Below are 72,089 nucleotides of genomic sequence, written 5' to 3' on the forward strand. Positions count from 1 at the left end.
CATGTGAAAATACTGAAATTTTGTGAGATTTACTTATTCATTTAACAACATTTTAGCTACCCTCTGTCTAATGGTGTTTTTTTTAAAGTAAAACATTAAATTTGGAGAGCTATTTAGGGAGATGATGATTCCCTTCAACCCTACAATCTTATTGGCTCTTCTTGAATTTTTAATCTATTTAAGAATGCTCAGTAGATTGCACAAAATTGCAATCCATTCAGCTGTTTTGCTTACAAGCAGGTACACAACATGGTTTATTATTTAATTAACACATGGGATAGCTGAAGGTATTACAGATATTATAGAAAATTGAAACGAGCAATCTACTGTAAGATGTATTTGTTATTATTGTTTATTTCCCTCAGGTAGCAATAAGGAAACAAAATTGAAACAAAAGATAATACAATTTTTTAAAAAAATGTTAACTAACGAAAGCCTGGTTAAAAAGGAATGACTAGCCTTTTTTCCCCTCTTAAAAAGGGAGAATGGAGGCTAAGCATAACCCACCATTCCAATTTCTTACCTTGTAAGCAAAAGTGAGAATACATTTTCATGTGATCAAGATTTCCTAACAGAAAGAAGATGTGATTTGAAGGTTTGAATGGCCTCATCAGACCTGTCCCACCTTAGGTATTCAGGAAAGAAAGACCCTCAACTCCACGTGTAGTGCTAAGTGTACTTTTACTGAAACTAAGTGGCTACAGCTTAGTAAAACCAGATCTGAGGAATTTCCACGTAAACCTGATAATCTTGCCTTCTCCCAGGCCCTCCCCACTTGATCATCTTGCTGGCGTCCAATAAGATTCAAACTAGGTGTTTTAGCAACAGTTCCACATTTTGGTGCCTCTTTGGTTGGTGTTTGCATTCCTTCCCCAGTCTGGTCCCCTTGGATCTCTCAACCATTGCTTCTGGTTGGACCTCTGGTTCCTATCATCCTCCCTCCCTATATCCTCCCATTCCCCATTTCCCAGAGTTTATGACAAGCTAACATCAAAATGAAGCAAAGCTGAAGCAGTTTGATGCCAGATCTGACAGGTCTTCCTTAATCAAAACAAACAACCCAACAACAGTTGATCCAGATAAATTCAAAATGAAATCGTGGTGAAGATTCTAACCCTTTGTTTCCCAACCTTAGCAACTTTTCAGATGTATGGACTTCAACTCCCAGAAATCCACAGGCTAGCTGGAAAAATCTCGGAACTGAATTAGGCACCCATCTTAAAGTTGCTAAATTATTAAGATGGAGAGACCCTATTCTAACCTGTTGTGTTACTTTGGCGAATATATTTTATTTATTTATTTATTTGATTTGCCAATTGTTTACAAGATAGTAAGTATAAGTGTATACATAGTTGTGAATACATGAAATGGGTACATATAAGAAAAATAAAAGAAGAATAAGAGAAACAATAGGACAGGGACGGTAGGCACGTTGGTGCGCTTATGCACGCCCCCTACAGACCTCTTAGGAAAGGGGTGAGGTCAATAGTAGACAGTCTAAGGTTAAAGTTTTTGGGGTTTGGGGAAGAAACTACAGAGTCGGGTAGAGTATTCCAGACATTGACCACTCTATTGCTGAAGTCGTATTTCCTGCAATCAAGTTTGGTGCGGTTAACATTGAGTTTGTATCTATTGTGTGCTCTTGTGTTGTTATGGTTGTATTTATTGACAGGTAGGACATTGCAATGTATGATTTTATATACCATGCTTAAGTCAGACCGAAGACGGCAGATGTTATTTTAAAAATGTACAGCCAATCATACAATCCCAACGTTTCAAGTTTTCAATCTCATGGTGCTCAAGTTGTAAAGGGCAACCATATTTTTTTGTCTTCATATTAATATTTCCTTTCTACTCCCTGGAATTCTTTTAAAAGTAATGGCTCTCCTCTGACCTACTTTTCTGGTTCTCTCATGCGTTCTTCCCACCTACAGTTTTTCCATCTGTCAGGCATTTTTATATCAGAAGAGCTTCTTAAATATTTTTAAATGCCAGGTAGTTTTACCCAAATAGCCTGGATCTACTTTTAAGTGGATGATATTTTGTTATTTTAAAGAAAGGAAATGATTCACAAAAGGCTTTCTTTTATTCTTAAAATAGAATTGCCCACAATAATAATAAAAAAAAATGATATAGCCAAATTGCTGACCTTGGAAGGATGAAAGGTGGAGTCAACTTTGAGCCGGTCAGTATCAAACTGCTGGCAGTCAGCAGAATTAGCCTGCAATGCTGCATTCTAACCACTGTATCGCCACAGCTCTTTTTTTTTTAAATATGCATCAACCTAGGCATTATGGAAACCATGATATATGACTTAACATATTGTGTGAACCCATTTTATGCAGTAAACAAGTCAGTGTGGGAGTGGACATGCTCTTTACTGCACCAGTGTTTTAGATTAAAAATGTGTAGAAATTGTAAGGAAGCAGACTGTGGTTGGTTTATGATAATATAAGAGAGGGTGATAATTTTTTTCAAATGAAGTAAAGGCTGGCTGTGGCAAGCTATCTTATCTCTCCTCCTTTGATCAAGAGATTGGATGAAATTATCTCCAAAATGCTGCCAGTTCCAGGATTCAAATTAAAACAACTTTTATATCCATAGGTTGATCAAGGAGGAAAGTATATTGGTCAGGAACAGTGTAGGGTTGTTAGACAGACTTTAATGTCATCTAAATCTGTTTTATTACAAGGCTTACTGGTGTGGTTAGTTCCTGATTTGCAACAATCTGCCCAAAGTGGCAAAGTCAACCAGATTACCACATGATGGAATGCACCCTTGATCCATTGTTACTAGTTACTAAAAAGGTAGCCTCCATCCAGGCAAAAGCAGAGAGTAAGTAACAATATTTCTGCATCTCATTCATTGCCTAGACAACCTCATGTATTATTCTGCAGGCAGCATTGCCTGATACTCAAAGTCTACATCGCAAGACAAGGTATCTTTTGGTTCTTGTTCATCTGATCATTGTATGGGTTTCATTTGCTGGGGTCAAACTCAGCTGGTCTTTGTAGATATGCAGGTAATCAAACAAAAAGAGACATTTCTTTTATCTGGGAAAGAGGCGTTGCCAACTCTCGAAGAATTTCATTAAAATGCAGCATATTATTCATGCGCTTCATATCCACACATCCACACACACTCACACGGAGGGTTACCGTGGCAACCATAAAAACCTATAGGCAGGAAACTTTTCAGCCATGGGAGGGCAGGTTTTCAAGAAGGCACATGAACCCAATAGCATGGCTGCAAATAATCTTGCACCATGAATAGTTTGGGTGATGTTTAGCTAAAAAGTGTGGGGACAAGGGGAAGATTCAAGTAACAAAATGATAGCATTGCTCTCATCTCATGGATAAATGTTTCATATTTTCCAAAGGCACTTGGCTGAAAAGAAAAGGCAATAAAATGACAATTCAGTAGCACCACATAGTAAATAATTAATTGATGACATCTTCCAACATGTCGGTGGCAAAATACATTTTATTTTCTGCATATGCTTTGCTTAAGGGAATGTTTGCTGTGTGGTTACTAAGTTTGCCAACTCTTGTGTCCAGAAAATGTGTTAAAGTAGAAACAGGCCAAAGCTGAGTATACTTCTATTCTGCTTTATAAAATATTAAAATGATATTTCCTAACAATGAAACTTTTATGATAAGCTAAGTTGTGTACTTGCATAAATCATCTTAACTAAGCACACATTGAAGAAGAACCCTTGTGGATCAGTCTGATGGGCCATTAACATCATGATTTGTGACTTCTACTGTAATCAGCCAAATGTTTCCAAACTTACTGGTTACAAACAGCGGTAAAGGCAATAATCCTCCCCAATTCTTCACCAACTGATTCATTTATATTCTCCCTTTGAAGGAGATTAATGCTACGAAAAGGTCATTATGAACGCCCTGCTGGGCTAGCAATGATTAAAAACTATTGATAAACTCCTCTACCAACATTTATCTTATATTACAAAAGCTATTAAACACCCGGTACACATTGTCATTTACCCTGCTGTCATTTCACGTGCTGTTTTTTCAGCTAAGGCTTTAGGCTTTTAAAACTATAATAAGCCTGCAGAATATTGTTTGGAAGAGAAGTGGAGTTAAGAAGGGCAGATGGTAGACTCCAAAGCAAGCTGGTGTCTTGATTTGTTCCAACGTTAGTTAGACAGGCAACCCTTGATTTACGATTGGTCACTTTGAAATTCTGACATCCAGACCTCCCCTGTAGTCATGTGACCACATTTTGGGTGCTTAGCAACCGCCCGCATTTATGGCCCTTTCAGCATCCTATAATTGCAACTTATGTTTGGGTTTTTTTTTCTAGAAACTGATCTTCACTTCTAGGTTCTGGGGTGGTGGTGGGATACCATTAGTGAAAAATAGGAGCATTTAATAGCCTCTTTATGCACTTAATGATTGCCTCAAAAGAGGACATGAAATCAGGTGTGGTCATATGATGACTTGTCATGTCTTTTAACTGAAATGGTGGGCTCAAATTCTGGTAATAAGTAGAGGACTACCTGTAGTTCCCTGTGTTTCTATTCACAGCAGTCAACCTGTACAGTTATTAATATGTATGTGAAGCTACCTTAAGAAGAACATTTTGGGATGGGAAGGACAAATTATTCAGAGCCAATTTAGTAGTTCCTCTTTGAACAGTCAATGCATTTTATTTTTTCCAGTTGGCCATCTTTATTTACAGATACAGGTTAGTAAAACCTATCACAAAACAGTAATATCTCACAATTAATATTTATTTATAGGTGCATAGTTCATGCTGAGTTACTTTACATATATGTATATATGTATAGAAATATATTAACAACTTTCACAATGAGGTCATTCTCAGACAACGAAGAATGACCATAGAAAACATTTTAAAAACTTCCATACCATAAACGATACTAAATTACCAATGATCCAGCAATAAAACATTTACAGCTTTCTAAATAAGGAGTAGACACTTAGGTGTTCTTTAAATTGTTTTCGGTGTTAAGAACTTGAAGCCACAATATCCAGACAACAGCAATGGCTCTTGGACCCAGGCTCCATTTCAGGCGGAGATTGGTCACAGACATGGAAACTGAAAACAATTATAGATGCTCCATTCACTGCGGATGGAAAACTTCAAGACACTATAAAAACTATAAAAAGTAGTTTACACATTGGAACTCAGCACTTGTACAGGACAAGATGTTTTCGTTGACAGGTAGCAAGAGAGAGAAAGAAAGAAAGAAAGAGAGGAGATTCAAGCTTCTGGTTCATAATCCTGGTATTCTTCCTGTTGGAAAAGAAAGAAGAAGGAGAAAATCTCAATTCAGAATAAAATGTAGTTGTCACTAAATGGTAGATTGTCAGATCTGAGATGGATGGAAGATTGCAAGAACAAGAGATCTGAAAATACAGACCTCTTCTCAGTAGATCTCAGAACAGTGGCATAAAAGGTAATGGGGGCCTGTTTCTGTTTAGTCTTCATCCTGAGATATATTCTCATCCCTTGAACTTTGTAGAGCCTTTAGGAGAACATAGAATTGGCTTGCTAAGAGAAATTTCTGGTGAAAAAAACAACCCACCTCCAAAACAATGTTTTGTCTTTGTTTCCTACTGCATTGTGTCAGGATTTAGTTCGGTACCTCTAAATTATTATCTGCAAAAAGGGGCTGATGTAGATTCAAGAAATATAATTCCTTGTATCAGAGATAGATCAAGTTTCCTACAAGATTTGTAAGCTGTGGAGAAGAGAATGTGTAGGTGGACACATCTGAGGGGTATTTAGGATAGACTGAAACAAGACTCATTTCTTTTAATGTGTGTGTTTGTTGTTTGTCTCTCTTATGTTTATGTGTGTATATTTTGTGTGTGTGTGTGGTATATCATGCATACTAAGGAACTTGGAATGAGAAAATCTGTCCAAGTTGTGCTTTCTACTAGGAAAGTAATCAGGTTCTTTATTCCTTTTCCTGAAATTCCTTTTGGTTTTCTCATTTCTTTGAGATAGGCTAGTAGAGGAACACATATTTTAAAAAAAAGGAGCCTAGAAGATTGAATATGATATCTCCATCCCATCTATTGGTGATCCATTCCCTGAAGAGGAAATCCTTGCTTCTATTCTTGGCTATGGCCATGCATTCTACATGGGCCTGCCCTTGAAGACCAACCGGAAACTTCATCTGCTCCAGAAAGAAGTAGCATGGGCAGTCATCATATGCCCAGGTAATGCCACTATTTTGTAAGATTGCGTGTTGACTTGTGGGTATGATTCAAGATGTGGGTCGCTGCCTATAAAGAATTACATGGCATGGAGCCTGGTTGCTTTGCAGATCGCCTATCTCCCCTACTATTTGCCTGGTCGGTTTGATCTAACATGGCTAGCGTTTTCAGGTTCCTTTGATTAAACAATGCCATATCTTGGGACCTCAGAAATGCGGCTTCGTTTATGTAATGTCTGCCTTCAGGAATAACCCTCCCCCTCCGATCCATATGCCTCTGTCAGTTATACAGAGGAGGAAAAAGATAAATGTCTTTATGCATGATAAATATGCACTCCTGAATGGTGCTAGTCCTTTGAAAAATGCTGTAAATGCTCTCATTCACAATCTTAAAATCTCTCATTTTGTATTTGGAGACAGGATATCTTCGTAAAATATTGCTGTAAGAAAGAAGAGGTGAAAACATTTTGTTGAAATCTATCGTTTAAAACAGCTTTGAGGTGTGGCATAATTAGGGTTGTAGGGTTGCATATATATTTCTACATTTAATGTTTTAGAAATTGTGTTGTGGTTGTTGTTGTTGTTTTTTGAGATTGTGATCAAAGGAATGCCTTTGGTGGGCATTTTGTAGCATAAAGCTGAGACAAGATTCTCAAACTGTTATTGGATTTCAATTTCCTGTCAGCCCCATCCAGAATAGTTAATGGCTCAAATGAAGGGATTGTAATTCAAGAACTTCTAAAGTATTTTGTCTACTGGCTCTACCATAGTTATGTTTTTCATATAGCTGAGTAATTTTTGTTGTTGCCAGAGTGATTGTAGTAAAGATGTCTACAAAATGTTTAGCTTATTTTGTTTCTTTTTTTGCAGAAAGGTTACTGGCATTCCTAAAATAGAACCTCGGAATAATAATGCACATATTTTTTTTTAAAAAAATCAATTCATTTCTTGTTTCTATTTCTCTACCCACTTGTCTTTTGATGCAAATAGAACTTTTGACAGCAAGAAATAGATTGATTTTGACGGTAAATGTCATTATGACAATTTATGAGCTTTCAGAGATTAGAAATTTCACTACTTTTATCAAAGCTCCACTTGCTTTCCTCAACATCCATTTCTCCTGAACATCCATTTCAAAATTTCTTGAGGGTGAATTCACCATCTCAGGGTTTACCAGCTTGTTCCCTATAAATAAATGCCAGATATGTTTATTCCCAAGATACAGGTAGTCCTCGACTTATAACAGTTCATTTAGTGACTGTTTGAAGTTACAAAATGGCACTGAAAAAAATGATCTATGGCTGTTTTTCATACTTACACCACTGCAGCATCCCCATGGTTACATGATCAAAATTCAGATGGGAACTGACTCACATTTATGACTGTTGTAATGTCCCAGGTCACCTGATCACCTTTTGACAAGGATAGTCAATGGGAAACAAAGATTCATTTAACAACCATGTTACTAATTTAACAACTGCAACGATTTATTTAACAACTGTGGCAAGGAAAGTGGTAAAATGGAACAAAATTCACTTAACAAATGTCTCAGCAACAAAAAATTTGGGCTCAGTTGAGGTCATAAGTCGAGGACTACCTATATTTCAAACAGAAATGGACAGTGTCACATCTTCTAAATTAGGCAACCATTACTGAAATACTTTGTGGGAAGATGTCAGAAGTAGATTTACCTCAGGCGGCATTTCATAGGCCTCGTTTTCTGGATCTGCTGGATTTGTGTTTCCTTCTGGTGTAAGACCTTCTTCATTCTATGATTAAAGTAAAACATAAAAACACATATTTCTTCCCATTGCCCCATTTTCAATACGATGTTTTGCCATTTTGCATGACAAATGGAGTACTGAATATAACTGTATATCACATAGAATAGGAAACACCAAACATTCTCAAATATGGGTAACAAGCTCACACACAAAAAAATCAACTTTATGTAGAAGACTCCTAAATATATACTGAAATTCTAAGACTAAAGCCTTGATTGCATCATAGCCTTTCTGAGAAGCCATTAAAAATGATAAATTGCCAAGAAACCTTGATGGTTTGATGATACACAAAGTTTAACAATGTACTTCCATTATGAAAGTTAAAACCATTGTCTTAACGGGACCCAGACTCTGGCTGTTTTTCACTGAAGTCCAATTTATGCTGTTCATTTTTTATTTGAGTTACTGATATAGAATTTTCTGTTGTCTTAAATCATAAATCTGGAACCTCCTGGTGGAAGGATGAATCTTTGGTAATATATAACACTTCACAGAATCAATTCCCTTACACCCAGTCTGGGTGAACAACAAATTACAATTGAAATCTTATCTTACTCACTTCCTAAATGAAATTGGTTAATGAGACTCCTTGTTCTGACAAACACATTTTTGCAGAATATTTGTATGCTTCACAACCTACAAGTATGCCATACTTTATAAGAAACTCTTGATTTACAAATGTAGTATACTGGTGATACACTCTGCTTTTTATACATTGATCAATATGGAATAATTTATATATTCTACATTGTGGATTACAAGACCTTTTTTCACACCATAACACTAGGATTCGCTGATTAGAAATTTAAATGAACTTCAAAAGAGTGGGAATCCATAGTTCATTAAAAAAGGCAATTAGAGAAGTGAGGACAATTTTACAGGGTAAACAGAGACATTGGCAAAACATTGAAAAGCAACAATTATAGATTTAAAAATCTTTAGTTGCAGATTCTAATGAGCTATTAGATGCAGTACTAACAAATAACGTATGTTTACTTGCAGATGAGTTCCTGGTATAGTAAGTTAAATAATCTTTTTAAAACCATCTTCAAATAATATATTTCAATCTAAATATATAACTAAGGTTATGAGAACTATTTTTCCTCTGTATTGCAACAAGTTGTATTTCCTCTGTATTGCAACTGGGTTGTTTGCTGCTAGTAATACTTAAAACATCTTTTTAGATCTGTAATGGTTAGCAAGGAAAACCCTAAGAAAGATACTACATTCTAAATCTTTCAAAGTTGCTGTGATATAAGAAGAAAGAGATTGAAAATTGGCAAAAGAGAATATTTGTAGCTCAGATTTGAACTGTGGGGTCCTTGGTGTTCTCTGAGTTTGGTGATTTTCTTGCAGGTGTTTCATTACTAAGTACTGATGATATTACCTAGTGTGATAATGAAACATCTGCAAGAAAACCACCAAACTCAGGGAACACCAAGGATTGAAAATTCTTTGAGGAGTTTTCGAAAGATATGACAAACCCACAGACAAAAACTTGATGCAGATATCGGAGACAAAGAGCCATACAATTTATAATTTATTTCAGATGAATATAATTAAAGACCTGAACCAAAGGACAACATAATTAAAAGACTACATGGGGTTTCACCTACAGAGCATTTAGTCATACAATTAATCAAATCAATGTGATTCAGAAATATTATCTGTGTTCAATGTTAAACAGTCCAAGTTAACTTTTCTTCTTCAAGAAAACTGAAAATGGCTTTAAATCAGGAGGAGTCTGGTAGGACCATTTCTGATTTACATACGTTAGCATGCACATTACTGAGTTATTATTACAAAAATATATGCATTTTCATAAAATGTGTCAATTGGAAAAAAACTGTTACCAGATTCATCCTCACATGACCCTGCCTACAATAAAAATGGAATTAAAGAATATATTTCCTTTAGATATGCCACCTATTCCTTTCTCCTGTGTTGCCTCATCAGTCACAAGCCATTGTAGAAAAAGACGACCATGTTTTGTGGAATAACAGTGATTATTGAGCCTCGGTGGCACAGTGGTTAGAGTGCAGTACTGCAAACTGCTTTTGCTGCATGCCAGCTGCTTGCAATTTGGCAGTTCAAATCTCACCAGGCTCAAGGTTGACTCAACCTTCCATCCTTCTGAGGTGGGTAAAATGAGGACCCAGATTGTTGGGGGAAAGAGGCTGACTCTGTAAACTCCTTAGAGACCAGGCTGTAAAGGACTGTAAAGCGGTAAATAAGTCTAAATGCTATAGCTATTGCTATTGTCCAATGTATCATGGAAGAGACATGAGTTGGTATAATATCAACATTCAAATTCCTTAAGAAATTTGTTCATTTAGTTCTGCAAATGCAATGCCTATGTATACAGTATGCACTATACATATATACCCTCCATATATATAGAGAGAGAATTTTAAAAATGTGGTTACTATAGTTAACAAATACCATGTTTTTAAAAAGATTAGCTGTTTTTAAGATTTAGAAATATGAAGACATTTTCTCTCCCAACAAACTGATCATTTGTCTTGGATATATTGGATATCAATGCTGCTAATGATCATGAATGTAACATGATTGTCCTTCTGTATTATTACAGAACAGACTCTGGCTTTGGTTTGTTAGCAATGGAGTAGATCAAGCAAAGCATGCCTGTGAAATGTCTTTATAACTTCTACCATAAAGAATGTGTGCTATCTATTGCTGTCAGTTGGAATGGATCAACTCGCCACAGCCAACTCACCATAGCCAATTCGCTGTGGCCAATTGACCATGGCTAAGTCACTATGGGATATTTTGCCACAGAACAATTTAAATTTTAAATTTTATATATATAATTTTTGTCATTAACATTTTATTCTGTCCCTACTTTTGCATCCTTTCTTTAGTGATTTTATTCCACCGTTTCTTTGATATTAGTGTAACTCTTGTCCTGCAACAAGTTAGCCACGATGAGTTGGCTGTGGTGAGTTGGCCACAGTGAATTGTTATAGACCTCAGTCAGTAGCAGGAAATGTATGGTTTTCTGATTTTGACACACTCAGAATAAAGATGAAAAGAACAAATTTTAATAGCAAAATTGTAGAGTTTAAATTAATGAATTACTAGGACATTCTCAATTATACTAAACATGAATTATTTAATATAATATAAGAGCTGTGGTGGTACAGTAGTTAGAATGCAGGATTGCTAACTCTACTGACTGTCAGCAGTTCGCTCCTAACCAGTTCAAGATTGACTCAGACTTCCATCCTTCTGGGGTTGGTGAAATGAGGACCCAGATTGTTGGGGGCAATATGCTGACTCTGTAAACCACTTAAAAATGGCTGTAAAGCACTGTAAAGAAGTATATAAGTCTTAAGTGTTATTGCTATTACTAATATGCCCAATATATACAAGCTGTAATCAAGCACCCAGACGTTTCAAATTTCAAATCCCATCAGCCCCAGACAGCATCATGAGATCTTGGAAACTACTGGGATGATAGTGCAAAGCATTGAAAGGCCATCAGGTTGCTTACTCTCGGTTTACTGTGTAAATGTGCACAATGAAATGATTGTAGAATACATTGGAATGACATCCTGAACCACAAGTTTTAGCCTAGGATATTGAACAAAATCAGCCAGTGTAACAAATTCATGTTTCAGGTGTATCTGTATCTCATGATCTTAGAATGTTGACTTGCTTAAATCATGATTCAAAGTACTTGAAGAAACATGCCAAGGAAATGCAGACAAAATATGCATTCAGTTTGGAGGTAGGGCACTCAAATATCTGAGCATTTACATGCCTACAGTAAAAGCCTCCTAAAAGTCTAAAATATGTAACTCTTGTTCCAAACTCCCCCATACAAGATTGTGAAAAGCATGTTTCTGTATCTGGTTTTCCTATCCTTCTACCCAACTTGATTTCAAATTTCATTTAGTGAAGATTTTGCTCTGGTTTCCTGGTTGTGATGTTAAAGAGTGGGTGGTTTTAATTAGACAGTTCTTTTTCACACTGCAGACTTCCGAGTTCATCCAGTTTTCTGATCTGTAAAATCCCAATGGGAGATCTTCCTCCACACTTTTGACATTTAAATTGAAACATAGACATTAGGTGGGGGTTGCAGACTATTACAGGGTTCACAAAAAATCCTTTTGATTACACTGTATAACTGGTCAATTCATTTGGCATCCTACCAATGAAAGTCCCAAAGGTGTTTTTTTCAAGAGGCAATTGGACTTTCTGATTTTTCTTTGAAGATGTTTCACTTCTCATTCAAGAAGTTTCTTTAGTTCTGACTGGATGGTGGGGAATGGAAGGATTTATACTCCTTGCAGACAGCTGGTCATCTGCATTCTTTTAGCAGGTTGTTAAGGCCATCTGGAAGTTTATCTGTGTTGTCAGAGTCACTTGAGTAGCGCAAATGGGTTTCTTGGAACTGTTGAAAAGACTGTGTTGTAGATTGGAGATAGATGATGTCATATCCCTCCCCTTCTGTTGAGAGAGGCTGTTCAATGTTGACATAATGGCCCCTTTAACTCCTCTTTCAAATCAGTGGTTATTGTTAGGAATATAAGTCACCTAACAGGTATTTGGGTTGGAAATATATAAACCAGGATAGACATTTTAATACTGTATCTTTAAGAGAGTCCTGGAGGTATAATTGGGTGTGGTTTCTCAAATGGCATTAAGATGGATCCAGAAACCTGGGTTGTTTAGTTTTAGTCTTAGTCTCAGAAGAGAGTCTCAGTCTCTGTTTCCTTCTGTTGGAGAATATTGCCGTTTCTCATAATTGACTGATATTCATGGATTTGATGTAAGTCTGATACTGAACTGTTTATGATACTGGACTTTGTTATTGGATTATCCCTGGACTGAAAACTGACTGATCTTACCTGTGAATGACTTTGGACTGCTTATCTTGAATTTTGCTTAAACCTTTATTGAAAGTAAAACCCTACATTTACTGTACAGTGCATCTGTGTGCTGTGTGTGTATTATTCAAACACTACTCTCTATACGTCTCCCTGTATGCGCTCATTCTCCTAACGGGGAATTACCTCAACAGTTATCTCTGTCCAAAATGTGGACTTTCCCCCCCAAAAAAGTGGCCTTTGTCTTTTAAATGCAGATGGACTGCTGAATCTAGTCCTGATGGGTTTGTTCTGCTATGTTATGCCATGCGTTTATGAAGTGGTTGTTTTGTTTCCCCAATGTACAGATTTGTGCATGGCTCACTGCATTGTACTGCATATATCATGTTGCTCAATTTGTGTCAGGGTGTTTTATCCTTGGGGTGGACTTGCTTTTGCCTTAGTGTATTTTGGGTTGGAAGTGTGCACATATGTTGTATGTATGTTCCATTTCCCACTATCCTGTCAGAGCTGAAGAAGCTTCTTGGATGAGAAGTGAAACTTCTTCAAAGAAAAACCAGAAAGTCCAGTTGCTTCTTGAAAAAGCACCTTTGCCATGATCGGGATGACTGAGAATCTCCATAGACATCTACCAATGAAAGGTTCAATTAAATATTCTCAATCCCATACAAAATAACCCTCCATTTCCATTACATTTGAAATAACTGAAAACCGTACAAATTTTGATAGATTATGAAAACTAGCACTTAGCAGCAAATTTGCTCCCCAGTATGCAGTGTTTTCTTCCTAACATATAAAAAAGAGTGCAGAACACAAAATATTCCAAGGCTGAATCTCTAATTAAGCTTCATGGCTTCAGAAATCCTCTTCCTCAAATGGCTGCACATGTTAATTAGTCCTAAGTCATAAACATATAGAAATATTTTTTTTTCTTTCCACCAAAGAAGCAGGAATTGCATTATCTATTATTTTATGTTCATTTCCATTCGCACCACGTTCTTAATAACAGCGTACAAGCAGTCAACAAAAACCATCAATAAAAACCATTACAACCAATAGTGGAAAAAAAAGATGAAATGAGAACTACTACTTGCTTCATTGGCTACCATCAAGTCATAAATGCTGCACACATTAGCTTGGTCATAGCTAGAGGCAGAAATGTCAAAAGAGCTGCTGTCTGATTGATTTTGGGACAGGGGGAAGCTTTGATATCTAATTTTTAGGCAATTTATGACTTGCAGAAGAGCACACTGTTCTAAACTGGTCCAACAATGAATTGACAAACATTGTGCAATTTTCAGGATTGGTGTGATATGAATTTTCAGGATTGGTGTGATATGAGACATTAAATACAGGTAGTCCTCGACTTACAACAGTTCATTTAGTGACCCTTTGAAGTTACAACGGCACTGAAAAAAGGGACTTATGACCATTTTTTCACACAACCGTTGCAGCATCTCCATGGTCACGTGATCAAAATTCAGATGCTTGGCAACTAACTCATATTTATGATGATTGCAATGTCCCAGGATCATGTGACCACCTTTTCTGACCTTCTGACAAGCAAAGTCAATGGGGAAGCCAGATTCACTTAACAACCGGGTTACTAACTTAACATCTGCAGTGATTCACTAAACAACCGTGGCAAGTAAGGTCGTAAAATGGGGCAAAACTCACTTAACAAATGCTTCACTTAGCAACAGAAATTTTGGGACCAATTGGGGTTGTAGGTCGAGGACTATCTGTATCTAGTCTACAATCTAGGAGTTTCCAAATCATGTCCTAGAGTTGACTCACACAGAATGGTCTTCTATTTAGATCACAAATCACTATAGCTGTAGTATTTCTGAGTGTAGCAGACACATCAGCTAAAACTGTGCAAGGTACTCCAGGTCACTAGGACAACACATGAAGTTCTTAAAAGGTATAGAAAACTGCATCAGCATATAGTACATTCCTTTCTGACCCAACCAGTCAGCTTGGAGCTCAGCAGGAACATACGTACAACTCTGTGCTAAACCTTGGAGAGAGAGATGGTTCCCTCTTGCCTTTCAGAAAGCAAGTGATCAAGACTGAAGATTCATCTATTAAACACTGAACCTCTTAGGAACCATTGTTTTTGTGCACTGAAAGAATACAAATCCATATCTTCCCAAACATTCAGGGATGGGGTTTTATTTATTTATTTGATTTGTCAATCCCTTACAAGATAATAGGTATAAGTATAAACATGAGTAAGAAGAAAGGAAATAGGTACGAATAAATGGAGACAATAGGACAGGGATGGTAGGCACGACTATGCACTTATGCACGGATTCTATTGGTTCGCACTGGTTCAGACGAGCCGGATGTTAAAGTTACATCTGGTTTGCCGAACTGGTATTTAGACCAACCGGCTGGCCCTGCCCACCTCAGCCCCACCTCCCAGGAGTCTCCATGTGGCCCATTTTTGATAGAGGTAAGTGCAGGGTCCATGCGGAGGCTCTGGGTGGGGGAAAAATGGGCCTTCCAGAAGTTCAGAAATGGGCCTGTTTCCAGCGTCTGGAGGATCTCCAGAGCCCAGGGGAGGCCGTTTTCACCCTCCCAGAGGCCTGGGGAAGCCTCCAGACCCTTGGGAGGGTGAAAAATGCCCCTCCCAGAAATACCAGAAATCTAGAAAACATGGTCATGCCTACCCAGCAACCGGGCAACAAACTGTTGGAATTGTTGAATCCCACCCCTGCAAACGTACCAGTTAATATGTTAATGAGGTTACACATACAAGTTTTGATCCTTTTCTGTCAAAAGTGAAGCAATGTAGATCACAAGAATGAAAGCTTTCACAAAGTAATTAGGTCTGCAACATCAGTTTATGTGTGAAGACCTTAAGCCCCCTCTTCTAATATAATTTAGACCATGGGTGTCAAACATGATGTTTTGTGATGTTTTTCCCCTTCGCAGAGCAGGGATGGACATGGCCTATGCATAACACATCCGGCCCATGGCCCGCCAGTTTGACAGCCCTGATTTAGACCCTTCTCTGTGAATCATCCGAACCTTTTCTTGAACCCCAGCTTATAGTTCATTATGTTTATGCATGGCGTGATCTATGAAACTTTCCTTAACTTGGCAATGCAATTCTGGATGTTGCAGATTCATTGTTTTGAGGGAGGGTATCAGATTGTATGCAAGTTTGTCTGTGTGTTTTTACCTGCTGAACCCAACCAAAATGTAATTTCTCATTACAGAATTAATCTAGATCTTGACTCTCTGGATATTGGCAATAGTCTCTATTTAATGAATCATGCTTAATATTGTGGGAAAAATAGAATACATTTTTTTTACATAGGTTAGCTTTTTCAAACTTTATTCTGGGTGAAGAAAGAAGCAAGAAGCAAGAGCTGGATGCAAAAAAATAACAACTAAGAACAGGAACATGGGAGATGGTAAGAAAGGAAGAGTAGGGGATGCACATAAACAAAGAAAGAGGAAGGCTTGGATATATAAGGGGAAATGTGGACAGTTGAGGTATCCTATCTTGGCACCAAGGAGAACAAACAAAAGCAGCTCTGCTTACAGCAATAATTATGGCTACTCACCTGTCTTTCCTCTTAGTAAGTAGCACAGTCAATCAGGAGTAGCACAGTATGGCACTGTCTCTTCTTGCTTATGTTTTGCTGTTCCTTCAATCACTGTCCCCTCAACCTTTTCTCTCTTCAAGGCTCTTGTAGCCTCTTTCAACATGAATGCATCCCTGAACTTTTAGCTCTTTTAAGATTCCAGCTGGCTGGGATGTTCTAAAACTAGACTTTATATGGGAAATTCCAGACATGGGATAACCCTTCTTATTACATCCTCACAATAGTCCCCACTTTCTTAAGAAATCTATGGCAGCAAAAAGCCAATACCAAATTGGTTTAAATAAGAAGCAACATGGAAAGAAAAGATGGCATTTCTTCAGTCATGAGATCAGAAGAACTAGCATATTTTCTCCTGAGAACCTTATAGAAAGCTATTTTCCTTGCGGAGTTTATAACAATGTCCTATCTCCAGTCATGGCTTCCTGGTATGCACTGAAATATTTAACACCTTGACGCAGCTACAAGTTCAGACCTTACTTAATGAGGACATTTCATCACATCTTGCAACAGGGACAAATTAGATGCTCAGTTGTGCTTGAGTGTCATGCATCAGATTCTAACTGCCTCAAATTTTAATATAACTTCCAACTCAGGTCTAGTTTTAAGAGAGAGAGGTCTGTAAGGCTCATGTCCCAGAATCTGCAACACCACAATGTCTAAAAATGTCCCACACCTTCATCATGTGCTTTCTCTACATATAATTAGGTGAAAATGCCAATGAGCATAAAAACCATTAAGACTGCATTGCCTGTCACTGGAACAAAATCAAAAAATCTGGAATGGACAGTGCTTATTTTAAACTGAGGGAGTATGAAACTTTTCTCATTATATTTGACAAAAAGCTTCACCTTTGTGCAAAAGGCCATTGTTTTGGGACTCCTTGCCTTCTCCTCCTCTTTTTCCACCTCAATCTTTGCTTCTATTTTTCAATGAACCTCAGTTTCTTGTTTTTATATGAATAAAAAACTGACCTTAATCTGAAGCTAACTTTTTACAATGGTGAGATTACCTGTTTTAGCATTCTAGCTACCCATGGTCACATTGACTGGGAAATCTGAAGTTTTTACTCCAAAATAACTACAGAGTAAGAGATTGGAGAAAACACATTCTCAAGCTAAGCTACAAAGTTCCCGCTGAAGAAAAAAACAGCCAGCCAAGTTAGGCAGTTATAAAATTCCCAACTGGTGCTAAATATCTGCATACAGTCAAAAGAAAAACTGTCCTCACCCCATTCTTAAGAGGCCCTTAAAGGGGGGTGTGCATAAGCACACCAGTGTGCCTACCATTCCTGTCTTATTGTCCCAATTTATCTGTATTTACTTCCTTTGTTTATATTCATACCTATACTTGTTATCTTGTACATGATTGACAAAAAAAAAGTTGAGCAAAGTTGATCTTAATCCTGATAGAGGAAGCAATCTGGAATTGGCTTGCCTGGGTTCAAGATTGAGTTTTATGCCAAGCCATGGTTCATTTATAAAATCATGGTTTGATAAACTGCAAACCTGGGCTCGTACATATTAAGCCCTAGTATGGTTAGAGGTGATATAAAAAAAGTAATAATTGACTGTTTTTCTACATCACATTAAATAGTAAATTACAATTTACAAAATTCATACAACACACTAAATCAAGTGCTCAGGGACCAGATTATATTTTAGGACAAAATAAAATTAGCCTCTGGAATAACCCTGATAGAAATTGATTTCAAAACATAAATATAAACTTCTGATCTCTTCTCACAGTGTGCTGGAGACAGGAAGAAGAGAGGAAAACTCACCATACTTGGTGTGAACTAACTTTCACACATGACTGAATCATTACCATAACCTAGAATATACCAGCAGTTTTTATCTCTGTAATCTCAGGCTAAGATCAGTGGGGGATAAAAACAGGACAAAACATTAATAGAAATGCATTTCCAAATGGCTAAGATTGCCTGATGTTCCCTGTCTGTCTGAATGTTATTTGCTATTATTTGTAATTGTGCTTCTCTATGATTAATGGGAGACAGTCTTTTGCAGAGAAAGGGGCTGCAACTTGAGCTAAATTGGGCCACACAACGTAGTGTTGTATGCTTGATTATACATTTATTAATGTCACCAGCAACACCAGTGTTTCATGCTGCCAGGCATGATTAAGAGTCCAACACATGAGGCATTCATTACCAATGTTTAAGGATTAAAAATTGTAAGGGTATTTACATCTAAATAGTATTTTCTTTTTTCAAAACTGCATATTAGTCTCCCAGTTTTGTATCTGGTTTTGTATTTGAGTGATGCAAATGGCTGAAAGTATCATGTAGAACAGGAGTGGGGAACTATGGCCCTTTTATGATTTATGGACTTCAACTCCCAGAATTCCTGAACCAGTGTGGCTGGCTTAGGAATTCTGGGAGCTGAAGCCCACAAGTCATGAAAGAGCCATAATTCCACACCTCTGATAGAGTAACAGAATGGTAGATTTGAACAACACCAGAGTTGTTTAGGACATAATAAAGAAAATTGGCTGGCTAGGAACCCTGGATCCTAACACTTTTTTAAAAAAATATGCCAGAATTTTTCTAATGGAGACAGCAGAGCTGTCCAATCCACTTTGTAAAGTTACATTTCATGACTTCTTTTTAAAACACACTTTCTTGCAAATAAGCCATTTTGTGTGATTTCTGTAATCTTCCTCAAGTTCTATGAAATTTCACAAAATAGCTAGAATCTGATGAAATTCTGGCAATTTTTTGAAAACAAACCTGCTTCTTATGGGAAGTAATACATGTTCAGTGATAGACTTCTCCTCCAGAAAAAAAGGCCTCCTTCTCCAAAATGTAGTAACAATTGCATCTGGCATTTCTAGAGTATTCCTTGCAAGACAACAAGCAGAGGAAAAACAAGGTCCATTGTAGCATGACAGTTAAGGTGGTGGACTTTGACTAAGAGACCAGTTGACAACTCCATCTGACCTTGCAGCTCTCTGGATGTAATGACTTCCCTAGTCTCTTCCCCAGATACCTCTCTAGATGTCAGCTGGGGGAGGATGAACCAGTTCCTGGCATGTCAAGAGCTGAGTTGATTGACAGCCCTGAGCAGCCAGCTGTGAGGGAATTGGCTGAAGCGTAGCTGCAAGCAGAACAGTCCTGAGGCTCTAAGTGGGGAAAGCATGCAGTTGCAGCCAGTCAGTGATGAGGAAGAGGAGCTGCATTCTGCACTGATCCAAGAACACATAGGACGGAGAAAAGGCAGGAGCAGAGAAGGTCAGCCTGATTACTCATGAGGAGGCAGCTTTGTCCCACTTGATGGGCTGCACCAGAAGCTGGCTATTTAGCACAGCAGACAGTCATCAGATGACTTCAGAAGATTAACACTAGAAATCTAAATAGGGTTAGATTTGATTAGTACTTAGACTTCTGAAGTCATCAGAAATAACAGCAAAGTGGAACAAGGCATTCTGTTCCATCCCCTGATAAATTAGAACATCTACATCTATGAGCCAGACTACTGCAGATTTATTTAAAAACCAGCACTACTACTAAGGGAAAAAATCTTGCTGTGTCTGAAGTGGTTTTCCTGTGGTTATTGACATTATTAGCTTCTTTCTCAATTGCTTCCATAAGTATTCTACATACATCATCCTCTACCTACTGAGATCTTGTTCAAAATTTATATCAGTTGGAAGAAAATGCAACACACAGTTGGAGAAAAGTACCTGTGCTGATTATTAGAATCCAGAGGGTTTTCAGGTTGCCTCTAAAATTGGTAAAACAGAGCAGACACTCAATACAATGAGTAAACAAGTGAATACTCTGCGTTTTTTCCCCTAATTTTTGAAGTTATACATTCACAGTTGGGGGCTATGCTGTTTAAAGATGGACAAATCAGCCTACATTTCTTCTGCCTTGAGATAGCTTAATTCTCCTGTTCTTATGCACAAGGCGTGAAGAACTTTTGTTTTCAAATTTTGAAATATATATATATATATCAAAACCAAACCAAACCTTCTCTTCCGGGACATAAATGAAACAGGACTGAACCCCTGATTGAATAGTACAGAATCTATCAGATTGGGAAACATCTTTGCTGAAACTTTACTCCTGACTTCTCAATTGCAAAGATTGAGTCTGTCATCTGCACCTCTGATTTGGTTCTGCAATCCAACAAGACAGACACAGACTTCAGAGAGTAATTAGGACTGCATAAAAAACAATTGCTATCAACCTGCCTTCCATTGAGGACCTGTATAATGCACAAGTCAAAAAGGGGGCTGTGAAAATATCTACAGCCCCTCACATCCCGGACATAAACTGCTTCAACTTCTACCCTCAAAATGATGCTATAGGGCACTGCATACCAGAACAACTAGACACAAGAACAATTTTTCCCAAAAGACATCACTCTGCTAAACAAATAATTCCTGCAACGCTGTCCAACAATTTACAAAGTCTGCACTACTATTACTATTATTATTAATCCTCCCATCCTTCCTTTCACCCATCTCCTCCCACTTATGACTGTATGACTGTAACCTTGTTGCTTGTATCCTTACGATTTATATTGACTGTTTCCTAGTATGATTTGATTGCTTATTGTACCCTATGACTATTATTAAGTGTTGTGCCTTATGATTCTTGACTCTTGATGAATGTATCTTTTCTTTTATGTACACTGAGAGCATTTGCACCAAGACAAATTCCTTGTGTGTCCAATCACACTTGGCCAATAAAGAATTCTATTCTATTCTATTTTGTTTCCAGTTCCTCTCTGACAGCAGGAACTGTTCACAATAACCCTAGCATGTACAATTTCCCAACAAGAAGCTGCAACCAACATGAAAATGCAATTATTAGCAATGACTCTCAGATAATTTAGGAGATGGCTTCTATAGCTTTAAAAAACCAAACATCATTCCCTAGGTCTCTATTAATAATGTAATAGCATTACTGAATTGGAAGGACTATTTCATGTTTCATCAATCAAAACTACAGGCATGAAAATCAAGCTTCCCAGATCACAAGTATGATAAGGGCAACCTAAGGATAATAACCATAGCTTTCTCTCCACCCAAGTAACATCTGCGACTAAGTTAATGAATACTGACAAGCTGTCCAGAATTATGCTGAAACACTAGCTTTTAAGATAATTGGAGGTATTACAGAACTGAAATTAGCTGTGTTGCTCCACACATAAAGGAGATCTATCAGCAGCCACTATTTATGATTGATATAAGCACTCTCAAATGTTCAAATTGTTTGAACAATGATGGAATATGTTTGGAATGGCCTTGCATGTGCTTTCACCAAAGGTTTTACAAGCATCTCTTGCTAGCTCAATAAACTCTTTAGAGCAGTAATGCTTCATAAAAATAAAAATAAAAACCACAAAATTGCCATGGCACCTATCTTGGATCACTTATCTTGAGGGTTATGGAGCCACATTCAGAAAATATCATTTTGACTCCATGCCCATGGAACAGTATAGTATTTATTAACCCATTAATATATGCCATTTCAATCCCAACATGACCCTAAGTATTTTTTAATCACAATCAGGTAAAAATAACTAAAAACAATGGAATAGAATAAGTAAAAAAATATGCGATATATATTGAAGAGGAGAAATAACAAAAACATGTCAAGCTTTCCAGGAGATTCAGGTAGTTCAAATGAGTATTAAAATTTATTGCAAGTTTAAGCTCTCTACAAGAATCAACTGGCTGTTAAGGGAAATGTATGGAGAGAGGAGAGACATTCAAGGTGGGCTGAACTTAAATCTCTTGCAGGACCGCAGGGATTTGTGACTTATAACATATTTGACCCCTCCATCAGGCTCAATCTGATCATTTCCTACATCCATCTCTCATCATGCAACAGAACACTTACTCCAGAATCTCTTGAAAGACCCAGAACTTTATGGCTTTATAGAAGCAGGAAGTGGTCACTGTCTGGGGAAGAAGTTATTTCAAGTTCAGAAGGATGCCTGTATACAAATTAAATGGGACTCTGATTCCAATGCCACCTCGACAGCCCAATACCAATGCAAAAGTAGGATAAACAAGATTGTAGCCTTAGTCCCCTCCAATAAACTTCTGTGCTAATGAACTCATACAGGCTCTCTCTAAATGTCCATTTACCTCCTGTGCTAAATCATGTTTTAACTTCATGCTTCTTTACACAAATGATATGACAATTCTTTCTTTAAACTAAGGTAGCCTTTGTCATTCCACCCAGGTATCAGGAAAATAATGTCAGGCCAAGGGACTGAAAATTAAATAACTCCAAAATGAAATTGCTAAGAGACATAGGCAGTATGAGCGAGAAATTAATGGTTTTCAAATCAAGCAAGTACAGATGTCCAAATACTTAGCTGGTCTCATCAATTCTTCTATTCTCTGGACACATCAAAATTATGAGGTCACAGATTGAGTTCAAAAGGCTGTAAATGCAATTATTACATTTTGCCAGCTGCAATGGGAATATTTTGGTTTCTGCTGCAATCAAGCTATTTAAAGAAAAAAAATTCTGAGCCTTTTGTTGTTCAGGGCTCAGTTTTGCATTGTTTTACTTTGAAGCTAGTTAATATTACTTAGAGCTCTATTGCAAATCCCAAACACCTTCCTTTAAGATAGAATTAGGGTTCTTCTCTGTAGCAGCCCAAAGGAGAATCTGCCACCTAAAATATTGGCTGACAAAATTCCCTCTTGACACTATACTTTTCTCTGCCTGGGGAAAAAAACTGATAGTAAAGATCTTTAATTTATTTTCTAATCTATTCTCCATGTTGCTTGGTCTCAACAGAGCTATGGATGAAGTCTAAAAAGGAATCCTTGTTCTGGAAATGCCAAATGAAGCACTACATTCCTCTATGTTTCACAATTCTATCCTTAATTTGCTTTATTTGTTCTATAGAATAGAATAGAATGGAATGGAATGGAATGGAATGGAATGGAATGGAATGGAATAGAATAGAATAGAATAGAATAGAATAGAATAGAATACTTTATTGGCCAAGTGTGATTGGACACACAAGGAATTTGTCTTGGTGTAAATACTCTCAGTATACATAAAGAAAAGGTACATTCATTAAGAATCAAGAATCATAATGTACAACACTTATAGGGTACAATCAACAATCAAATCATACTAGGAAACAGTCAATATAAATCATAAGGATACAAGCAACAAAGTTACAGTCCTACAATCACAAGTGGGAGGGGATGGGTGATAAGGAGTGATGAGAAGATTAACAGTAATAGTAGTGTACACTTTGTAAATAGTTGAACAGTGTTGAGGGAATTATTTGTTTAGCAGAGTGATGGCGTTTGGGAAAAAACTGTTCTTGTGTCTAGTTGTTCTGGTGTGCAGTGCTCTATAGCGTCATTTTGAGGGAAGGAGTTGAAACAGTTTATGTCCGGGATGTGAGGGGTCTGTAAATATTTTCACAGCCCACTTTTTGACTCGTGCAGTATACAGGTCCTCGATGGAAGGCAGGTTGGTAGTAATTATTTTTTCTGCTGTCCTACTTATTCTCTGAAGTCTCTCTGTGTGTCTTATTGGGTTGCAGAACCAAACCAGACAGTTATAGAGGTGCAGATGATAGAATCAATAATTCCTCTGTAGAACTGTATCAGCAGCTCCTTGGGCAGTTTGAGCTTTCTGAGTTGGTGTTCATTGTATTGTTTCACTTCTCATTTAGTCTCCAAATAAATTAAGCATGTTAGCATTGGCTTTAGAGACACCAAGCTTCTAGGAAGGACTGACTTTTTTTTGGTAAGTACTCTCCACCTTTCTTGTCAAAAGCACTGACTTTTTTTTTGGTAAGTACTCTCCACCTTTCTTGTCAAATTCTTCTTCCCAAAAATCATGTAGTTCAGTAACTCCTGGAACCTGAGCCCTCTTTTCTCATCCAAATAAAAAACAATAATATTGAAAACTGGTTTAAAACTGTTCTTCTGATGTGGGAAACATCGTAAAATATCTGAATTGGCAAATCCCAGTGAAATAGGCCCTCCACCCAAAACTTCCGCCTTCCCTAAAAGGCCTTGTTAGGGTTCAGGTGGCCAAGCTGACTGAGAATGATGAGAACGATGGTCCACTGAGATGTAGAAGAGATAATCATGTGGGGAAGGTTGAGCAGACTTTTTCTTCTGTAGTCCAAATCTATAATGGCTTTTGCAGCTAATAGCAATAGCACTTAGACTTATGTATCACTTCACAGTGCTTTACAATCCTCTTTAAGTGGTTTACAGAGTCAGTCTATTGCCCCCAAACAATCTGGGTCCTCATTTTACCAACCTCGAAAGGATGGAAGGCTGAGTCAACCTTGAGCCAGTAAGAACTGAACTGCTGACAGCAGTCTGTCAGCAGAAGTAGTCTGTAGTACTGCATTCTAACCACTGTGCCACCACAGCTCGGTTGCTAATTTAAACCATGATATTAATTAAATTATGGTATTAAAATATAAATAACATAGGTAAGAGGGAAGGATTGGCTGGTTCAGACATCATGTAGGCTGGCGATTCTCAACCTTAGCAATATATGAGCAGTCATGGTCATAAGTCTTGACTGTTCCATTTTTAAAATATTACCCCTCACAGTTATATCCCAAAAACTAACACATCAGGTTAGAACAGGGTTTGTCCATCTTAGCAGCTTTAAGATGTGTGGACTTCAACTCCCAGAATTCTCCAGCCAGCATTTTATGTATCACATATCAACCACTATGGCTGGATTATCCATTGTGCTAAACCATCAGGAGTTCATGAAATATATTAACCAGGACCTGTGTTATTCTCTTCTCACTTCCTTCCATGATGTGTGAATTTTTCATAAACTTGCAATTGAAGAGATAAATAAATGGGTTCACCTAAGAGTTTATATAGTTGGAATAAACTATTTTCCAAATGTCTTCATCCCTCACCTTCATCTCAGGCTATTGTTACAGAGGAAAATATGCCTGGCAGTGCCTATGTTGCAGTCTTGATAAAATGCTTAGTGTCGTACTGCAGCCATTTTGACTAATGATGATGGATATGGACTGTTTCCCTGATTTAGGCAGAGAACTGTTGGACTATAAATAATTGTCCAATTGTGATAAACTGATAAGCCTATGCAAAAAAAAGGCATACAATTTAGCCTGACTAATAAATGAGTGACCTTGTAGGGCAATTGCATTTTGTCATGGAGCAAAGATGCAAAATGCACAATTTATTGAAAGAACTTGAAGAGACAGATATGATTTTAACAATTAGCATTGCTTAACAGGCATCACTGCTATGTATTATGGAAATAATCTGTGTAGGTAAGATTACAAAAATTATTGTATTGTCAATGCTAAAAGAGTATTTATAGTAATGGGTGCAAGGCTATGGTTTTACACTTCTTGCTCTGTTAGAAAGAGAACAAAGTTCTGAAAAACTATCATTACTAATCCAATTTATAGCTTGCAATGAAAGGAAGTGCCTGAATACAGCTGATGTGATGCTATAGCACTGCTGTTTTTAATTGTTGTGTTTCTCTTTTCTACAGCTGGGGAAACAATTTTACAGAGTGAGAAATCAAGAATAACAGAATAACAGTGTGGGAAAAAACCTTGGAGGCAGGGGTGGGATTCTACTGGTTCTGTCCAGCTCTGTAGAACCGGTAGCTCTGAAGAGCAGCAGACATAGAACTGGTTCTATGTCTGCTGCTGTTTTGGCCCACCCGCCTGCCCGGGCTCTTACCTGACCTATATTTCCTGCTTTTTCAACCTCAGCTGCTTTGCGCGGCACAGCTGTGGTTGAAAAAGCGCTGTGCAGCGCTGCTCAGCTGTCCAGACAGCAAGCTGATGACGATTCACACACACGCGCAGCGAATCGTAAATCACTGAACTGGTAGTTACACCAGTCGGATCCCACCCCTGCTTGGAGGTCTTCTAATCCAACCTCCCGCTCAATCAGGAGACCCTATATCAGAGATCTCCAAACTTGGCAACTTTAAGACTTGTGCACTTCAACTCCCAGAATTCACTCCTTCCCTAAATCTTTGCTTATAAAACTGCAGTTATGCCCTAGATATTAGCACCATCAGTTGATGAGTTGATGCAAAAATAAAGAACAGCAGTGGTGGGATTCAAAAATTTTTACTACTGGTTTGGTGGGCGTGGCATGGCTTGGTGGGCGTGGTTTGGTGGGTGTGGCAGGGGAAGGATATTGTAAAATCTCTATTCCCTCCCCACTCTTGGGGGAAGGTTACTGCAAAATCCCATTCCCTCCCCTCTTCACTAACCTGGTTTCCAACAAAGGAAGACCCAACTGATCAGCTGGGACTCGGGAGGCAGATAATAGATGGGGGTGGGGCCAGTCAGAGGTGGTATTTGCCGGTTCTCCAAACTACTCAAAATTTCCGCTACCAGTTCTCCAGAATGGTCAGAACCTGCTCAATACCACCTATGCAGAACAGCCTTTTGAACCCTTCAATCCCTTATACTTTGAGCAAAACTTCCAGAATTAATCATATAGGCTATGAATTCTGATAGCTGAAGTTTCAACACATCTGGGCATCATGTTGTAGAAAGCTGAATCAAAAGAGCAGACATTAACATGGTTACCCAAACAAATTGATCTGAGATAAATTTCCAGGCAGGGAGATAAAAAGATATTTCTTTACATAGCTGACTTGAAGAATTTGATCTATCAAGATTTCATGATAATCTTTACCATGAAATTTAGAACATGGCCCTAGCCATATTAATTGCCATTAAATTAGAATTAGCCTAGTTAAGTGTATATTGGATTTGACTGTTAGATTTACATCCTGTCTATTGTTCAGTACTTCAAGGCTCCTTCTTCCAATCTTTTCCCCACAACCACATTCTCTGATTTATGCGTGACTGGCCAAAAATTACGCTGTGAGCTTCAGTGATTGGAAAAGAGGCTTGAAATGAGTCTAACATCTGCACCATCACATCATTCTGGTCTCAGCATACAGCTTCAGGTTATAAGTCTAACATCTGCACCATCACATCATTCTGGTCTCAGCATACAGCTTCAGGTTATAATTCTCTGCAGAGTTTCCAGATAGTAAGTTTTGATGAACACATTTTCCCTTCTTTTTATAGCTTGCTTTTAAGTTTCTTCAGATAGTCCCCTTTCTCCAGAAGAGAACTCTGAACCCTATTCCAGTTTAACTAGCAGATCGGGTAAGCAGACCAAAACTAAAATATTGAGGATTAATTTTGCTTGGTTCAAACAAGTAAATTTCAGAGCAAAAGAAATCGTTTTCAATCAAATTACTCTAGTAAAAAAAAAAAACACCTCCAAAAGCTAATCAAATCAGAAAAATATACAGGTGTAGGCTTTTATAGAGAGGTATCCATTAGCCATCAAAGTTTAGCGATCATGGTCTACACAAATTTCCTTAAGTTTCACTGAGGTTGGCATTTTCAGAAGCAAATATACATTCCAAAAGATTACATTATACACAAATCTTCTTTTATGCAAGAAAAGCACAAATCTCTTTCTTTCTTTTTTTTTTTTTACCATTAAAAAAAAAACAGTAGCGGATAGTTGCATTCTAAATTCCCTGATCTTGAATTCTGAAACTTTGAATATTCTTAAATGTGAACAAATGTTTAAAAATGGCTTATAATTTGCATGTTGTTTTTTAATAGATGAATTCCACATGGGAACTGAGGACAACATGTGCACCGATAAGATACAATTGTTTGGAAGTGGCTGCATTTTCTAGAAGTGAGAGCTAGTAGAACACGGCTGCAGTTGTCCTGGTTCTTGTTGGAATAAGGAGACATGTAAAAATTGCCAAGGGAACGTTGGAAGTTGGTGAAAATTAATTATAGTTTTAAATAGTTGCTGCATCATGTTATGCCTCTACCTAAATTTGAGTGACTTGTATTAGAATGGTGGTGTCAAACTCGATTTCATTGAGGGGCACATCAGGGTTGTGTTTGATCTCGGAGGGGCACAGGGGAGGCATGGCCATAAGGGGCATGGTCATCTTGATGTCACTCATGTCAGGGGCACCTGTGGCAGCCCAAATGATCTGCCAATCTCCATTTTTGGCTGGGATGGCCTCCTGCAACCCTCTGTCAGTGAAAATGGAGCTTGGGAGGGCCGGAAATTGGGAGGCCATTTTTGCTGGCAGAGGCACGGCGGGCTGGTCCTTCGATGTTCCCAGGGCAGCCCCATGGGCCAGATCTAAGCATCCTGGGGGTCAGATTTGGCCCCTGGGCCTCGAGTTTGACACCCCTGTATTAGTGTCAGTAACTGACTAAAAAAATAATAATGAAGGAGACATGTTTGCATAAAAAATCCACATGACTGATGCTATGGGGTAGCCAACTTTGGGAAGATTACTGTGGTGAAAAAAATGGTAATACATCTTAGAATGAATTTTGTGATCGGTATAAACAGATTTGCTTGCCTGGTTAGACTGTTGTCCAAGTGACCACCCTGGAAGGGAAATGCAGGTAGTTCTGGACTTACGACCACCATTGAATTTTTATTGTTGCTAAGTGAAACCTTTGTTAAGTGCATTTTGCCCCCTTTTACAACTTTTCTTGCCACTGTTGTTAAGTGAATCATTGCATTTATTAAGTTAGTAACACGGTTGTTAAGTTAATCTGGCTTCCTCATTGACTTTGCTTGTCAGAAGGCAGCAAAAACTGATCACATGAACCCCTAGGACACTGCAAGGGTCATAAATATGAACCAGTTGCCAAGCATTTGAATTTTGATCATGTGATGCTGGGGACACTGCAACAATCGTAAATGTGAAAAACAGAAGTCAGTGCTGTTGTAAATTTGAACGGTCACTAAATGAACTATTGTAAGTCAAGGACTACTTGTATAGTTTTGTAGTGGGTTAGGGTTAGGGAAGAAATCAACATTTGCTCCTCTTTCTACTAGAAGAAATGGCTTCTATTCATGCATAGACATTTTTGCATTGAATATACGATAATTTAACAGCGTTCTTCATTGAAGCGGGTAAACAAAACCAAAAAACTGCTCCCTTGACCCACAGTCCTCTCTGAAATCCTCCTTTGTGAAGACAAAATTACAAAATAACTGAATTCTCCAAAGTGAAAAGTTTCTTACAATTTTTTATCAATCTTTCCATTGAATCGACAATAATGTGATTGCCTCCAGATTTTGAGATCTGGACAATGCACCATTTAGAACTTGTTCGTGTTCTTCAACAAGCCAGTGCATGTTCTATATGAACAAAAGGGACATTCACAATGAACTCAGATGGCCTTTAGTCACTTTTTCTAACAAAGTGACTATATGAGAGATTTCTCATATGGTTATTTATGGCATTCAGCTGTGTAGGATGTAGCATGTAATTTCTTTTTTGCAGTGCTGTTCTATACTGAATAATTTACCAAGCAATCTTTCAATAGCCCCACTGGAAAACATTACTCTTTTAATCATTACCACCATTTTAGGAAACATGACAGCTTTGGAAGTTAGAAGGCTACCTCCTATGACTCTGTTTTACATGAAGGATCACCCAGCTCCTGCTTCCATGAGATGGAGATGGAGATCTGTGGCCTTAATTCACAAACAGCAGACATCACTAGTATAGTACCTTCTGGAGTTTCACTGGAGTTTCAACTCCCAGCCTCCTCAAGCAAGCTAGCCAGTGGCTATTCTTGTTGGAAATTCAGGAAGTTGGAGTCCTACTCTAGCACACTTGGAGAGCACCTGGTTGGAAAGACAGTACTATGGAGTACTAAGTCATAAACTGGCACAAAATTCACTTAACAACTGTCTTGCTTAACAACATAAATTTTGGGCTCAATTGTCATAAGTTGAGGATTTTATTAGAAAAGCAATTTTTTAATATTTGACTATGCTGGCTAAAGGGGGTTGCTTGAAACATCTGAAAAGTTTCCAAATGCCAGGTAGCAATCTGAGAGATATTTATGGAAAACTTCTGGCACATTGGATTTGTCTTCACATATATTTTATGTTCATATACCTGGGCTTAAAGTTTCCATTTATCCTGTTGTAGAGTCTTTGATTTTGTCTATTACCTCCCAGCACCTATCTATTACAGTGGTGGTCTAATGAGGCATTGGCTTTGGCCAAGCATAATGAATTAAGGGTAGGGGGGAAAAGAGTGTGAATAGTACTCACAGAATTTCTGGATAGTTAAGTTAATAGACTTTTGTGCTTCTTTAAACTTCAAAAGCACAATAGGAGGACACACACATGCAAATGGCATTTGAAACTGAGAGGAAAGGTCTTTCAAAATGGTACCAGGAAGTGTACTGCACTGTGAAAATTAATGGATTGGCTTCCTGCCTTTGATTTCTACCAGTAATCCCATTCCCCTGAGCCTACTTCACCAGTTTCGGCAAACAAAGAACAACAGTTCTGAAATGGAACCATTCCAAGTACTCAACAACACACCAAGAATTCAACAGAAACACTGATGAAAGCAACCTTGATAGGAAATCTACAAAATCATATCCAGGAATCATGAAATAATGACATCCATTACAGCTCTCACCAATTATGAAAAGGAAATAAGGAGGACAATAAAAGCTCACCAAACAGGAACACAGGGGTGGGCAATTATGGCAAATTTACGACCTATGGACTTCAACTCCCAGAATTCATGAGCCAGCTCTAATTATATCATTGAATGGCTGTTCTTGCCATTCCCCACTTTTGCTTAAACATGTGCAGATATTTAAAACAAATAGGTCATACAGAGCTTAGTTGATCAGTTCCCCAATAGTAGCAGATGATGAGAATACAAAGTGGGTTTTTTTATTTACTTATTTATGAGGCTGAGAGACCACCCAAATTCAAATGACTCAGGGCAGCTGACATCAAAAATAAGAAAATGGAAATAATATCTAGGAAATCCCATGGATATGAATAAATACGCTCCCTCCAAATAATAGCATTTGTAGCTCAGGTCCCCAAACACCAGGCCGTGGCCTGGTACCAGGCCACGGCCCATTCAAAACTGGGCCACACAAGCAGCAGACATGTGCACTCAGGGTTGGGCTACTAGGGACTAGCCAAGATTCTGTGCAATTCGAAGAACCCCCAAATCCCACTCCTGGCTGGCCCTGCCCACCCCTCCCCTCCCCGGAGTCCCAACGCAGCCCGTTTTGGATGCAGATAAGTGCAGGGCGCGTGTGGAGGCTCAGGGAGGGTGAAAATTGGGCCTCCTGGAAGTTTGGGAAGGCTGGAAATGGGCCCATTTCCGGCTTCCAGAGGCCTCCGGAGCCCGGGGAGGCTGTTTTTGCCTTCCCGGAGGCTAGAGAAAAGTCTCTGGAGACCGGGGAGGGCGAAAATACCACCACGCCATGGTACAGGAGGCCGACTAGGCCACGCCCACCATGGCCATGCCTACCCAACAACCGAGCAGAGAACCCTTTGCTAAAATTTTTGAAGCCCACCCCTGAGCGCACTCATGTACATAGCTCCACTTGCACGAACAATGGGCATTTGCGCTCGTGTGTGGAGTTCCATTTGTGGAAGTGGCAGGCGTGCAGGCACACTGCTTGTAGAAATGGAGCTGTGCCCATGAACACACTCGCCTTGCACGGAACTATCCCCTCCCCCCCATCCACTGCTGCTGGTCCACAAAGTTGGAAAGAAAGCTTGGCAATTGCTGATTTACAGGGCTCCACAGGTACCTTATCTCTAAGGCTAGGGGAATAAGATTTAAATCCTTCCAGAATATCATCAGGGTGGGAACAACATGGATCTCTAGGTAAAGGTAAAGGTTCCCCTCTAGGGGGCGGTGCTCATCTCCATTACAAAGCCGAAGAGCCGGCACTGTCCAAAGATGTCTCCATGGTCATGTGGACGCCATGACTAAATGCTGAAGGTGCACGGAACACTGTTACCTTCCCACCAAAGGTGGTCCCTATTTTTCTACTTGCATTTTTACATGCTAGTTTGGCAGAAAGTGGCACAAGTAATGGGAGCTCACTTCATTACATGGTGTTAGGGATTCAAACCGCCAAATTGCTGACCTTTCTGATTGATAAGCTCAGCGTCTTAGCCACTGAGCCACTGCATCCCTATGGATTTCTAGGGAGGCATTATTGTAGAAGGCAGATGTAATGCACTTGCTGATCCTAATAAATGTCCTGTTTGATTGAAGGGATTCAAAGCCTAAGTTTTGTTCTAAATTGCTATTCTAGCTGAACCAAGCAAAATTGTATTAAAATTATTTCTAGTACTTAAGCACATTCATCATCCATTTTCTATTCCTAAAGTTCATCTTAAAGAACCCCATCCTTTGAGAGTATTAATGCTTCATTTCCCACAAACACATATTCATCTTCTTCTCTAATTGATATTTGTTATTGTTATTTGATTTATGTTCTGGAAATCTAAATCATGTGCATGACACCTCTGATGAATTTGTATGCAGAAATAGGACTAAAATAACATGCTTTTCTGAATAAGTTCCATTAAATATAATGGGACTGTTTTTGTACAAAATCTTAAAGCTGGATTCCAATTACTTAATTTTAAAATATAAATTAAGACACAGATAGACTGCTGGTTATAATGTGTCATTTGTGGGAAATGAGTTTATTCTGAAATAAATGTTCAGAATTATAAATGTGATTCATTCTACAAAGGCTATTTCCATAACAACAATCAGCATAATATCAAAAAAGAAAACATCAGATTTTGATCAGGGAAAATAAACTAAATTGGCAATAATTTTGTTGTATCTACTAAAGATTACAAAATAGCGCAGAGCTTTTTAAGAACTGGAGGCTGGCAACAGAAATATGGCTGCTTATTAAAGCCATGATTTTATCAAGCTACAGATTAAGACAATGTTGAAATATATAACAACTATGTAGTATCAAATACAGAATCCTATTAAAGTCCAACCTTTGACTTTTAATAGCTGGATTTTATATTTTTTCCCCTAAATAGGAGACAGTTATTTTCTTGTTTGTTCTACCAGCAAGTTTCAGAAAACCTTTGGTGCAACTTGACTCCCCATCTTTAAAATAAAGTTTTTTCCTGTAATGTCAATATACAGCACCCCTGGAAAATTTCATCTACCATTTTAGCTTCAGCCCAGAGAAAATCACATGTCCGAAAAAATAAACTGCACAACAGTCTTCTCAGAGAACACTACAACCTGCAAAACTCATTGTGTAGGAGGTGGAAGGAAAAGCGCTAAATATGCATTAAATCTTGTGAATGCTCTTCACACAACTTGCCCTAAAAATATATGCTAATTTTCTGACTTGCTGACTTGCTAAATGTTGCCTTACTGAAGGGCATATGACTATATTTACTTACCTGGGAAAGTCCAACTGAAATCAGTAGGATTTACTTTTGAGTAGAAAGACCAGGGGTGTCAAACTTGCAGTGTCATGTTGTTGTCACGTGATGTATCGTGACTTTTCTCCCCTTCGCTAAACTGGGGAGTGGGTGTGGTCAGTGCGTGATGCATCTGGCTCTCAGGCTGCAAGTTTGACACCCTGAGATAGACTATAAAATGCGACCAGGGTAGACAACCTAATGGTCTCTAGATCAGGGGTCTCCAACCTTGGCAACTTTAAAACTTTAAGACAAAGCTGGCTGAGGAATTCTGGGAGTTGAAGTCCACAAGTCTTAAAGTTGCCAAGGTTGGAGACCCCTGCTCTAGATGTTTTGAATATCAGCACCAAACCCTTCCCTCTGATCCAGCAGTGGGATCCTAGCTGTTCCACTACCAGATTGGTGATTTGCATGCATGTGCACCTAATGCACGTGTGCAGCTTTCCACATACCAGCTGAGGCCTGCAGCACCTATCAGCTGAGACGATAAAGAAGAGAAAAGTGCAGGGGCAGGTGGGAGGGACAATCCTGCGCTTTTCTCTTCTTTCTCCTGTCAGCTGATGTCGGAGGCTTTTTTCCCTCCTCTCAGCTGATCATTGGAGGCTTTTTTTTTTACTACCGGTTCAGCCGAACTGGTGGGAATTTTTGCTACTGGTTCGGTTGAACCAGGCCGAACCGGTAACATCCCACCACTGCTCTGATCATATTTCTTGGGACTGCTGGGAGTTAAAGATCAAGTATTGGGAGATGGAAGACACTTGCCTCATGACACCTTGTAAATGTGGAGAAACCATTGTGTTGTAAGAAAACTCGTTTTCTTGAAGCTGTAACAGATGGAGGCATTCATTTTGAACTGCTACTCTTACCCCACTAATTGGTTCTCATCTCCTGAATGGCTATCTGTTCCTACTTAAGGGGTCTCTCCTTAAAGAAAACAGTTCTCTTTTTGGGAAGGGAAAAGGTGCAAGTGACAGGGATTGACAGGAAGGTAAGAAGAGAACCCATAAGAGAATGCAAAAACAACAATGTTTGTGTTTCCCAGGCATTTAACAAGACTCGTTTGACCTTTCGGCTCTTACAATGCTTCATTCTTGACAACTGGCAAATTCTCCCGTTTTATCTTTAATTAGACTGACAAATTTGCATGCCTACAGGCAAAGTCTGAGTTCTCTCTGTCGAATGTCTGACTTACCCACTTCTTTCTTTTCGAAGTATCTATCATAACTCTAGCCACCCAGGCTTGGTTGAAGGATGGGTGTGAAATGTTCTACGTAAATATAAATGTTCTACATAAATAAAACATAAATAATAGGTAACCTATTCTATTATCTTATCTGAATATTACATAACTCCTAATATTCAACCATAGAGGGTCAACATTGGTAAAATTTGCTGCTCTCTTTGCTTACATAATTTTACCAGCTTTAAACACTATACACCTTAACACGTGAATAAGAGAGAGCATCAGTTCCCACTAATTCACTTTAGGCAGCCAGAAATATTGAAAAAGTTGAGCTGGCAACTGTGACCCTTATCCATATAAAAAGGGGGTGGGGTTTTGATTGCATAGTCATGACCACCATTTGACTTTTTGATGCTGACCCCCAAAGGTACATCTCTTAGGCAACATCTGTTTGGGTTGGTCCTAGAACCTGAGGTGAAGGCTATGGAATATTCTCATTTTTTTCACAGTGGATGTACTCTTCCATTTCTCTCATAAAAGTGGCTCAAATTGGCTCAAATTCACTTATTCCTATAAACCAAAGTATAACCACTTATTCTCTATAGTTCTATCATTGTGGTGGGGCTTTTATTGTCTATTATCCCTTGGTTAACAAAGACAGACGCTGCCTCTATATCTGTTTTTCAATAAGCCTTGTTTGTAGGACTGTGTGCTTGTCTGTATTTATTAAAATATTGGAGGAACAAAAACAGAAGGATCAGAATCTTCAATAGACTAATCCAGTGTTTCTCAGCCTTAGCAATTTTAAGATGTTGGCTGAGGAATTCTGGGAAGTTCAGACATCTTGAATTTGCTAAGGTGGAGACAAACAGGTCTATCTCATCATCAACCATAGCTACGATCACGAACTCTTTCAGACAAAGTTGAAGGTTCTAAAATGTTATACTATGATTTAAAACATCTTCCCTATCTTTGAAATATGCAGAGCCTTCAGATGTTAGGAGATCACTTTTCCTTTACCCCAAGGTCTGGATTGGGTTAAAAAAAATATTTCAGCCTTTACAATTCACAATCTAATAGAGAGTTCCCCAACCTTTCTGGGTTGGAGTGAGGAGGGAGTAGGGAAAGAGGGAATGGTTTTGTTGGAAGGGTAGGCTCATGTGTGTGCACTGATTGCTCCAATTGGTGTGCAACACTCATGCTGATGCTCGTGCAAGTGGGGTTGTATGCACTGGCCAGCTACTCACACTGGAAGCCAATGAACCCATGTGGACACCTGTTGTTCACACAAATGGGACCATGAGCGCCCATGGCAATGCTCACATGAATGGGTTGCGAGTGCCCACGCAATTGAGGTTGCGAGCGCCCGTGACACTCACGATGACACTTATGTGAGTGGGGCTGTGTGTGTGTGTGCACCGGCCAGCTACTCACACACCAATAGGTCACAGCCCATTAATGGGCTGCGGCCCACAGATTGGGGACCCCTGATCCAGCACATCTGTCTCCAAACTCAAATTTACAACCTGTTATGGATAATCCCTAGATTTGTAATCCTAACACATAAATTGCAAGCACTGACAGCACTTTCCCAATGTTGTTGGACTGGTGCCCAGCAAGTTTAAAGATGTGAATGGCTTCCAGGTTTGTGCTATTGGGAATTGAAAACTATTTTTCATTTTTGAATCACCTTTCCAGCAGATGTCTTTTCAATTTATTAGAGGCATGAATCCCTCTATATTCCTGGAAACATATTTAGTTCTTGTACTTATTTAAGTTCCTTTCATTGAGTTTTCTAAGGCTATATATTAAAGGAGAGCCATTAAAAAAAAAGACTTGAAAGATGTGGACAATGAAACAAGTGCTTACTTACATCTACTGAATGCCTGTATTAAACTATTATGATAGGCACATTCAAAAGCTGTCAGATGCATTTATTTTAATTCAATGAATCATATCATAAATGCATGCTGATGTGGGCTGAACAAGTACTTAACAATAGATTAATGATTGTAAGCCGGTTGTATTTTAAATAAGAATTAAACAATGGCTCTTCGAAAAGAGGAAGAAACCCCCACCGCTACCATTTCAGATTGAGTTCAAATGTGATAAATTATGAAACTGATATAGTATATTTTAGGAAGCTGGTTCTTCAAACTGAATCTCAAAATTAGGGACTTTTAGGCAGAAACAGATGTGAAAGGAACACCTATTCCCAATTTTGAACCTTTAAATATAAAATAAAAATTGAAGAGCATGGAGATGAAACAAAAGGGTCAATTCAATTAAAGATGTGTGGTGTGAAGTAGTAAAATCCCAATATTGATTTCCATCGATAGTGAAAACTAAGCTTGAGAGTGTTGCATTTTCACTATCTTTGCTAAACAGCCAATGAGGTTTCAAAAAGCTTTGGAGGAAGAATGAATGAAATCTCCTTTCTGATGGATATAGAAAGATATCTCCAAGCAATAAAACATTGTGGTTTCTTCCTAACAGCTTTTCATCAGAAACCCCAGGGATTTGCTACATGTTAGTTGTAAATGCTTCTAAGTGGCTTATATACCAAAGCACCTTTTCCATGCAGTCTTTAATCAATATTTGTTTTCAAAAACTTGAAAGGGAAGTACAAAAACAATCCTCTTAGACAAATGATTTACTATAAAAGTCTTCTTAAAAATATTTATCCTAGGTTAAAGCAGCAAACACTACTTTTTAATTGTCAGCACTGCTATTCACTTTCTTTGTAAACCATAGAATGAGAACAGATGCTTGAAATGCAAAAATATGCCAGTTTCAGTCCCTGGAACATCGTGTTAATATGGATTGAATAAATGTGACCAGAAAGGCTGCTCCCTGGCCTACACCTGGGATAATTGCTGTCAATCAAAAGAAACAAGGTAAGATTAACCCAGTGGTGGGATTCAAATAATTTAACAACCGGTTCTCCGCCCTAACGATTTCTTCCAACAACCAGTTCACCAAACTGCTCAGAAAGTTAACAACCGGTTCTCCCAAAGTGGTGCAAACTGGCTGGATCCCAACACTGGATTAACCCATCAAACATCCAGACTTCATAAATGGTATCTATGTTTCTATACTTCAGTAAACCGAAGATATTAGGCTAAGGCAGTGGTTCTCAACCTGTGGTCCGTGGACTCCTAGGGAGGGTCACAATGTTGCCTTAGGGACCCATGAAGGTTTGAAGAAATGTTATGATTTAAATCTTGAGGTAAGTCTTGGGAATACGTGGTCACAACAGGTATTTAAAGGGGCTCCACGGTGATAATTGCTAAGCTAGGGCAAAACAGATGTAGGTTCCAATCCATGTTTAGCCTTGACATTTTCAGATGTGATCTTGGAACAGTCCCCTTATTACACTACACAATATTTTGGTAGTCAGGTGTTGCCTTTGACATTTTGAGGAGAACTGAAAGCTGTAGAGATGGGGCAGTGAGGGCAGGAGCAGACCAAACACATAGGCAAGGGTGAAGAGAGGGGTGGGCTTCAAAAATTTTAGCAAAGGGTTCTCTGCTCGGTTGCTGGGTGGGTGTGGCCATGGTGGGTGTGGCCTAGATGGCCTCCTTCACCCTGGTGGGGGAGGGGCTTTTTTGCCCTTCCAGGGCTTCAGAGGCTTTCCTCAAGCCTCCGGGTGGGCGAAAATGGCTTCTCTGGGCTCCAGAGGCTCTCTGGAAGCCAGAGACTTCACCCCATTTCCGGCCTTCCTGAATTTCCGGGAGGCCCGTTCTTCACCCTCCCCAATTCTCCACACTTACCTGCATCTAAAACGGGCCACGTGGGGACTCCTGGGAGGGGCAAAGCAGGATGGGCGGGGCCAGCCAGGAGTGGGATTTGGAGGTTCTCCGAAGTATGCAGAATCTTAGATAAGGGTTCTCCTGAACCCCTGTGAACCCCCAGCAGCCCACCCCTGGGTGAAGTTTTCTGGTTGTCTCCCATTCTGATGATTTTGAGGGAAGATCTTTTTAGAACAGAAACAAAAAAACTTTGTATCTGAAGGTTTGACGCTATAGGTTTGCTTACTTCCTGCCTCAAAGTGGCAGAAAATCATAACACGGTATTTTAGACAGAAGAGGCACAAAAGGAGCTTGGAGATTGTAAGTAGGTTTGCCCAGAATTGAAAAAGAAAGCACTCAAGCCCTCCTTGAAGGATAATGGTTTGATGCACCTACTATGTCATCCTGAGGTTTTGCATTGTGCTTATCCCTCCAGTGAATGATGAGTAACTGAGCCAAGTAGGATGTAATGGTAGGAAGTAGCAACTAGCAATAACACTTAGGCTTATATACTGTTTTACTAAGCGGTTTACAGAATCAGCATACTGCCCCCAACAATCTGGGTGTTCATTTTACCCATCTCGAAAGGATGGAAGTCTGAGTCAACTTTGAGCCTAGTGAGATTTGAACTGCCAAATTGTAGGCAGCCAGCAGTCAGCAGAAGTAGCCTGCAGTACTGCATTCTAACCACTGCGCCACTGTGTCAGTAACCAATATAAACAATGATTTCCCATATTTCAGTGGGTTTAACCTACATTATAAAGAGATAGCACAGAAAAACGGAGCAAGTGCCTTTCCAAAATCAAAACCAACCCTAACACAGAGAGAAAATACTCCATTTGAAATCCATTTTTTACCAAATGTCTACAGCTCTACCAACCTGTTTGCCCAACTGATCCTTCTTGCCAAAGCCAGTGGCTGCAGCAATATTTCCAGCGCCTTCCACCGTCTTCTGGGCTACGGCTGTCACTCCGGTGACAACAGCTCCCCCTACATTTGACACTTGCTCTTTGGTTTTCTCAGCCACTGTAGGGAGGTAAATGTCAAAGGTAAGAGAGGGAGAAAATTTCTCAAGTGTCTTTTTCCAAGTCCAACTTACCCTACAGTATACAATTTACTTTGCCTCTACTATACAATTACGCATGGGTTTTCAAATTTTAATTTGAAAAACATTGTTAACAAATATATTTATTTAAACTACCAAAATAGTCTTCCAGCTGGAGCTTCTGGCAGGATAATGCTTGCTTAAATATGCAAAGAATGCTCAGCCCATCTGAGCATTGCAAAACTAATCCTGTGTTCTTTCTATGTAGTAGCTGTATTTTTTCCAGATCATAAAAGTGTGCAGTACCAATTTTAAAAAATCTTATACGGTTAGTTCCAAAAGCCATTAGTAGATAATTCAAAAGAGGATGAGCACCTATAAAAGTCAATGAGTCTTTCTAAACAAAATTGAAAAAAAAACAAAACCACCCTGAAATGCTTTAAGTGGTCTCAAAGATGAAAGGAAGGGAAGATAATTCTTGTGGATTCCTCTTTTTCTTCCCCACCGTAAATATCCCCAGAAGGACTAAAATACCCCACCATTGTCATTTGATGGCATTCTAATCTCAAACTGACTTAAGTTGTGCCCGCCAATGTTTGTACACTGCTTATTCCCGGTCCACTTGATGGATGTTGATCAAATGAGTTGGCCATACAATTCCCATCTCATGATGTTTACGGACTGCTGTTTTACAAAAGCTATACACCAGGGCTGTCAAACTCCCAGCCTATGGGCTGCATGCGTCACACACTGGCCATGCCTGCACCCGGTTTAGCAAAGGGGAAAAAAGTCCTGATACATTATGTGATGACATGAGTTTGACACCCCTGTTGGCCCCGGATGCTTACACTGACAAAACTGAACATAAAATATACCTAAGTGAATTGAATCTGCTTCATATAATCAATTCAAATATACCCTGTTCCCCCAAAATATGACCTACCCTGAAAGTAAGTCCTAGCTTGATTTTTACATGTGTGCCCAATAAAAGCCCTACTCCCAAAAGAGCCAGCGTTGTCCGAAGACATCTCTGTGGTCATGTGGCTGGCATAACTAAATGCCAAAGGCGCACGGAACACTGTTACCTTCCCACCAAAGTGGTTCCTATTTTTCTACTTGCATTTTATATGCTTTCAAACTGCTAGGTTGGCAGAAGCTAGGACAAGTAATGTGAGCTTACTCCCATTGGCACTAGGGATTCGAACCGCTGACCTGCTGACCATTCTGATCGAAAGCTCAGCGTCGTAGCCACTGAGCCACCGCATTTCTTTTGAGGACTACCTATATTTTATCAAAAAGGAAGTCACGTAGGAAGAAAATGTAAATTTGCTCTTGTACCAGCTGTCATTTGATACCCAAGCAAGGTCAAAATTTGTTCTTGAGTTCTGGAGATGAATTTCAGCTGCAGCTACAACAGCCATACAAATCATTTTATAAGAAAAGAGTTCCCGGAAATATAATAACAGGTATATACTGCCTATTACTCATTTGCTGCTGTTGGAGGCACTAAGCCAATGATTGCACTCAAAATGCTAAGAACCTATTTGTCAACTCGAAATGCTAAGAACCTATTTGTCAACTCGAAATGCTAAGAACCTATTTGACACTATTTACGATTCCAGGGCCATCCTTGATAATTGAAGATCACATTTCTAGAGCCTAGAGAAGCCTGTTGTTTTGTCAGCAACTCTGGTTGGCATCTTCAGAGGCAAAATTGCTTTGCTATGCAGATCACAGGGATCACTTAGCAGGGACTGGCTGACTACTTTGCCAGTCAAAGTTCCCAGGAAACCTCAGGAAATCTCTTCTCTTGACCACGTTCACTAAACCTTGAAGGTCAACAGATGCCATCTGTGAAAGCCTACACCGGCATATTACTGTATATAACTAAGTTTTGAACAATTGGCCAGTGTATCAAATGAGGTCTAGGTATGAAAGCTGCTTTCAGCGTAAGGAAGACTACAGATGCGTTTCTCTTGCCAGGAAAATAATCACTGAGACCCACTGGTTTTTGCCCCCCAAAAGATATGCAATCTGGGCCAATACTTTGCTGGCTTTGCATTCCCCCACAGATGGCATGTGTTTGAATCATCAGAAACAAGAATTGTGCTACAGATTAATATCTCCAAATGTCCTATCAGCAGGAATGTTCCTTTCCCAATAAGACCAACAATGCTGATTCCCAAATGCCTGATCATATCGCAGACTTTTCCTTTCTAAATCAGAGCTACTTTTTAAAGAACAGACAAGAGATTTATTGATGACTTAAAACTAGAAATGCAATTATGGACTTACCTGTTGTGACACCGTGAACCACGCCCTCTTTGGTCTTCGACCCTATTTATCCAACAAAAAAAATAACATAAAAATCAGTCTCAGTGGAAACTGAACGGAATGAGTTTTAGGAAGCATAAGGATACAGTTAAAGAACCCTAGGCTGAGTTCACCATAACTTACTGATCCTAAGTTCCACACAAATCGTGTTTTTATCAAATAGTAGCCCACACAATAAACTGCAAATGATAGCTTAACATTAGGACTTGGTTCACACACAAAGAGAATAATAGTTTCAAACCCTCCTGCCTTTATTTGCCCAAGTGGGCATTCCAGAAACAGAGACTTAATTGGATAGATCCCTTTACTGGTGAAAAGTATTGGAATCTTTAGAGGTCTTTTGTAGCAAATTGCAATTTATGGATGCAAAAGAATTCTGATTCTAAGCCTTCCATATCAAAAGATGCTTTAAACATGTGTCTTTTGTGCATTTGAATGATATAAGCTTAGCTGGTTTATGGTGACAGATGAAACTTTGCGGGATTTAGCTATGCTTTTAATTGCTGCATGCTGTGAAATGAAACAACATCTATGGAAAAATTCAGCTTTCACACTAACCGGATGAATCACATTCAGATATTCAGTTGGGCATGGCTAAATCTGCTGGCTCAGTTTCTTTAATGGCTGGGATTCCATCAAAACAACCTCTAAATAAGTCCAATATAAATCTATTTTTCCAATTTGATTCCAAAATTAGCACATTGTTAAAGTGACGTACAATAATCTAAGCCAGGAATGGGAAATTTATACTTTTCAGGAGCACCCCTTCCAAAACATACACACATACACCTTAAGATTGCACCAGCAGTAAAATAGCTGCATTTTGTTGTTTTATCTTTAGAGAAGTAACTATTTGGCTATTGTCTTTCTTTTTTTCAGACTTTTAGGAATGGGGATGGAACTGGGAAATTACGGGGAGGGAAATTCATTCATAAGCTCCTCTTAAAACCACAGAGAAACTGCTCTATGTAGGCCCTCAAAAAAAGAGAAAGTGGACTCAGCCTTTGGTATAGATGGAATGATTTCTTTTTCTTACCTTTTAAAAAGAGTAACAAAGCCAAAAGATGAACCAAAATATTTTGGCCATACTTTTCCTGATAACATCGTTACATTTCTAGATGGTCTCCTCTGAAAGGTCAGGTTTTTTTTTAAACAGATTAACAGAATTGGAAGGGACCTTGTAGGTCATCTAGTCCAATCCCCCCGCCCAAGCACCCTACACCATTTCTGACAAATGGCAGTCCAGTCTCTTCTTGAAAGCTTCTAGTGATGAAGCTCCCACAACTTCTGAAGTCAACTTCTGTTCCATTGGTTGATTGCTCTCTCACTGTCAGAACTTTTCTCCTTATTTCCAGGTTGAATCTCTCTGTGTTCAGTTTCCATCCATTATTCCTTGTCTGGCCTTCAAGTGCCTTGGGAAATAGCTTGACACCCTCTCTCTGTGGCACCCCCTCAAATATTGGAAGACTGCTATCATGTCTTCCTGGTCCTTCTCTTCACTAGACTAGCCATGCCCAGTTACTGCAACCATTCCCAGGTCCTCAAATAGTTGCTTGCCATATGTGGACAACTCTTTTTCTCAACAGTAAACCAACCTAGACTATAATCTATTCTCAATTGCAAATGAAGGCGAATATACGTGTCCTAGGGTAATGTTGCAGGATCCAACCTGGTTCAGTCACCATGACCAGAGGTTTAGTCTTCTGAGCTGTCAGACTCATGCAGGAGTCAATCTTCAGGTAATTCTCTAACAGAATGTCTGCTTTGGGCTATTCTATGTATAATATTTATGTAGAGCCTGGTTGTATGTGGCATTTTAGTCATTGATTGGGGTGTTGATGGCCAGCTATTAAGTCATTGGGTGTTGTTTCCTTGTGATGCCAAGTGCTCGGCTCCTAAGTACTTAATAAGCTGGTGGTAAATCAGCACTCCTGTTGACTGACAAAGGTGGTTCCCAGGTGTCAACCATTGCTCTGGCTATTTTTGTCCCTCCTCAGCCAACAATCTTAGTAGCTGCAAAATTGAATGTCATATTTTTGTTCATTGCAATGTGAGACCACCAATGAGCTTAGTTCTCCTCATCTGACTGCTTGCTTCTGTTCTTGAATTCTACTCTCAATTGGCTGAGGAGGATATGACCTATTAGAGCAAATCCGTGTAGGGATAAGTGTTGTGGCTCTGAGGTTTGAGCCTGCTTTATTAGAGGACGAAGACTCGGACAGTGGGGAAGAGGAAGTTTTGGAAATGCCTTCCTCCCCAGGACCTTCCTCTTCGGCAATGCCTTCCTCCCTGATTGTGCCTCAGGTGTCGGCAGATAACCGGGAGGGAAGACCTGAGGCTAATCAGGAAAAGGAGGAGGGCGTATCAGAGTCTCTGACTGAGAATCCAGCAGAGGAATGCTGGCTTGATGCGAGGCAGCGTCGTAGGCAAAAGTGCGAGCTGCAACGCAGAAAGAAGGGATGAATCAGAGACTGAGATGAGGGACTGACACGCCCCACAGGGAATAAAAGTGGGTGTGTTCGCTCTGGGAACTTGTTCGGGACAACGTGTTACTTATGGAGAGAAGCTTCGGAGTATCCTGTGTGGGGTGACAGCTTGTATGATTTGTATTCCTCTTATCTGGTCGGACTTGGCAGACAGTGTGTGTGAGACTGCCAAGAACTTTATCGGCTCAAAGGAGTTAACTCCATAATTACTGGACTTGCTTGCTTGTTTGTATTTAGTTGGACATTTGGACTTCTCACCTCGTTTGTACAGGTGAGACATAACAGGTAAGTATTAAGACACACCTGACATCAAAGTCAGGGTTCATCAGGGTTCATCTTGGTTAGCTCTACAAGTTAGATCTGGGCCTGATGATTGGATAGCAACCATGAATCTACTCCCCACAGATGCAATGCATCCCTTTTGAATATCTTTAAGATTTCTTCAAGATCTCTCCCTAAAGAAACACAAGCAATCCACCAATACAAGATATTTTATTTCTAAATGGAATAAATATTATTGCGTCCAAAGTACAGGCACTTAGTAGAAGCTTTAGTTATTTCCAATTCTAAAACTTTGCCATTCAAACAGCGCAAGAAATGTAAGAATGCATTTGGTTTAAAGGAGGGACATATTAGCACAGATCATCTTGATTGCTCATTCTGTACAGAATAGCAGCACGGAAAAGAAATCCAGATTGCTGTTCGTGGTTAAAATGTTGGATCGAGACCAAGGAGACCCAAACTTCAGTCTATCTTCAAAACAATTTTTCTCCCCAGATTGTTTTGGGGTAAATAAATAGAAGAAAGGAATGCAAAGAATCTCACCTTGGGTTCCAGGATGAAAAAAATGAATGAAAATCTAAATAATTCTACATACACTAGCTCTGTATCTGTGCTTGGCTATGAAACTATGTGATCGGGCTTAGTTTTTGGGAAGGAAAATAAGGGGAAAAATTGTGCTTCTGCCTACCAGCATCCATCGGTATTCATCTGGCTAGCGTCCTCTCAGTGTGTGAGAAAGTTGAGGGCTGGTTGGAAACTGAAGCAGTATTTGCTGTGTGAGCAAGAAGGAGACAGCAAGGAGCCTGGGCATGGCTTAGCTCAACTGTTCTGTACTAAAGCTGGCTACTGTTGTGAAACTAAAACTGAAGCTGAAACTCCTTTCATCTGCTTGTGTTTTGCATTTGGAGCAGATTTCTTCTCAGGTGGGGAGGGGGAGTAGAACTCCTTAGCATCAGAGCGTGTTAATAATAATATAGGAAATACTAATGCTGTGATGGTCATTTTGAAAAATAATTTCTTAGTGAGCACCTAGAAGCCAAGAGGAACATACGTGCCAAATTTCAAGTTTGTAGGCTTTACGGTTCTGGAGATTTTGTGATGATGCGTGACTGGTATTTCGCTTTTATATATATAAGGTATATACAAATTGAGAGCTCAGTACACCACATGTTCCTAATGAACCTTGAATCTGTATGAACCTCCAAAGCAGTGATGGGATTCAATTTTTTTTACTACTGGTTCTGTGGGCGTGGCTTGATGGGCATGGCATTGCTTGATGGGCATGGCAGGGGAAGGTTACCGCAAAATCCCATTCCCTCCCCACCCCACGAACCTGCTTTCCAGCTCCGTTCTCCTGTGCAGCGCAACAAAAGAAGACCCAGCCAATCAGCTGGGACTCAATGGGAGGCGGAGAATAGATAAGGGCGGGGCCAGTCAGAGATGATATTGGCCGGTTCTCTGAACTACTCAAATGTTCCACTACCGGTTCTCCAGAACTGGTCAGAACCTGCTGAATACCATCTCTGCTCCAAAGTCTCTATATAGATGCATCAAATCTTAATTTGACTGGAGCACACAGGAAAAGGTGTATCCCACTAAAAATTGAATTTTAGATCTGTAAGGGTCACCTGTTTGAGCCAGGGGCTGGACTAGAAGACCTCCAAGGTCCCTTCCAAGTCTATTTTCTATGATTCTCTAAGAGTTTCCTGCTCGAGCAGGGGGTTGGACTAGAAGAACCCCAAACTCCCTTCCAACTCTATTGCTCTATGATTCTAGACTTCATTCAATGTCATTCATATTTTCTTTCTGTCTTGGCTCCACCCAGCTCTTGACATGGGGTCCCTGATGTGCCAATCAAAGGCTGCGTTGACCTTGGCTCAAAAAAATAAATAAATAAAAAGCACACACTCCAGATTTAGCATCCCACCACTTACCCACATAGAGGACTCCTTCCTTTGTTTTCCCTGCTGCTTCTGCCACACCTTGCTTGGTTTTCTCTGCTGCTGCTACCATGCCTTCCTTCGCTTTGTTAAATCCTTTCATGAATACATCCATGGCCAAAATACGTTGGTGTCCAGAACTGAAAAGATAGATAACTTTTAATGAGTGTGTTAAGTCATTTAAGAACGAATAGCATCGTGTTGTTTAAGAGGGAATAGCACACCTATCCATGCATCCAATATCATCTTGGTCTAAAACTATGCAGTTGGCTAAATATGGAGATAACCAAAGCATCAGGGAGTGGAAATGGGACGAGATTGTGCTCATTAGAACCATGGTCCTTCATGTATATTAGCCACAAAAACAACTTGCGATTATTTCCTGCAGACGAATGAGTTCTGACCTAGGTTTCCCCAATAGCACGAAGCCGACTCCTCATCCCGATAAACCCCTTTTATTTAGTTGACAGTGAATTCCTCTCCAGCAAAGTCCCGGCCAACTGTCTTTCAAGATATTTCATAATTATAGACCTTTATCAGGCTTGGAGAGTTGCCAGACCGATATCTTTCAGATGCCACACTGTAGCAGGCAATGCTTGGCAAGAATGCAGGAACAGATCTTCACCCAAATGAACAAATTGTCTCCTGCAAAACCCCACTCCTCTTTCATTCCTCTTTTATTCCTTATGGGAGGGGCCGTTCACCGTCCCCCTGTGGCTTTACTCCCAAGTTGACCCTTGTTCCTTAGCTGTTCTCTTCTTCTGGCAGCTCTGCGCATGCACACACTGGGAACAAGCTCCAGCTGTTCTTCTGCCTCACTGATGTCTGACTCAGAAGGCAGCTAATAACTGTCAGACGGCCCTGGCCCCATCTCTGCCTCCAATGCAGAGCACCCATCAGAGCCTTCCCCAGACTCCAGGCCTGGCCCAACTCAACCTCCTCACTGTCTGAATCTGCTACCAGCTCCACTGGCCAATGATGGGCCACAACACTGAGTGTCTTCCATCAACCAGGTATTTGTTGCATGTTATCCTGGCAGACTGCAGTTGAATGCATTATCTCTTCAGAGATGACTTTCAGGTGCCCCCATTTCCTGAAGAGATCCACTATCCTGCAGCTTTTTAGTTCCTTCAGGGTAACGAGAAAGACCTTTTCATTCTTACGGGCTTGAAACTCTTTGCATTTTGGTGTCCTTGTATTATGCTTCTTTAAGTGGTTTAATTTTGTAAACATTGCTTTAATGCATTTTTTAACCTCTGCCCTTGTTTCTTATTTAAAAAGACTGGTGTTATGCAAAGATAATTGAATATTTCATTTCCTACTTCATTCTAGCCTTAATTTTTAATTGTAAATATTTTGTCCAGTTTTTTGAATGGTAAACTCATACCATCTCGTCACCTCATTTGATCCCCTAGGAACCACAGCATCCAATGATAGTTGTACAAAAAAGCCAACTTCTACAAATAAAATAGAAGCGCCTATATTAGATTCAGAGGTTCGTTCATTTTTTTTTTTTTTATATTCCTGGAATTAAACCACCAAGGGAGTGAAAGGATCGATATAATATCATTACACTCAGATATTATATACTCGTACACTACGCTATTGTTTCTGTAATCTGGGTGTGCCAATAAGCACAAATGGGATGACTTCATGCAATGTGCTTCAACATAAAACCTTAGTCCAAAAATTGGGCTCATACAATCTGCTTAGGTTAGAATCATGATTTAGAAACCGCAACACCAGGAAACTGGAGTCGTGCAACATGCTAACTCAAAACTCAGCACACTACAATATGGCTCAATGTGATACATGAACCCAGAACAAATGTTTCCTACATTGTAAATGTTTTTATGAAACGCTTGTCAGATAATATCAGATAATGCACTGGAAATGATTGATCACTGCCACATTTTGGGGTACATTCCAGATGGTACATCAACAACCCAATCCAAGCTATGTTTAGCAAGAGATTAAGTCTACTAATTTAAGTTATATTTTTAATAAGCAAATGTGGCTACCAGCAGGTAGCCTTTGTCATGCACTGTGAGTCACAAATACACCTCAGAACAAACTTTGCTCAAGACTTATGGAACAACATCTCGAAGTTGCTCGTTCACAAGTGGCTAAAACATTAATCTTTAAGACTACAAAAACTCAGTTTTAGCCAGGATTCTCTCACCAGCACCCCAATATCTTTTTTAAATGGTTGGGGGCTTTGGAACATTTGCCTTTCAAACAGATTTTAAAAATAAACAGGGGCTCTCTATTCTGCCAAGACAGCAAGAATAGAAACCTAAAGCCATAATCTGGTATCATAGCAAGTTCTCCTGAACCACAAGCTTGTGAGTAATTCTTTTAAAATAGGAGTGTGAACTCGAAGTGGAATGAGGTGATGAGGAGGAGCCTCAGTCTGCCTCAAAGGGAGGATTCTTAACATTAGCTGAGATCATGTTCATACCCACAATGTGGTCTGTTTTTAAAAAACCCATTATTTGCAAAATATCTGAGAAAAATAAAATCAAAAGACCCTTTCATATCCTGAAAAAGTAGAAGGACCTTTTTGCCCTTAAATTACTAGAGAAATCATTAATTTTGGCACCAGCATACCTACATGGAACCCAAGCTAGACTATCAGCTCTGAAATAAGTATTTGCCAAATTAATTGGGGGTAAGGGAGGAATAAAGTAGCGGATGGACATGCAATGTATATATATGTGAAATGAGGTTGAGATTTATTCCCCCTCTGAACACCAAATCGTTGAGGAGGCGAATCTTCAGATTTGCTTGGTTATCTTGATTCACCAAAGGTTCCTCCAGTTTCCTAAAATGGAAACTTGGCTTTTCCTCTTGAAAGGGGCACAGTATAAATCACAGGCACTTGCTAATTCCTATTTTTTCTCTTTCTCACCCACACATGTCTCTTACCCAAGAAAAGCAGTAAGATATGATCATTATTTAACTATTTGGAAGCCTGAGATGTTTTGCACCCCGGATTTCTAGCAGAATGGGTGCAACTGAATGCCCAATATGTTAGGCCACCTTCAAAAACAAGGTCTTCTTCATTGGCAGCTGAAGAGCCTTTAAAGGAGCTGAAGTCCCTTTCATTTATATTCCTGCATTCCAGACTACCACGAGAAGGATTGAGGGCATATTTCAACCATCTGTTGAAGAGCTGCTGTGACAAATCCCAGTTACAAACCAGACCAGCTCTTCCAGTATCCTTTAGATGCTCTTCAAAACAATTTCCATCACTCTCACCACCTAGGTTGGCAAGGATAGCAGAAACTCTGGTTCTGGGCATCTGGAGACCATCATGGTATTAGAAGGCAGTATGCATGTTAACATGGATTATTCCCCCCCCCCCCCCGAATTCCAAGGAAACAAGGCAACTAAAACCAGAAGGAAGTTCGCTTATCCAAACATGATGTTTCAGCAAAGATACACCAATTCTTCTCTGCCCCTAAAGATACAGCCGTAAGGCTGGTTCAGCATCAACAAGGAGATATTCCCCCAGTTGCACTGTTCTGGCCATTCTTGAGATGTTAACTAAGGCATCGATTATTATCAGTCTCGTTTTTTTCTTTCTCCCACAGCCAAATCGGACTGCCGATTATCTATTTGCCTCTGTGCCAAAGCTTATTTAAGAATCTTAGACACTTCCTCTAAAGTCTTGCCCATATGGAAGGAATTACTCCAAGAAAGGAAGCACGCACCGAATGGGCACGAGGGCGGGGGCACACTTACATAATAGCCAGATCCAAATAACACACCGCGAATAAATATCACACCCAACAAGAGCGATGGAGTCCTGTTGCGGCTCCATTCCCAGGCTTTGCACAAAAAAAACAACAACAAAAAAAACCTGCCCCACTTTACCCGCCCTTTACCCCCGGGGATAGGCACCCAACGATCCCCCCACTTCCCTTAGCAGCCTCCTGAGACCCCCTTCTTCCCTCGAGGTTCCGGTAAGTTACTTACCCCTTTGTGGTTGATTCACTTCGCGCCTCCGCCTGGCTGGAGCGATCAACAGTTAGTCTTTTGCAACTGTTTGCTTTTTTTTTTTTTTTAAAGAGCGGAAAAAGGAGGCTCGGAAGAAAGAAGGAGAAGAAGAAGAAGAAGAAGAAGGATGGAAGCAAAGCGCTCCAAGAGTTGCCAAGGAGGCACCCCGCGCTCCCTTTCCCGCGGTCAGCACATCACTGCCGAGGTCCGCCTAAGGCTCAGCCGGTGGTGGTACCCAAGCTCCGGTCCTTCCCAAGGCGAGGCGAGGCGAGGCGAGGCGGATGTGGCTGGGGGTGGTGGGGGTGGGGAAGGGCAGGAAGGCTCCCCTCGCGGACCGGAGAGAAAACTGCGCCCCGCTTCGCAGCTCCGACGTGGGGCGGGCCTGGAAGGGAGGGGATGGGGTTGGGGGGCGGGGGAGGAAACCAAGCGTGCCTCTTCTCTCTCGTTCTTTGTGCTGGTTCGTCAGGTAGCCAGGCGGCGCCCACGGACTCCCTCGCCCTCCCCTATCCTGGTCCCTCCATCTTCCCCCTGACTCCGCCCGGTGCCAAGTGGACCCCCCTCCCCAAAATTCAAATTCAAATAAAAAAAGACAGCCGAGCTCCGGGTTTCCTAGCGCTGGACGGCTTTATTTTGCCATCCGTGCGCCCCCGCCCCCGGAACGCCTGGAGAGGAAGAAAGGGATGCGCTACCTGGTTGGTTCCCGTGTAAGAAGGTGTTTTTTTTGGAGGTGGGGGGTGGGGAGACCGGAGAGAGTAGTATTCGGTAGGTACTGTTGCTTTTAGGGTTAAAATTCCTCCCCTTGGTCGCTAACCACGCCTTTTTGTTTCTCTCTTCGTCTGTTTCCACCTGTTAAAGCAACAGGCTTGTTATTGAAGGAGCCACCCTGGAAGGACACAAATGTCCTTTTCTTGACTATTGCTGGGGACTTAGATAAACCAAAGGGTGGGAAAATGCAAGGAAGACATATTTTGGAGGATCTAGAATGGAATGAAATGGAATAGAGTAGAGTAGGGTAGGGTAGGGTAGGGTAAGGTAGGGTAGAGTAGAGTAGAGTAGAGTAGAGTAGAATAGAGTAGAACAGAACAGAACAGAACAGATGAATGGAATGGAATGGAATGGAATGGAATGGAATGGAATGGAATAGAATAGAATAGAATAGAATAGAATAGAATAGAATAGAATAGAGGAATGGAACGGAACGGAACAGAACAGAACAGAACAGAACAGAATAGAATAGAATAGTTGGAAGGGATGTTGGAGGTCTTCTAGTCCAACCCCCTGCATAGGCAGAAATCCTGTACCATTTCAGACAAATAGTTGTCCAGTCTCTTCTTAAAAATCTCTTCTTTAGCCTTCTAATAAGGCAAACCCATAATTAGTGAAATTAGGGCTGATTTAATTAATCTGGACATCTGAGTTCAAACGGTGATGCCTGGGTTTGAGTTCTTCTGAAATGGAGTAGATTGGTTAATAATTCTGCTTCCCAGATTTGCAAGCAGCATAATTCTGGAAAAGTCATGACCTGGTTGGAAGGCACCATCTCTCTCTAAACATATTGTCTCTTGGAGATCTGCCTAGTTCCATATCTGGCATGAGTGTCCAACCTTGGCAAGTTTAAGACTTGTGGACTTCAACTCCCATGCTGGCTGGGGCATTTTTGGAGTTGAGGTCCACAAGGTTGGACACCCCTGTGAAGAAGAATGTAATTAGAGTTGGAAAAATGGCAGAAGAGGACAATCAAAGTAAACCAAGACTTGAAAACTTTCCCCATGAGAAATAGCTAGGCCATTAGGGACTTTTAGCTTGAGACAAAAGTCCAGGAGGATTTATCTAAAGTATATAAAATGACATATTGCATGTAGGATCAGGGAGAAAATGTTCAAAACCATAGAAATTAGGTGAAGGTGAAGAAAGTTTAAAGCAGACTAAATTGGAAGTTTTAAAGAAGAGATTGGATATCCATTTGTCTGAAATGGTATAGTGTTTCCCATCCTATCCCATTCCACTATTCTATTCTATTATGTTCCGTTCTGTTCCATTCCACTATTCTGTTCTGTTCTATTCTAGACCATGCCATTCATGTTTCTCCCTTATCCTCTCCTCCCTGCGTGCCCTAAGATGGATAGGGGATGGGCCTGGGTCCTCCTCTGACTGCCCAGCTGGCCTCTGCCCTTCCTCAGCCACCTCCACAACCTCCGGAGCCACACTTCCACTCCCTGTTGGCTGTTCCTCCTCTCCCTTGGAGTCAGTCTCCAACAGGGGCATGACAGTGTTCATTAAAGGTTATCAGCCTTGGAGATTCAGGATAACCTCTAGATTGGGGGGCACTATGCCTTCAAATTCCAGTTGCAGGGAAACAATGCTGAAAATGGACCTGTGATGACCCGGGGCATGGCACAAAAACAACAAAGTCACAAAAATAGGTAAAGTCGCTTTAATACCTCCAACTTGGCTCCCAATGTCCAGTTATCCTCGGCTGGAGAAAATACGCTCCCAAGAATAGTTTTTCAAGGGAAGAAATTCCATCAGAACCCAAAGTACATATAAATTATAAATAAAAACCAACACAAACCATGCTGCAGCAATTAATGAGACAGGGCAGGATAAGGAATTAAATATAATGAAACATACACAGTTGGGAGGATGCCAGAACCCAGATAACACTTGACAAACCAAAATAATTCATGCTTTGCTTCCAGCAAGGAGCTGTGCACAAACATCCTTTTTATCCTGTTTTTCCAGCTGCAGCTAATGAAGGGAATCAGGGCCTTTTTCTCTCCTGTAACCCACATTGCTCCCTTATCCATTCCTCCCTGCATGCCCAAGAATGAAGAGGGTGGGCCTGGGTCTTCCTCTGAATGCCCAGTCAGACTGTGCCCTTCCCCAGTTTCCTCCACAGCCACCAGAGCCACATTCCCACTCCCTGTCAACTGTTCCACCTCTCCCTCAGAATCAGATTCCAGCAGGGGCATGACAGGACCAGACCTCCTGCTTATAAGCGTTTCAGAGGGCAGAAGCATCTGCAGATGTAAAAACAATGCATGTGCTTTAACCACCACCACACAAATATCTGTGGAGGTTCTCAATCATCTAGGTCATGGTTGTCCTAAAGGTGCTTTTTCAAGAGGCAACTGGACTTTCTGTTTTTTTTTTCTTTGAAGATATTTCACTTCTCATCCAAGAAGCCTCTTCAAAGAAAAACCAAAAGAAAACCTTATGAAGCTTCTCCTCTGGAAATATCTTATGAAGCTTCTCCTCTGGAATTGCTAACTAGAGCATACAAAACTTTTGCCAGACCAATACTCGAATACAGCTCATCAGTCTGGAATTCGCACTGCATATCGGATATTAATACAATTGAGTGAGTCCAGAAGTATTTCACGAGAAGAATACTACACTCCTCTGCTTGCAACAGAATGCCCTCTATCACCAGGCTTGAGATTTTGGGCTTGGACAGCCTTGAACTACGTCACCTATGGTTAGACTTAAGCGTAGCACACAAAATTATCTGCTACAATGTCCTACCAGTCAATGACTACTTCAGCTTCAACCACAACAATACAAGTGCACACAACAGATACAAACTCAATGTAAACCGCTTCAAACTCGATTGCAGAAAGTACAACTTCAGCAACAGAGTGATCAATGCCTGGAATGCACTACCTGACTCTGTTGTTACAACCTCTAACCCCCACTCCTTTAACCTTAAACTGTCTACTATTGACTTCACCTCATTCCTAAGAGGTCTGTAAGGGGCGTGCATAAGTGCACCATCGTGTCTACCGTCCCTGTCCTATTGTCCCCATTTATTCGTACCTATTTCCTGTATTCTTACTTATGTTTATACTTATACCTATTATCTTGTAAGCGACTGACAAATCAAATCAATCAATCAATCAATAAATAAAAATAAACAAATAAATAAAAACCAGAAAGTCCAGTTGCCTCTTGAAAAAAAACACCTTTGGGATCACCTCACAAATTTCGCCCTGACGTATTTGCACCCTTATGTTCGCTGCAATATGTAAGTAGTAGCTTTTAACTAAGGTTGTCCTAAGACAGGGGTCTTCAAACTTGACAGCTTTAAGACTTGTGGACCTCAACTGCCAGAATTCCTCCTCCAGTCATGTTAGCTCAGGAATTCTGGGAGTTGAAGTCCACAAGTCTTAAACTTGCCAAGTTTGAAGACCCTTGGCCTAAGACATCCTTAGATTTATTCATCTTCCACACCTTACGTTCTTCTCTTACTGTGGATTATCATATTAAAGGAATGAGAGAAACCAAACGTTGGACTAAGATATCACAGAGCTTTTGTCCTTATTTCCAAAGCTAACATTTATCTGCATCTCCTGAGCATCTGTGATTACTTCCACATTGATATCACTCAAGAATGACCATTATTATTGTGTTTACCACATGGAAAATCAATTATGTGAAGAAGGACTATGGCAGAATTCTATTTATTACTTTATTTCCAGGGTTTTGACTCAGCATAATGTATGAAGCCAGCCATGATGATATGTTAATGGTAATATTATGGGAGAAACCAACCACTGTAGTTTTCTCAATAAATTATGCTTTAAACAAACATATTCTTCCTTGAAATAAAGTTTTAAATTATTTTCCTAAAAAGTCATACCTCATGCTTGAAGATATGTTATTTTCCTTATTTTCCCCCCTTCAGTTTCTATGCTGTCAGTTCTTACAACCTCAGAGCACATTATGATATCTACTATGGTATAAAATTAACACCAAAAACATGATATAGTCAGTAATCACCTACCTAATATACAGGGGTGGAATTCTACCGGTTCTGTCTGGCTCTGTAGAACCGGTAACTCTGAAGAACCAGTTCTATGTCTGCTGATGTTTTGGCCCACCCGCCTGCCTGGGCTCTTACCTGACCTTTATTTCCTGCTTTTTCAACCTCAGCTGCTGTGCGAGGCACAGCTGCAGTTGAAAAAACAGGAAAAAAGTGCTTTTTCAAATGCTGCTTCTTTGCACTGAGTGCTGCTCAGCTGTCCAGGCAGCAAGCTGATGACGATTTACAGCCACACGTGCAGCAGGGAAGCACATCATAAATCACCGAACCTTGTAAATCACTGAACCGGTAGTTAACCCTGTCGGATCCCACCCCTGCTAATATACCATCAGTTAGGTATATATTCACTTGTCTGCAGATGCCTTTCTGATGAGTTGTATTTTCCTTGCTCTTTGGATACAAACAAGAAGGCGAGGGAAAGTCAACATGTCTGGGGATAGGCAGGTCAACAAAAGATTGGCTATCACTGAGAATTCCCTGTGGATAACATTGCATTGTTGAAGCAACCTTAGGCAAAACCTTCTCTCTCTGTTCTCAAAATTCAACCCAGACAAGGTAGTCCAGGACCTGAAAAATGTATTTATTTTATTTATTTTAGTTTATCAAGCTTGTATGAGAAAACAAGTATAAGTATGAACATAACATATAAACATACAAGTATAAACAGGTATAAGTATACTAAATGAGTACAATTAAATGGGAACAGTAGGACAGGGATGGTAGGCACGCTGGTGCGCTTATGCATGCCCCCTTACAGACCTCCTAGGAATGGAGTGAGGTCCACGGTAGACAGTTTAAGGTTAAAGTTTTGGGGGTTTGAGGATGTAACAACAGAGTTCCAGTGAGTTCCAGGCATTGACCACTCTGTTGCTGAAGTTGTATTTTCTGCAATCAAGTTTGGAGTGGTTTACTTTGACTTTATGTCTACTGTTTGCCCGTGTATTATTGTGGTTGAAGCTGAAGTAGTCATTGACAGGTAGGATGTTGTAGCACAGGGGTCCCCAACCGCCGGTCCGCGGACCGGTACCGGGCCGCGGAACAAGCCTTACCGGGCCGCTGGTTGCTGGGCGCCGCCATCTTTTTGGTAGCGCTCCGGTGAGCTTTTCCGGGTAGAAAGCTCACCGAAGTTTTTTCGCAAAAAGATGGCGGCGCTAGTGCTCGGTGAGCTTTTCCGGCAGTAAAGCCATTTCTACCCGAAAAGCTCACGAAGGGCGCCGCTTATTTGAAAGCGCCCGTGACGCCACCGGAAGCGCTTTTCGTCATAAAAGATGGCGGCGCCCAGTTGACGCCTGTACCGGGCCGCGGCGCCCAGCTGATGCCGGAACCGGGCCGCGGCGTCGAAAAGGTTGGGGATCCCTGTTGTAGCAGACAATTTTGTGTACTAAACTTAGATCAGACCATAGGCGGTGTAGTTCTAAATTGTCTAGGTCCAACATTTCAAGCCTGGTGGCATAAGGTATTTTATTGCAAGCTGAGGAATGGAGTACTCTTCTCATGAAATACCTCTGGACTTGCTCAATTGTTTTAATGTCCGTTATAACAGTGTGGATTCCAAGCAGATGAACTGTATTCAAGAATTGGTCTGTTGAAGGTTTTGTAGAGTTGAATGTTTTTTGTCAGGGCAATTTGGTGTACCCAATTATGGGACAGATCATACTACTCTGTCCCATATTTGAGTACACGAGGTTGCCCTGTCAAAACACTTAAACTTGTCCCTGGTGTAGCTGACAAAGGGAGGATAGCCCGTGGCTTAGAGGTTAATACATCTACCTAATATGCAAATAGCTTGGGTTTGAATCCCAGAATGGTATGGCTAGTTGATGAGAGCTAAATAGCTTGAAATAGATCTATACTAGTCTCCCTTTATTTCTTTGTTGGTAAAACAAACATTCAAGACATATAGAATTGGCTTACACCTAAAAGATGATTACTATAGCAGCCAATGCAGATCTGATGGTAACATTGTTATATGATTGAATCTTAGTGTATCCTTGACCACTTGGACTGATGCACAAATTGAAGTGTCTGAGAATTCTTCAAGGGCAAGTCCCATAGAGATCATTGGTTTTGTCCAGATATATGAGTGCTATGTGAACCTAGGCAATGGGTTAATTGAGTCAATCTTGGTTTCATTAATTTAACTTAATTAAATGAACCACCTGGTTTTAATTAATGTACAGTGTGAAAAATATTGCTCCTTTCCTTCAAACTCTGCATAAATGCATGGCTGATTCCATTTGTACTCTTCAGAGAAACAGCAACTTAGTTGATCCAAGAAGCCATGGTTCATTTGATCATGGTTTGTTGAATAAAATTCTTTTATTTCCCAGAAAGCATTCGCTAAAGCAACAAATCATTTTGCAAGCCCGCCTTCCTAAGATTCATTTATGTATTTTTTAAAAAGCAATTGTCTTTCATAAACTGTATTTCTTCTGAGAAAGGAGTTTTGGTGGAAGATTTATCTTCTTCCTACGCTGTGGTAATAGAACGAATAAGAACCGCAATGTTTGCTGTTATGCAGAATCAAAGCACATTTTCTAATCTCTCTCTCTCTCTCCCTCTCCCTCCCTCCCTCCCTCCCTCTCCTTTCTCAAGCTTAATGTCTCTTAGTTTCTTGTTCATCTAATTTGGGCAATGAGATCGCAGGATGCATTTATATTGAATTGCCATGTCATTTCCCCCCCTCAAATAAAGTAGGCAGAAATGAACATTATATCTACCACATGGAAAGTGTAACTCTGAATTTAAAGGAAAAATAGGTAGGAGATTTTTTTTATCAACAGAGATTGAAATTTTCTATAATGTTTCCCCCCACTTTTCTTTGCACTGGTTAATGGGGGGCTTTTTTCATGCCTATTCTGTACTATGCAAGGGTGGGCTTCAAAAATTTTAGCAACAGGTTCTCTGCCCAGTTGCTGGGTGAGTGTAGCCATGGTGGGCGTGGCCTAGTCAGCCTCCTGCACCACAGCGTGTGTGTGTGTGGGTGTTTTTGTCCTCCCGGGCTCCAGAGGCTTTCCTCGAGTCTCCGGGAGGGCAAAAACGGCCTCCCTGGGCTACGGAGACTCTCTGGAAGCTGGAAACGGGCCCATTTCCACCCTTCCTGAACTTCTGTGAGGCCTGTTTTTTTTGCCCTTCCCAATCCTCCGGGTGGGCCCTGAACTTACCTGCATCCAAAATGGGCCACGTGGGGACTCCTGGGAGAGGCGGGGTGGGGTGGGTGTGGCCAGCCAGGAATGGGATTTGGGGGTTCTCCAAACTGTGCAGAATCTTAGCTAGAGGATCTCCCGAACCCCTTCGAACCCCCAGCAGCCCACCCCTGGTAGTATGTCCCACTGAGTTCAGTATTCTCATTGACAGTGAAGTATGGTTAGTAATTCTCCACCTGTTTAATCAACGAACCAGCCTCAGTGTCCTCTCATGCCCCTCCATGCAGGATCTGCAATGGAAGGCCTCACTATCCATAGGGATTCTCTATCAATGAAGGATGAGGAGTTCATGAATTCTCATTTACAAGGAGCAGCTCTGTAGGTACAGGAAGCTGTGCCTTGTGAATGCTCACTCTGTAATATACAGCTATACTGCCTTATCTGAAGATCCCGACCACTACTAGATGACAACAAAGAGTTACAGAAAACTCTTTGCTGCCATCTTGTTTGCATTCTTGAAAATAAATCTGATATTCCTACTTATGGTAACTGTTCAATGGGCAACTTCCTCTGTATACCTTCAATGGTTTGTTTTAGTTTTTTAGTTTACTTTATTGTCATTGCACATCGTACAATGAAATCAAACACCATCTTCATCGCATCATGACCATGACCATGAAAATAAACACAAACACATCCTTCACCCTCTACACATTGAACCGAAAACTCCCGACACCGCACCAATACTGCACTATACAGCAGAATTCAAAAGAGCTACTGCTCTGGGATAGAAGCTGTTTTTCAGCCTATTTGTCCTTGTTTTTATTGTTCTGTACCGTCTGCCAGATGGTAATAGTTCAAAAAAAGGGTTCCCAGGACCATGTTTTGAACTTTCTTAAGGCAGTGGGAGCTATAAAGCTCTTCCAAAGAGGGGAGAGGGCAACCAATGACCTTCTGGGCAATGACATTAACCCTCTGGAGTGCTTTCTTATCTGCCACTGTGCAATTGGCAAACCATAGAGAGGTGCAGTAAGTTAAAATACTCTCTATGGTGCAGCGGTAGAAGGTCACCAGCAGTTTTTCATTCAGTTGTTTTCTGAGAAGTCTCAGGTAGTTCTGTGGGAGTGGCTTGGTGGGCATGGCAGGGGAAGGATACTGCAAAATCCCCATTCCCACCCCACTCCTGGGGGATGGATACTGTAAAATCTCCATTCCTTCCCCACTCCTGGGGGAAGGTTACTACAAAATCCCCATTCCCTCCCCATCCCACTAGCCTGCTTTCCAGCTCCGTTCTCCTGTGCAGGGCAACAAAAGAAGACCCAGCCGATCAGCTGGGACCCGGGAGGCAGAGAATAGATGGGGGCGGTGCCAGTCAGAGATAGTGTTTGCCAGTTCTCTGAACTACTCAAAATTTCTGCTTCCAGTTCTCCAGAACTGATCAGAACCTGCTGAATACCACCTCTGGTTTGGCTAGCTTCAGGGTTGACAGCCTACTCATTACCAATAGTTCCCCTAAACTGAGAGTCACATTACTATTTTCTGAAGATGTTTTCTTTCTGAAAAAGAAAGATATGAAATTTTAAAAATCACAACAAAAGCAACCCCCACAAAGTCCACTTTCTACAGAGGAAACCTCCTTATTTTGTTACCATTTAATTCCTCAACAAAGAAAGGAATGAAAACGTTTAACTGCTTTCATAAATAACTTTCTTTCTTAAAATAAGAAACATTAAAAGGAGTCTGAGAAAACAACACACTGTCTCCAAGTAGTTAGATTTATTCCAAACCATGCCAATTTGGCTGATTTTTCAGAATGAAATATTCTAGAACAAGAAGTTTATTATAGAATTGTGCAAAATTATATACCAGTATATAGTAAAGAAAAATTGATAGTTTTCTCTCTTATAACATCAGGACAAAAAGACAGTACTCTGCATAATTCTATTGTTGAATTAGTTTCCAGAGATTGTAGTGAAGGTCACAGAGTGGCCAGTTTTAAAAAGGATTAGATCAAATCTTAATAATTAATGTCAATGGATATTAATCATCTTGGCTATTTAGGCTGTAATGTGCACACCTGGTCTACAGGCTACATCTAATCATCTGCTTGGCCTCTGGTCTGATGCAACACAATTATTTTTGAGTTTTAAATAAAATATATAGGTACCTTTGGGAAAACAAGAAGATCTCAGCTTTTTCTCTTTGCTTGTCCCTTTAATTTAGTAATTAACAGTTCAGCAGAAAATACTAGACCAGGCTAAAATAGGGTTAGGTACTTTGAAGTTCAGCATCATTGGAGAACTCAACCATTGTGTCATCATGCTTTGTATACCAGGTCTTCATGTTAAGCCATAATCTAGTTTTGTCATGCCCCTGGTGGAGACTGACTCTGAGGGAGAGGAGGAACAGCCAACAGGGAGTGGAAGTGTGGCTCCGGAGGTTGTGGAGGAGGCTGGGGAAGGGCAGAGGCCGGCTGAGCAGTCAGAGGAGGACCCAGGCCCATCCCCTATCCATCCTAGGGCATGCAGGGAGGATAAGGGAGGATAAGGGAGAGACGTGGTCTACTTGGGAGGAGAGGGCCTTGATCCTCTTCATGGGCTGCAGCTGTGATAACTGAATAAGAGTTTGGACCTGCGTACTAGTGAAAGCTGGAAACAAAGCGTGTTTTATTTTGGTCTGAAGTTATTTTGGTTGGCGTCCTTCCAACAGACTGTGCCTTGTTATCTCCTTGAATTTGGTAAATACTTCTCCTGTTCCGTTGTGGAAATTTAATCATTTGTAGTTTGGATTTTTTTTATTTCACCTCTATCTGCTCATTATGTTCAGACTGTATTGCTTTCTTTTGAAGACTATTTTTGAGTACGTTTTATCTCCAACTGAGTATTATTGAACAGTGGGGCCAAGTTGGAGGCATTGAAGGACATTTATTTATGTTTTGGATTTTGTTACGTTTGTGTTACACTCTGGGTCATCAAAGGTTTCTTCATTATATTAGTACAGAATTTGTATTTGGTTGTTTGTTTTTAGGATATAACATGTTTTTGAACTCAGAATTTTTTTTTAAATGAATATGAATATTTGATTTAGAACTCAGTTGGTAAGTTCTATAGGTGTAATACCTGCCCTTGCTTAATTCCCCAGAACTCATGTATGATGAGCATACTTTTCATACATGGGAATAACATACATATTCTGTGGTAATCAAGAACTCTAACTGCTATTGGCAGAACATCAGAAAATAAATTTACTTGGAGATCAATCTCCCTTGTTAAAATAAATCCACATATAAGTGTTACTTCCCAGCAATCATTATTCTTGTGTTCCTAAAGATTGGTTTACAGACATACAATCATTTTTTTATTGTGCACTGCCCAGAGTCACTATCTGTGAGATGAGCAGTCATATAAATATGAGTATAGATGAGATAGATAGATAGATGAGATAGATAGATGATAGATATAGATAAGTAGGTAGGTAGATAGATAGTTTTTACTGTTGCCCCATTTAATTTTCACTTCTTTTCAAAACTGTTACTTAACTGAATATCATAAATGCTACTAGAAAATAAATGTTCTTTTTTTAGTACTGTTCTTTTCAGAATTAACAAGCTCTCCAGGGAACAATTGGAGAAATTTAATTCACTGGTTACCTCATACCTCTCCCTCAGAGGAAAAGGATAATCCTTAGTGTATTCTAATATAGGAAGTGAAACTATATATATATATATATATATATATATATATATATATATATATATATATATATATATATATATATATATATATATATATATATATATATATATATATATGGATCTTTGGTTATTCGGTTTTCTCCCCAGAAGATTCAAAGTATCTAGGCACGCTTTCGCTGAGGTCCCACTCGCCATCTTCAGGCTGAAGTGTCACTGCTTAGTGCCAGTGCAAGCAGTGTGTGACCGGAGCTGCCATCTCTATATATACAAGTGGGGATGGTGCTGGGCTGGCTGGCTGTGCTGCAGCCCTTGATTGGTTGATGGAGTTGATGTTGGTATAATGGGCTGTGTAATGGCCTTTTGTTGTAGAGACATCCTGATCTTGTGCTGTCATCTCCTGGGTCGTTAGCCTCTTGTGTTTTAACGGCTTGGGTAATGGGTTGTGTGATGGGCTTGTGAGTTCTTTTGTTGTGGTATCCTGGGTCATGCTGTGGTCTCTCCTGGGTCGCTTGTGTTTTGATCTCTTTTCCATTAGCCTCCTGTGTAGTAACAGCTGGGTAATGGGTTGTGTGATGACCTTGTGAGATTTATTGCTGTGGTGATCCTTGGTCTTGTGCTGTGATATCCTGGGCCATTTGCTGGTTGCCCGGCCCTTGGGTGATTTCTTGGTTTCTGATGTAGCCGGGCGTGGCTGTGAGGCTTGGAGCCAGGGTCCTGGGCGGCGTCTGTGTCGTGGCTTGAGTTCGGGTCGCCACACTTCATAGTGAGGTCATCTTCAAGCAAGGGTTGAGTGGGGTAGGTCCGCCAGTCCTTTGTCCCGCGCTCACTTCTGTGGTGTGATCTGATGGAAGTGTGGTGGTGGCTCTGTGCCGCCCAGGGTGTGGGTCTGGTGTCATTAGCAGGTCTCATGGCTGGCCGGCCGGTCACCTATCTGTGGAGGGCGGCCGGCCCCGGCCCCCAGGGGCCGCCCCCCCGCGCAGGCCAGCGGGGCCAGCCTTGCCCGCCCCCCCCCCAGGGCCCGCCCCCCCCAAGAACGCCCCCCAGGGGCCCGCCCCCGCCCCCCCCCCCGCCCCCCCCGGGGCCCCCCCGCCCGCCACAGCCCCCCCGCCCGCCCCCGCCCAGGAACCACCCCAACCAAGACAAGGAGGCAAGGAAAGAGACAAACACAACGACCCAGGAGATCACAAGACCCAGGACAACAGACCAAGCCCATCCACAACCCATACCCAAGCCGAAACAAGGGCTACCCCAGGAGAGACAGCACAAGACCAGGAATCACAAAAGGCCATTACACGCCCTTTACCACATCAACCACACAACAAGACAGCCACCAGCCCAGCACCATCCCCCACCACAAAAGAGAGGCCGGCCCGCGCACGGCACGCACCAGTGAAGAGGCGAGGGACCCGCCAAACGCGTTTCAGTCTTTGAATCTTACGGGAGAAAACCCCAAGACACATCAAACCAGAGCAAAAAAAAAAAAAAAAAAAAAAAAAAAAAAAAAGAGAGAGAGAGAGAGAGAGAGAGAGAGATAGATAGATAGATAGATAGATAGATAGATAGATAGATAGATAGATAGATAGATAGATAGATCCTGGCCTCTTTTTGTATAAATAGTTTGAAATGCTCCTTGCCATTACCAGAATTTCTCTGTGCATAATCCTCAGTGAAAAACAAAGGGATGTATATGCACACATCAGTAATTATCAGAAACATTTTTGCACAACAGCTTTTGATAAGGTTCTCCAATGGGTCATTTCAATAATTTTGGTTCCCTGAGCAGAGCACTTGAAGCTTCTTGCTGGATCAAACCAGTCAGTCCTAAAGGAGATCAACCCTGACTGACCTTTAGAAGGCTAGATCCTGAAGATGAAACTCAAATACTTTGGCCCCCTAATGAGAAGGAAGGACTCGCTGGAGAAGAGCCTAATGCTGGGAACGGTTGAGGGCAAAAGAAGAAGGGACGGCAGAGAATGAGGGGGATGGATAGAGTCACTGAAGCACTTGGCATGAGCTTAAATGGATTCCGGAGGATAGTAGAGGACAGGAAGGCCTGGAGGAATGTTGTCCATGGGGTCACGATGAGTTGGACACGACTTCGCAACTAACAACAACAAGCTGGATGTTTTTCCTGAAAAGTCACAGGAGGGACTCCATGACACCTCACTCGATGGGCAGTACAGCTTCTAAAAGGGCATTCCAATTTCCCAAAATGATACACAGTGTGGTTATAATCCCCAAAGTCATCATTTCTATTACAGGCACAGGTGACCTCTGTGCTGGGTGTACCCTTGTCAGTTACCAACAATGGCATTTTCAGGAATAACCTAGTTACAATTGTTCTTATGATGTTCATCTCATGTTCAGTTTGTAGGATGCTTGATCTGGAAGTTGCAGCCGATTCAGATTCAATGACCAATAACTAAATGCCCTACGTACAGCTTACATCTTTGCTGAACTAATTACAGCAGCTGCTTGTTGTTGTTAGTTGCAAAGTCATGTCTGATCCATCGTGACCCCATGGACAACATTCCTCCAGGCCTTCCTGTCCTCTACCATCCCCCAGAGTCTATTTAAGCTCACACCGACTGCTTCAGTGACTCCATCCAGCCACCTCATTCTAGGCCGTCCCCTTCTTCTTTTGCCCTCAACCGTTCCCAGCATTAGGCTCTTCTCCAGGGAGTCCTTCCTTCTCATTAGGTGACCAAAGTATTTGAGTTTCATCTTCACGATCTGGCCTTCTAAAGAGCAGTCAGGGTTGTTCTCCTCTAGTACTGACTGGTTGGATCACCTTGCAGTCCAAGGGACTCGCAGGCATCTTCTCCAGCACCAGAATTCCAAGGCCTCAATTCTTCGGTGCTCAGCCTTTCTTATGGTCCAACTTTCACAGCCATACATTGCAACTGGGAAAACCATAGCCTTGACTCTACGCACTTTGTTGGCAAGATGATGTCTCTGCTTTTTAATATGCTGTCTAGATTTGCCATAGCTTTCCTCCCCAGCAGCTGCTGCTTAGCTCCAAAACATGGTTAGATTTGATTATGACATACAAAACTCTGAATAATTTGGAAACAGGATACCCATCAAGATCATGTTCATGTTCATTGTTACGGACTTGGTAGGCACCAAAAGCCACTGAAACCCTCTTCCCTTCTAAAATAACTATCAAACCAATCCATCTTCTCATAAGGAGAGGTTTTTACTCCGATAGTCCTTGCCAACTATAGGGGGCGCCACTCATTTTGAGGCCATGAGCCAGAGCTGTCCAAAGACATTTAGGTAGTCATGTGACCAGCCATCTAACCCACTGAAGTGGTACCTATTTATCTACTCACATTTGCATGCTTTTGAACTGCTAAATGGGCAGGAACTAGGCAAAGACAGGCATTCACCCTGTCGCATGATGCTTTGGTCTCAAACTTATGATCTTCTCATAAGGAAATAATTTTTTAGTTCAGACTTAAATCTTTTCTTCTGGATTTGAGACTTATCACCACTTTGAAAAGGTTAGCCAACCTTGATCCTTCACATTACCTGAAAATTTTCACCTGGTCTATGCTAATCTATAATAGCAGGAAAACTACTTTTCTGCCACCTACAGACTTAATGACAATTTTCAGAAATTTGCAGTCCCCCCCCTTCTTCTGCATATTCAACTCTAAAATAGATACACTATGCCTCTGTTATGGTTAAAGCAGCCGTTTAGAGCTCCATGGGTCATATATGTCAGTCTTTACTCTTCAAATAATATTTCATCACTGCCATGTTTCCTGTGGACCTTGGAGGGAGGCCTAAATAAATAAATGTTACAGTACTGTAATTGAACAGAAAGAAAATTATCCCCCAACTACCTACAGTCATTCCTTGGAGACGCAGCAGTATATCCAATTCAACAGTAGGAGTAATTGTCACAATAGGAATTTCTCATATTCTTACATTCCTGAAAACAAACTTCATAATTATAATTATTATAATTCAGAATGCACCATTTTAAGAGGCTGTGGATGGAAGGAACAGAAAGTCAACCTTCTTCCTTGAATCATAAACTTGTCCAGGGAAATAGTTTTGAAAGACAAAGGGAAGTGTTTTTTTATCTTGATTTTATTCATGCACAAGGAATTGAGGAGAGCGTCAAAGCTCCATTTGGGAATCTGCGCCAGCTTTCTAAAATCTAATTTAGATTTCCCATCCCAAATTTGAAAATTTGAATATTGTTCCTGTGAGAATGACTGACATTCAAATTAAAAATAAAAGAATAAGCCACAGGAAATGTTCTATCTCGGAGGGTAGGCGCGATAACGGAGACGAGACATCGAATTGTGACTTCAACTCTTTATTAGTGACTTCAGGAAGCAGAGCGAAAAGAATAGCAACAGCAGCTCCTTTTATAGAGCTGGCTGCTGTCAAAGCGTCCAATGGTTTAAGTTTGCCGCGCTTGGAGCGTCCAATCACGGCAGCCCGTTAACTAGCCAATCAGATCAGTCCCAATTGACCAATCGCGACTCGCTTTTAACGAACCAATCAAAAGTGCAGGATTACGAGCCTGCTTGGGAGCGGCTAGTCAGGTTTGCAGGCTTACGAGCCTGCTTAGTTCGGAACACCCCTCCCCTCTAGGTTCCGTCTCAGGGGTGGGGTGATGTATTCGCGCAGGTAGGCAGGTCTTCGCACCTGTCTACCTGATTTGCGTTGTTCAACCTGCCTTAGCTGGTTCTGGTGGGTTGTTTAACGGTGACCTGGCTTCTATGCTGGGTATCCTTGGAGGTGACTCAGGGATGCCTACAACGTTGTCCCTGTCGTCTGGGTCCTCCGAACTTGCTGACCCCGCTCGGCTGCTGCTGCCTGGGGAAACGACCGTCTGCCATGGGTCCTCGTCATCAGGTGTGTATGCTGGGCTTGGATGTGCGAACTGCGGGCTAGCGTGTCCTGGGGCAGGTCTTATTTCGTTTTCAAAATCCTCGGTTTCCCTTTCCCCTCTGGTTTCGATGTCAGAGTTCGTGGAGGGGGTAGTTAGTAGTCTTGAACGTAGCTGGTCTCGCTAACGCCTTTGCCATTTTAAAAACGGTGGGTCCGCAATGCGTTAGGAACACCGCACATTTTTTTCCAGGCGTAGCATCCTTCAGATTATTGGTTTCCATGAACATTTGGAACCTGTCCATATACGAGTCCCAATCTTTGTTAGCTGGATCGAACAGAGCGGGTGGTATTGCGCTGCTGGTCATTCTGCTGTCTTTGCGCGATGTCAGCCACGTGCTCTGCCAATACTACGCAAGTGTTTCAGTCAGCTCTTATTGTCTCCGCATCCCATCCTCGTCACCAGTGTTCTATCTCGGAGGGTAGGCGCGATAACGGAGACGAGACATCAAATTGTGACTTCAACTCTTTATTAGTGACTTCAGGAAGCAGAGCAAAAAGAATAGCAACAGCAGCTCCTTTTATAGAGCTGGCTGCTGTCAAAGCGTCCAATGGTTTAAGTTTGCCGCGCTTGGAGCGTCCAATCGCGGCAGCCCGTTAACTAGCCAATCAGATCAGTCCCAATTGACCAATCGCGACTCGCTGTCAACAAACCAATCAAAAGTGCAGGATTACGAGCCTGCTTGGGAGCGGCTAGTCAGGTTTGCAGGCTTACGAGCCTGCTTAGTTCGGAACAGGAAATGTGACTTGTGAACAGCGAGGCTCCTATCTGTTTTGTAATTCCACACGGCTATAATAAAACCTGCTTGGGTTTTTAGGAAAGAGAGTCTAACATTCTAAGAAACTTATTTTTTTAAAAAGGAAGTTTCCTCAATGATCAAAAGTTAGAATAGGCACAATGAATAAAATCACAGTTATATTAATGGAGAGTTTACTTAGATGTATGTATTGTGGATGTACCACAATATAATCCCCTCTTTCGCTGCCGTTTTTAGTTCACTGCCTTTTTCTAGGTGAGAACAGATATGGTGGCTGTCTCATTAGTGGGCTGTAGCAGTATTTTCAAGGACACCGGAAGCATGACTAACATTTTTATTCTCAATTCTGACGTTTTAAGCTTTGTGTCATTCTTCACTGTTGAGCTCCTCTAAGATAAAGCTATTGTTCTGTTAGTACAGTATCACCCGTGGCATCTTAGAGGACAGGATTGCTAATCATTATAATCCAAAGAGAAATCTATAGCTTGCGCCCTTAAGCAATGCCTGCAATTTGACAAATGCTACCAGAAGAGCAGAAACATTAATGGGCAGCTTACAGAAGCTCTCCATTTTGCTTGAGATGTGTCTTCTTCTAGGACTTTGGCAAGCTGGAATGGGATCTCTCCTTTCAGCTGCAGGCCACCCAGAGGTTCTGGCAGGTTCTGGAGAACCAGTAGTGGAAATTTTGAGTAGTTTGGAGAACCGGCAAATACCACCTCTGACTGGCTCCTCTCGCATCTATTCTCTGCCTTCTGAGTCCCAGCTGATCAGCTAGATCTTCTTTTGTTGCCCTGCACAGGAGAATGGAGCTGGAAAGCAGGTTAGTGAGGTGGGGAGGGAATGGGAATTTTGCAGTATCCTTCTCTTGCCACGCCCACCAAGCCAAGCTAAGCCACGCCCCCCCCAAGCCATGCACACAAAACCGGTAGTAAAAAAAAGTTGAATTCCACCACTGAGACCATCACTAATTAAATGTAGGTGGGCTTCTTAGTATTCCTTTGTAAACAGAATAACAGAGTTGGAAGGGACCTTGGAGGTCTTCTAGTCCAACCCCCTGGTCAAGCAGGAAGCCCTATACCAGTTCAGACCAATGGTTATCCAATCTCTTCTTAAAAACTTCCAGTGTTGGAGCATTCCCATCTTCTGGAGGCAAGCAGTTCCACTGATTAATTAATTTAATTTCAGGAAATTTCTCCTTAGTTCTAGGTTGGTTCTGTAGTCTCCTATGAACCAGGGATGGGGAACTATGGCCCTTTTATGACTTGTGGACTTCAACTGGCTGAGGAATCCTGGGAGTTGAAGTCCACAAGTCATAAAGAAGCCATAGTTCCCCACCTCTGAACTAGACTAGACTTCACAGACCAGAGAATGACTTGGAAGGCCAATATTATCACAATGCGGTTAAAGGTAAAACAGAAAATAAACTCCAGTGAACAAGTGTTTTGTTTTGTCTTTAAGAAAAAAGTACTAGCAATTGTTTCTCTTATGACTAAAATAGGATTATTTAGTGACTTGATTGCCTTAATCATTTCAAAACCATTTTCTGTTTTGCTCAATTCAAATGAGGATTGGTAAAGAGAAGGGCAAGAGAATGTTTAAGCCCAATGCTATTAAAAAACCTTCCATATGGCAGGGAAAAAGCAGGTCTCTATGCAAATTTTTGCATTCCAATGGTTATAACAGAATGATATGCCACAAGGCTTGCTTGCAATCTAAAGGAATTGCAAATTGTAATGTGCTCGAGGGACATTATAAAAGCAACATATTTGAAGCTGTTAATGTTTTTATAGCAAACAACATGATATTAAGAAGTTAAAAAATGTCTCAAACACTCAAAATTCTCTGATTATTTCTTCCTTGTACTGCTTTCCTGGCTGAGCATTACAAGGCCAATGGGACTGCAGTATGTGGTTGGGAGCTGAAAGAGATATGACCTCAGAGATTTTTCACTAAAAATTTCCACATTGTATTTGTTGGTACTCATTGGAAAGGATTTGGTCAAATGGATTTCAATTTTGATTGTTGCAATTGTGCTAATGAATTTTCCAACTAAAATTGCTACTAACAGCTGTGGGGAATGCTGTTATATATATATATATTTAAATTAAGCCTATATTTCTTTCAATTTCCTAACTGTATGTATGAAAATACAGGAGAATCACACAAAGAAGCTGGTTTTCCCCTACTTCTTTTGAAAAACATGGATTATGAAATATTAATATTTTCTTTTAAAAATATGTTAAATGTTTAATAGAAGCATTTATGTTTAGCTACTCAGAGGTGGTATTCAGCAGGTTCTGACCAGTTCTGGAGAACCGGTAGCAGAAATTTTGAGTAGTTTGGAGAACTGGCAAATACCACCTCTGACTGGCCCCGCCCCCATCTATTCTCTGCCTCCCGAGTCCCAGCTGATTGGCTGGGTCTTCTTTTGTTGTCCTGTACAGGAGAACGGAGCTGGAAAGCAGGTTAGTGGGATGGAGAGGGAATGGAGATCTTATAGTATCCTTTCCCTGGAGTGGGGTGGGAGATTTTGCACTATCCACACACCACATCCACCAAGCCACGCTCAAAGAACTGGTAGTAATTTTTTTTGAATCCCACCACTGTTGCTACCCAAACATTTTACACTCTCATATTAAGAATTAGAATAACAGAGCTGGAAGGGACCTTGGAGGTCTTCTAGTCCGACCCCCTGCTCAGGCAGGAAACCCTCTACCAATTCAGACAAATGGTTGCTCAATCTCTTCTTGAAAACTTCCAGTATTAGAGCCTTCACAACTTCTGGAGGCAAGTTATTCCGCTGATTAATTGTTCTAAAGGAAACATTGTCAGGAAATGTCTCCTTAAGTCCAGGTTGATTCCAGTGGTGGGATTCAAATAATTTAATAACCGGTTCTCTGCCCTCATGATTTCTTCCAACAACCACTTCACCAAACTGCTCAGAAAGTTAACAACTGGTTCTCCTGAAGTGGTGCAAACTAGCTGAATCCCACCCCTGGTTGATTCTCTCCTTGATTAATTTCCACCCATTGCTTCTTATCCTGCCTTCACATACTTTGGAAAATAGGTTGATTCCCCCTTCTTTGTGGCAGGCCTTTAGATATTGGAACACTGCTCTCATGACACCCCTAGTCCTTCTTTTCATTAAACTAGACATATCCAGTTCCAGCAACCATTCTTTATATATTTATATGTTTTATTTATATGTTATATCTTTATATGTTTTAGCCTCCAGTCCCCCCATCATCTTCGTTGTTCTTCCCTGCACTCTTTCTACAGTCTCAACATCTTTTTTACATCGTGGTGACCAAAAGACCAAAAATATTATTTTTAAAATCTATAAAATAGGAATACTTTTATGTAAGATTATTTTCAAGAATGGAAAATTATAATTTCTATACGTTCTAAAATGCTAGTCATTTATTTCTTTGACTGAGCTTATAGTGCTCCAATCATAAAGTACACCAACCAAAATTTAGTCCCATCTCAGTAAACCGAGTTAAAGACAGGACAGGTAGTCCTTGACTTACAATCATTCACTTAACTACACTTCAGAGTTACAATGGCAATGAAAAAAGTGACTTATGACTAGTTCTTGTGCGTATGATCATTGCAGCATCCCCATAGTCACGTGATCAATATTCAGATGCTTGGCAACCAGCTGGTATTTATAAAGATTTCAGCATTCCAGGGTCATGGGATCACCATTTGCAACCTTCTCAGCCAGCTTCTGACAAGCAGAGTCAATGAGGGAAGCTGAATTCACTTAACAACTGCATGATTCACTTAACAGTTGCAGGGATTTGCTTAGCAACCATGACAAACTGCCTTGCTTGGCAAGTGAAATTCTGGACCCAACGGTTATTGTACTGTACAACTAAAACAAAAAGCCAAAGTAGTTTAATAATATTGCTGAATCT

At 40.5% G+C, this 72,089-nt stretch overlaps 1 protein-coding gene across 1 annotated transcript; it reads right to left on the reverse strand.

Moving 5' to 3' along the window:
* Window positions 1-4,646: 4,646 nt before the first annotated feature.
* On the reverse strand, window positions 4,647-51,299 carry SNCA (synuclein alpha). The gene is made up of 6 exons (XM_087962849.1): window positions 50,818-51,299; window positions 46,831-46,976; window positions 42,090-42,131; window positions 39,630-39,775; window positions 7,903-7,980; window positions 4,647-5,283 (listed from the first exon to the last, which is right to left on the reverse strand). The coding sequence occupies exons 2-6, from the start codon at window positions 46,949-46,951 to the stop codon at window positions 5,251-5,253; spliced, it is 420 nt and encodes a 139-aa protein (XP_087818975.1). The 5' UTR covers window positions 46,952-46,976; window positions 50,818-51,299; the 3' UTR covers window positions 4,647-5,250.
* Between the last annotated feature and the right edge of the window lie 20,790 nt (window positions 51,300-72,089).

This window comes from Notechis scutatus, chromosome 4 (assembly GCF_049901735.1).
Source record: "Notechis scutatus isolate UNSWTSFEM ecotype Mainland chromosome 4, rNotScu1.2, whole genome shotgun sequence".
NCBI lineage: Eukaryota > Metazoa > Chordata > Lepidosauria > Squamata > Elapidae > Notechis > Notechis scutatus.

Excerpts from the sequence above, each read along its gene's own strand:
- SNCA (XM_087962849.1), bottom strand. The coding sequence starts at position 46,951 with ATGGATGTATTCATGAAAGGATTTAACAAAGCGAAGGAAGGCATGGTA. Across the intron at positions 39,776-42,089 it reads GGTTCACGGTGTCACAACAG|TGGCTGAGAAAACCAAAGAG; the intron begins GTAAGTCCATAA and ends ACCTCCCTACAG. Across the intron at positions 7,981-39,629 it reads AGGATCAGTTGGGCAAACAG|AATGAAGAAGGTCTTACACC; the intron begins GTTGGTAGAGCT and ends CTTTAATCATAG.